Genomic DNA, 72,089 nt, shown 5'->3' on the forward strand with positions numbered 1-72,089 from the left:
TCTACTAGCTCTCTACCAGTGAAACCAACTGGTGACATGCCCTTCCCTCCACTTATACAGAATTCCAAGCATGTATGTTAAAAATTTTGAAACCTCCATTTCATGGCTATGAAAATTTAGAGAAAAGAGTCAGGGCATATCAACACATGACAAGAAGGAAATATACTGAAAAGTAGCAAAATCTTTAGTTTTCATTTCAACATTAAAGCAAAGACCACCTGCATAGTCAGAAATGCCCACATTCTTAACAGACTGGGAACCGTAAGAAGTCAAGCAGGTGCTGAGGAGAAAATAGTAAAGAAAAAAGCATAATTTCTAAAAATAAATAACGCACTTATTTTCAAGTTTTTGACATGCTGCTTATTTTTCTTCCTATAAAGTTATAACAAGTATAACATATATTGTAGAGTTACATTTTTCAGAAGGTGGCCTAAGAGACCGTGGAACTACATTCTATAGAAATTTTGTTTCTTTTGTGTGTGTGTGTTTTAAAGACAACTCCAAAAAATGAAAATGAAATTTCTCACCAGGTATTTATGTTTTTAGAAACAAGATTACAGAAATTATCTAGACTGTGGAAAATCCTAAATTTATAATGATTGTAAAATAGTTAAAGAAACCCTGGTGTAACCATACAGTGAAATGGATGTTACTGTTATTCCCGTGGATTGTTTGGCTATAAGTAAGAGAACTTCCTGTGGTACTTCTACCCCAAATGAAAATCGCCTTTTAGGAAGAATGTCATGTATAGGGTTACCAGATAAAATGCATGATATCTGGTAATTTTGAATTTCAAATAAACAACAAATAATATTCTAGCATAACTATGTCCTAAATACTGCACTATTATTCTATATTTATACTTAAAATCTGATTTGTGGTTTATCTGAATTTCAACTGCAATAAGATGTCCTGCTTTTTTTTTTTTTTTTTTAGGTGTCCCATATATTTGCTAAATCTGTCAACCCTAACAAGGTGTCTTAGATATTTCTAGGTATCAAGAAAGACTAGGGAATGGATCTAGAAATTGCACAGGAAACTATGCAATTTCTCACTGTCTTCTCACAATGACTCTGACTCTCTCCATCTTATTCTCTGGCCACCCTTCTTCTTTTTTACAAAACTGAATAATTTTTCTATTTCATTTTCATTTTTGCTCAATATAGAGTAATTTTATTTTTATTGTTTTTTTCTTTTTTTCTATATTAAATATAGAAATAGGTTGGCCCAGCTTTGCTCATGATCTACCTCTGCTCAAATCAAGGTTTAGATCACATGGCACAATTTCCCCTTAATAGATGCTGAAAGAGCAAATAAGATGCCTATTGAAGTTATAGTGATAAATCATACCTTTAAAGACTACTAGCTCATGAACAACAAGTATATAATATTAATTGCAAGTATGTCTATAAAAGCATCTACACTATAAAACTCCAATTTTATTATACATACACATGCACATATATGTAAATACAACTATGATCATACAAATGAGAAAGGAAAAGAAAAATATAGTAAAATATATTCCCAAGGATGGCTGTTGTTATGATTAAAAGTAATTTTATCTTTTACATATATTTTTCTACTTGCTGAATTTCTTATAAAGAGCTCTTTTTTTTAAAAGATTTTTAATTTATTTATTTGACAAAGAGAGAGAGAGCACGTGCAAGCAGAGGGAGGGGCAGGAAGAAGCAGAAGAAGAGGAGAAGCAGGCTTCCTGCTGGGTGAGGAGCCTGATGTGGGGCTTGATCCCAGGACCCTGGGATCACGTCTTGAACCCAAGGCAGATACTTAACCAACTGAGCCACCCAGGTGCCCTCCTACAAAGAGCTCTAATTATTTATATAAAGAATCATACTAAGAAATCACTAAGAGGAAGAAAAACATGTTTTCCAAGAATTATGAATGCTGGTAGGGTTGTTTAGTAATCCAATGGATTAACACATTTTTGTATATTTTAATTGCAAACTGTTCAGTCTGAAGATCTCTCAAAATTTGCCCCACGATATAACATCTTGAAGGACAATAACTTTAAAAAGACCAATATCTAAGCTATATTAGGATAAAAAATAACATATAAGAGAAAATTGAGATATTTAAACAAAAACATACTATTTTGAGTTGTTTTTTAACTTAATTTCCATATCCTATACAAACACAAACAAGATTTGAAATTGTTAAGCATATAATCAGCATGAAGTTGAGTTTAAAGAGCTAAGCAATATTTAAGATCATATAAGAAAATCAGTCTTACAAGGTCTCATCACTTGTTTAACAATTTTACCAAGTCTATTTATCTTTGGGAACATCTGTAACTTCAATCTTTTGATAAACCATTTCATCATTTGTTAGAATTTTATTTTTTATCCTAAGAGCTCATCTGAAACTTCCAGTGATTGAGTCTGGTTCTGTCTCCATGTAGGTAGGGATGAGTATAATTCCTCCTTTACATAGAAGTTCCTCTTATATTTCAAGATACATTTTTCTTCTCACCTGTTGAGTTCCCAGCTGAAATCTTCTATTACTTCAGCTACCTTGCCTATGCATTTCACTTTGACCTTCTGGCTTCTGTCAAAATAACAATTTATCTAGGTGTTAAGACTAAAACTTACAGCCCACAGTGAATGAATCACTAAGTTCTGTCAATTCTTCTTTTAAATGCATCTTAAGTCCCTGTGTTGATCTCTATTTCTGCTGCTCCTACTTAAGTCTCTCTTTTATGCTTACTGAATTATTTAAAGAAGTCTCCGATACTTGGCTTGGTCTTCATTTGTGTAATTATCCTAATGGTCGTTACCTGATTAATCTTCTGAAAACACTGCTTTGTGTATAAGCAGCTAAGCCCCGAAATCATCCATGCCAAACACACAAAAAAGGGAAAAATCTCTCCTATACTTGGTCTCCAGTATATTATGACAAAAAGAGATATAACAAGGTGTGCTTCAAAATCCAAGACATTGTTCATGACCATCTAGCCTGCCTAAAATACTGTTTATTTCAGCCTTACATATTAGACTCCATCTTTTCTTCAAGGTCAGCTCAATTATTGGGGCTTATGGAAGCATAACACTTTTCCTAAGTCCTAAATCAGTGGTTGTATCACTATCTGTGGTATAAGCACGGGAACTTTTTAAAATGAAATACAAAGCCCTTACAATGTAAAGCATGGATCTTGATCAAAATTTCCAAGAAGCCAATGTAAAGAAGAAAACATAGTTAAAATTTCCTTATTGCTCATGTGCTAAAGCTAACCATTGTTCCAAGAGTGAGCCTGGGGCACCTGGGTGTCTCAGTCATTAAGCATCTGCCTTTGGCTCAGGGCGTGATCCCGGAGTCCTGGGATCGAGCCCCACATTGGGCTCCTCTGCTAGGAGCCTGCTTCTTCCTCTCCCACTCCCCCTGCTTGTGCTCCCTCTCTCGCTGGCTGTCTCTCTCTCTCTGTCAAATAAATGAATAAAATCTTAAAAAAAAAAGAGTGAGCCAGCCAACTCATGGTCTAGAAACAAATGAAATAAATATCTTAATTTAAATATAACTTTAGATTTCATATGGGAAACTAAGAGTTTTCTTTCACGTTTTGTTCCTAAAGTCATGTCAAAAAGTTTCTAGACTTTGTACAATTTATAATTGCCAAGTCTATAAAATTTGTTCAGCAATAAAGAACCTTTTAAAAATAGCAATTCTGACTATGTCTTAAAAAAACATCAAGGGATAATTCACAAATCTACATAAAGTCATGATTAACTGCAACTGTAGTCAAGCACTGTAAATCTTATTCACACAAAAGACACAACAGTAGTTAATTCCATGGAGTTACCTATGAGTCGTTAAATTACACAAAGGACCTCTCAAATATGAGGTAGGCAAAAATTTCCTTTAAAGTACAAAATTACACTTGTCCTCCAAAGTTTTTTTCCCTCCTAATTGGAAATATGCTTTGTTATCCAAGTATTTTGTACATAGATAGAAACAAAGCTCATCATGATTGGGAAATATATTTTTTTTTTCTCTCTCTCATCTAATCAAAGCTGCTGATGTTATCCTGGAGTAATTAGCAGCAAAACACTAAACAGGCATTTTATGAGAGTTACTTATCAGATACCTACAAACAATTCGGGGATGGAAATAATAAAACTGTTGGAAATTTATTTATTCATTTTTAATTCTTAGAATTTTAATTCAAAATATTAAGAGAACACAATGAACTTTTACTTCCAAACTGCATATGTGGAAATTATATTTAATAAAATAATAACTATAATGTAATAAAATAAATCTAATAATTAAAAGTTTGAAATGTTTATATGATGTTTATATTACAGAGTGTTGATTTTATAAAGGATTGAAATTTGTGTGCTGTCAATTCTTAAATATCTACAGTTAAAATGAGGAAAGAGCAGGTGGTCATAGTCACTCTTTTGTTAGCCAAGAAAATTATTCTTCTGCACTAACCTCACTTGGTTTAATCTAGATTTGAGCTAAGAGATGAGGCTATAAATATGCATTTTAGATTAAGCCTTGGCACAGTGTTATTCAACTGTGCTTTGGGTTTATGGATTAGTGGATATTTCCACTGCAGCTGCAGGAACAAGTAACGAATGGAGAAAGTAAGGGCTGAGTATGGAGAGCTATTAGGAGAATATATCTTGAAGAAATATGAACGACATGTAAGAAGTTAGGACTTTATTTTGGAAGTTATTCAAAGTGTTTGAACAGAGTGATGTGATCTAACATTGCTGTCCTGTGAGAGTCCTGCTCTATGTCTACTCACAGAGAGATTTTTAGGGCAATTCTCACACCAGGAGAGCTTTGTTTTCCTTTTTAATAAGCATAACTAGCTAGGCTTAATTCTTTGTCATTTCCATAAGAATTGCTGTCAAATTTTTTAGAGTAAAGGGGCTGTCACATTCAACCACGTCATTCTATAAATACCTGCTTTTGACAAGGGCATATATAGGTAAAGAACTGCAGTGCTCTTATATCGGGCTAGGCAAATACACTAAAATACTGTAATATTTAAATTGATAATATAAAATTATTTGATGTTTTACATTTAACATTAGTAAAAGAATATTGCATACAGAAAGAAATAAAAGAGGATAGCTTGCTTTGTAAAAATGTGTTTTATAAAAATCTCCTCTGTTAAAAGGACAGGAGAAAATGCATGATCAACCAATAATTCTTCAGGGACTTATTCAGTTGAATGATACACTAGGTGTGCTGTTCCTACTTCTTTTTTCTCTCCCAACACATTTATCTCTTCACTCAATTTATTTGTCTACATACCTTTATAAAAGTGTACATACACAGCAAAAGAAAGAAAAAACAAGTGAGTCCACTCATACTACTTGTTTCTTACTGACTTAAAGAGAATTAAGAACAAGTTAAAGTGAAGTTCTAGGGTTTTGTTTTCCCATATTCTCACCATCTTCTGTTAATCTGGGGAAAATGAACATTGACTTCCTATGTCCCTGGGAATCAAGTATATTCAATGAAAAAGAACTCAGTATTATTTAAGCACTTGAAAGCTTGTAAATACCAAGGACATTTTTATGAAAAGCAAAAAACATGTGAGATATCTGTGGTACATTGGAAAATAAAATAGTCCCCTTATTGCACAAGAATAATGCAAACAGTACACAACTAAAAAAAAAAGTGTGTCAAACTTGAAATTCTTACAACCGATTCTCAAAATCAAATATTAATTGCTCAATTATATGTCAGTGTTCTGACTAGTCCAATATGAAATTAAAGACAAAGATCATCATCTACTTCTACTAATCTCTTTCATAATTAGGAAACTATTTAAGTGGAATATTTATCTCTTGTACCTATAACTTTTCTAAAATGAAAAAAAAAAGTTCAACAAACAAAATATAGACATGTATGGTAAAATATTCTCATCAGTTAGTGAATTTCAAAGGGTGCTTGACACTAACAAGGAATAGTGGTATAATTATAAATTCATGAGACTGAGATTAAGATCAATTTGGTTTTCACTCTTGTTTACAAGTTATGTGATCTTGAGTAAATTATTTAACCTCTCTGACCTATTGTTTCCAATTCTTATAATAATGTGTAATGTTCTTTAAACTTTACATGCCATAATGTATGTAAATAATATTATAGTGTATATATCATAAACCTATGTGTAAATGTATAAACTTAAGTGTCTTTTCTTCCTCTCAGAATATAAGTTTTATGACTCTATTTGGTAGGATACAAATTTATACCATGCCTGGAAAAAATAGTCTTATGAAACTATTCACATAGTTATTCATACTCACATTCTTTCTATCTGTATATTCAGAATATTGTACATTTACATATAAGGGACCCAATAGCATCAATTCACAGTCACTTTCTATTGTATCTTTTTGTAATCTTAGAGTATATACCCATGTGGAAACACACACCCGAGGAGGCTATCCATTTATTGTCAGATGTAGCTTTTCTTGGAATAAAAAGCAAATGAATATAAAAATGAAATACATGTTGTTCAAGATGAGCTACCAAAACAGGGCATGGCCACTCACTATATATTACATAACTATCTTACCACTGCTGGCAGCAACCTCTGAACTTTGGATATTACTACATTTAAAAGGAGACTTGGCGGGGCCCCTGGGTTGCTCAGTTGGTTAAGCGTCCAACTCTTGATTAGGCTCAGGTCATGATCTCAGGGTCTTATCAAATATCAAGCACTTTTTTTTCACAGATGGGCTTGGACCTTAGAAAATTTTCAAGCAACATAACTCCATATCATGACCCCAACATAACTGTGAGTAAAATGGCAAAAACAATTTTCTCATGTGCCAGAAGAAAAATCATGGAATTCGTGAAAACAGCATTGTTTTTACTTTACTATTTTAGTATCTATGTCTGGTGATGTTTGAGATTATGTATTTCTTGGTGATCACTACATCACCAGTGTCTAGAAAAAGGTTCAAATAAAAAACAATATTTTAGAATGAGTAAATACCAGCTATAAAACAAAATGTATCATGGAGCAACCATGGAAAGTGCATATGTTTGTGCCCAATTATAATTATATAATTATATATGAACATTTGACTTTAAAAAATGCCATTGCAAAATAATATTAATATGATACTGTCTGCATAAAAATGGATGAACAATAATCTTCAGATGTTATGGTCAAAGGCAAGTGCTTGAAAGTCTTAAATAGGATTATTGAGATGTATTACTTTTTAATGTTTTTCTTTGTATTTTTTAGTTTCAGGTGTAGGATTTAATGTTATTTTTTAATCTCAAGAAATATTTCTTCTTGGGTGTAACCTAAAAACTGATTTTTCCTGCCAAAAGTCAGTGGAGATCTAACCCTTGACTATGGCTCTGTCAGAGATAGAAGATGGCACAAAGAATGCCAGTAAGTACAAATGGGAAATACTATTCCCTGAGTAGCAGATGGCCAGTTTTTAGAGAGCGCAACATTTCTTAAACATCACCACTTCAAAGATCTGTGCAAATATACACAAGAAGTAGCTAGAGCCACAGAAATGGAGTCAATGGACTACCTGGGAAAAGGAAGGAACTATTGTGGAAAAAACAGCATGAGAGAAGTCAAAGGGTGAGGCAAGTATTTCCTAGAGTTGGGAAGAAAATGACCTTGTTAGAAACAAAGGCTAAATAAGTCCTCTTGGTTAAATTAACATCAGAACCACATTAGACTAATTAGAAAACTAAACTTGTTGGAAGATTTGATAACTCTAATACCTATTTCTTGGCAATTTGTCAAAGATGAATTTTGCAAAGGTTGAGGAAGGAATCCTTAGACTAGTGAGAATGTTCATGAGTTCATAGATACAAGTGACTTCATTGAGCCCAAATGGGACCATCCTAGTGAAGAGCATTTAGTTTCTTGTGAAGAAAGTGTCTAAGTATAAATGTTATACAATTAGTGCCACTGTATATCCACTCAAAATGAAATACGGAGATGGGGCTTTTTGCAGGGAAAAATAAAAAAAAGTGGGTCTTCTCGATCAACAATTAGACAGAATTTTTAGAAATTATTTGCTAAAATAGAATTTTAAAAAACCTTTCTGAATATTTACTTTAAAATAAAAAGACTCAACTAGATGATAGAAAATTGAATGTTTTCATATGAATTTTACTAGAGTGACTTTGTACCTATTACTGCATAATATATGCTACAGGTTCTCTAAATCTCTTTCCAGTGTTTATAATTAGCTAAACTGGTTTATTACTGGCTAAAAAGTGTTTTTTTCCTAAGATTTTATTTATTTATTTAACAGAGAGAGAGAACAAAGTGGTGGGGGCAGCAGGCAGAGGGAGAAGCAGGCTCCTCATGGAGCAAGGAGCCTGATGAGGGGCTTGATCCCAGAAACCTGAGATCATGACCTGAGCCAAAAGCAGATGCTTAACAACTGAACCACCCAGGTGCCCCTAGGGTTGATTTTTATTCTAAAGTAAGCCCTTAGTTCACTTTAAGTTTTTTCATGCCTTGGAGCGAAGACAAACATTTGGATACCTACAAAATCAAGAATTCTTTATTTTCCATTAAGGGGAAAACAAACGGACAGAAAATTGGATTATTTTGGTTCACACACACACACACAAACACACACATTTACATACGTTAGTTCAGACAAAGACACAATTACACTCATATACACAACACACACACAAACACAATGAACAAGCCATATTTTAAAAGCACATTGAGTTAGAAAGGTTTTCTGTGGAGATTTTTTTTTTTTTGAGACAGCACGCACACGCATGTGACCAAGTAAATGGGGAAGGAGTATAGGGAGAGGGAGAGAGAGACTCTTTTTTCTTTTTTAAAGATTTTATTTATTTATGTGACAGGGAGACAGCCAGCGAGAGAGGGAACAGAAGCAGGGGGAGTGGGAGAGGAAGAAGCAGGCTCCCAGCGTAGGAGCCCGATGTGGGACTCAATCCTGGAACACCGGGATCATGCCCTGAGCCGAAGGCAGATGCTTAATGACTGCGCTACCCAGGCGCCCTGAGAGAGAGACTCTTAAACAGACTCCATCCCAGCACAGAGCCAGACATGCAATTTGATCTCCTGACTCAGGTTTATGACCTGAGCCAAAATTAAGAGTCAGATGCTTAACCATCTGAGTCACCCAGGCATCCCATGATTTTTACAGCAAATATTTCAACATGCAGAATCATTTACCATCAAAAATTTCCCCCTCCCTAAAACTGTTTTTTTAAGCTATATATTTCATAAAATTGCTTCTAAACAAATCATTAATTCACTAATCCCCATTAAACCTAAATGACTGTTTGGATTCCAGAAAGAAAATTATTTGTATTTAGAATCTATAGAATAAAAGAGCAAAAATGATTAAATGTTAGATGATAGAGAGTTGATAGAATGAAGAAATAAGACATTTTAAAATGGACTCTGATGGATTGTGAAAAAATGGGAGAAAAAGTGCAGCAATTGCCAACACTAGTGGGTAATCATGCAGTATTGTAGAAAGTATTCCCTGATCGGATCTTAGACCCAACCTCCTAGCTATATTATGTGATTAAATATGAGTAATATATAAAATCAAATGTTACAATCTATTAACCAATATTTTACAGAACTCAAGTTCAATGTTAGAACTTTGCTAGACATCTATTTCCATTTCCTTTCTAAAAGCAGATTTTCACTTCTTTTTTAATATATTATTTTAATTGATTGTTTAAGGTAATGAGGCCACACAGCCTGACACGCTGAGTTAGCGAGGAAATGCAGCTGGTCTTTCTCTTGCAGACAAAGGCAGTGGTTCTGATAATGAAATGAAGCATTGCTCACTTCAACATGACATTGTTTACAACCAGATTGTATTAGTCTTACACAAAACAAGTCTTAACATATTTAAAAGGATTGAAATCATATCAAACATCATTTCAGAACACAATAGTATGAATAAGAATCAACAACAAAAGGAAAACCGGGAAATTCACAGATACATGGAAATTACACACTCTTGAACAACCAGTCAAAAAAGGAATGAAAAGGGAAATAAAAATATATCTTGAAACAAATAAAAATAGAAACACAATATATCAAAAATTATAGAGTAGCAAAAGCAGTTTTAACAAGAAAGTTCATAGCAATAAATACTTATTTGAAAAAAAAAAAAACAAAAAAAAAGACCTCAGATAAACAACCTAACCTTATACCTCAAGGAACTAGGAAAAGAAGAAAAAATGAAACCCAAAGTTAGTAGAAGGAAGAAAATAAAAAGAACCAGAGAGGAAATAAAGGAAATAGAGACTGATAAGATAATAGAAAGATCAAGCTGCTTCTTTTTTAAAGAGCAACAATATTGACAAATCTTCAGCTCGACTGATGTTAAAAGACAGAAGACTCAGATATATAAAATCACAAATGAAACAAGACACTACAACTGATAACAGAGAAATACTAAAGATCATAAGAAACTACTGTAAAGAATTATACAAGATCGATACTACAAATACTGGATAAAGTCCTAGAAACATACAACCTTCCAAAAAATTGAAGAAGAGGGTGCCTGGGTGGCTCAGTCAGTTAAGCATCTGCCTTCAGCTCAGTCATGATCTGGGGTCCTGATATCAATACCCACATTGGGCTTCTTGCTCAGCAAGAGTCTGCTTCTCCTTCTATCTTTGTAGCTGCCCCTTCTCGTGCTCTCTTTCTCACTCTCTCTCTCTCTCAAATAAATAAAAAAAATCTTTTAAAAATTTGAAGAAAAAACACCAAAACCAATTTTACTGGGTCAGCATTATTGTGATGCCAAAGCTAGACAAGGTATCTATAAGCATAGAAAATGATGAGACAAAACCCTTGACAAACCTCAATACAAAAATTTTCCACAATATATTAGCAAACCAAAATGAACATCACATTAAAAGGATCATACATATAGTCTAAAGGGATTTATCCTTGGGATGCAAGGATGGTTCAACATGTACAAATCAATGCATCAAGAATGAAAGACAAAAATCACATGATCATCTTAATAGATGCAGAAAAAAATCATTTGATAAAATTCAAACTTTCATAATAAAAACTCTCAACAAATACAAAATCAGCTGTGTTTCTGTAGCTAACAATTGGAAAGAGATTAGGAAAACAATCCATTGACAACAGCATCAAAAAGAATAATATATTGAGGAATGAACTTAATGAAGAAGGTGAAAGATGACACTGAAATCTACAAAATGTTTATGAAAGAAATTGAAGACACACATAAATTACCGGATATGCCATGTTCAGTGAATTAATATTGTTAAAATATCCATACCACCTAAAGCAATCTACAGATTCAATACAATCCCTACCAATAGCTCAATGGTATCATAGAAATAGGGAAAAAAATGCTAAACTTTCTATGAAACCATGAAAGAACTCGAATAGCCAAAGCAATCTCGACCAAGAAGAGCAAAGGTAGAGGCATCACATTTCATGATTTTAAACCATATTATAAAGTTCTAATAATCAAAAGAGTATGGTATTGGCATTAAAACAGATACATAGATCAATGGAGTATGATGGTCAATTAATTTTTAACAAAAGTACCAAGAATACACAATGAACATAGATTAGTCTCTTCAAAAAAATTTGTTGGAAAAACTGGATATCTATACACAAAAGAATGAAACTGGACCTTTATCTTACACAACGCATAAAACTCAACTCAAAATGGATTGAAAAGTTGAATGTGAGACCTGAAACTATAAAATCCCTAGAAGAAAACTAAGAATATAAGCTCTTTGACATTGGTCTTGGCAATGATTTTTTTTTTTTTAATTTGACGCCAAAAGTATAGGCAACAAAAGCAAAAATAAGCAAATAAGACTACATCAAATTAAAATGTTTCTGTATAGCAAAGGAAACCATCAACAAACTGAAAAAGTAATATATGGAATGGGAGAAAATATTTTCAATCCATATATCTGAAAAGGGGCAAATATCCAAAATATATAAGAAACTCAAAAAACTCAGTAGCAAACCAAACAAACAAAAAACAAATAACTCAATAAAAAACGGCAAATCACTTAGATACACGTGTCCAGAGAAGCCATACAAATAGCCAAGAGATACTTGAAAGAATACTCAACATCACTAATTATAAGGGAAATGAAAATCTAAACTATAGTGAGGTATCACTTTGCACACTTAGGATGACTATTAGTAAGAAGACAAGAGTTTACAAATGCTGATGAGGATGTAGAGACTAGGGAATACTGATACACTGTTGGTGAGAATGTCAACTGGTATAATCACTATGAAAAAACATTAAATTAAAAATAGAACTACCATATGCTCTAGCAATCCTACTTCAGTGTATATATCCAACAAAAACAAAATCACTATCTCAAAGAGACATTTGTACCCATATGTTGTTTGAAGCATTATTCACAATAGACAAGATATAGAAATAACCTAAGTATCTGTTAACAGATGATTGGATAAAGACAATGTGAGATATATAGAATACATATTAGTATGAACACTGAATATATATAAATATAAATATATATGAATAATATGTGAGTATTATTCAGCCTTAGAAAAGAAGGAAATCTGGCCACTTGTGATGAGATGGATGAAACTGGAGGACATCAGATAGAAAAAGACAATTACTGCACGGTATCACGGATACATAGAATCCAAAGCAAAACAAAACAAAATAAAAGTCGAACATAGAAACAGAGTAGAATGGCAGTTGCCAGTGGCTGTAGTGGGTGGAAGAAATGGGGAGAGGTTGGTAAAAGGTACAAACTTTTATTTTATATAAGGTGAAAAAGATCTGACAGTCTACTGTACAGCATGATGACTACAGTTGATAATACTGCATTGTAAACTTGAAATTTGTTGAGATCTTTAAGTGTTTTCATCAAAAGCAAAATAAAAGGTAACCATGTGATGTGATGGATGCATTAATTAATTTCATTATGTGAATCATTTCACAATGTATATGTGTCAAATAATCACATTGTATTCTTTACATATATACTATTTTGTCAATTATAACTCAAAAAATCTGTAAAAAATACTTGATAGTTTCTGCTTAATTTACCTAAATCTATCCTAATATTGAGAAAACCAAAACTTCTCAAATTATATTCTCCACTAGCACTTGAAACTACTGCAGAAGCTCTTCCCACTACATAGATTACCTCCACTCTTGTCTCTAACTAATGAGTATCTACTTATTCTTTATAATTTAGCTCAATTGCAGCCTCATCTATAAATGTTCCTTGTCAAGTCTCTCCTGTACCCCAGGAAGACTTAGAGACTATTTTGGGTATTCATAATGTGTTGTGTGTGTGTGTGTGTGTGTGTGTGCACGCATGCACATGCATGTGTGTGTAGAGTATCTATAGATATAGATACACACATATGTATTGTATTATTACACGTCATGTTGTACTATCATTATTGCTTTTCTTTTTCTACAGATAGATTGAATATTCAGCATAGATTTACATATTTCAGCATCTAGCACAATCTCTGAGACAGACTAGCTACCCAATGAATGCTTATAGAATATTTTCATAATTGAACATTTCTTGCCTCTTCCATGAATTGGTTCCATCAATTATTTTTGCTTTCTCTTACAATTGCAGTCCCCTCTTGGCTGGAGATTTCCTTTATACTTCAGAACAAAACAGAACAAAACCCTCTTTTATTACCTCGAACTACTGTATTTCTGAAAATAAGAGTTTATCATTTACTTACCCCTCATTCACACATTAGCCCTTGAAATAAAATATATTTTTTTCTTATCCTTTGGCTTGAATTCCTTATCTGGAAGTCACTAGTGACTCCCGAATTGTCAAATATTTTTTCACTTCTCACCTTGCTAGAACTTAATATGACATTTAATACTTGTTTTTTTCTCTTCTTGGCCTTTTTAATCTTACGTCTTTGAGACTTTATGCTATCCTGGTTCTCTAATTAGTTCTCTGGTTTCTGTATCCTTCTTCCCCTATCAGCAGTAGGATATTTTCTAGCTTGCATCTTTTTTGTGTTTATCTCAATATTTACAACATTGGATATCATTCACTTTCCCTAAAACACGGAGGGCATAGTCTATGTTTTTATTCTATACTTGTGGCTCATGTCTTCTTGGATATCATGTTGGCATCTGATGTTCAACATTTCTGAATTAAAATGTGTCATCTTCTCCCATATTATATATAACACCTTCCCCCTCTCATACTTCAATTAATGATGTTGTATTATTCCCCTTACTGCAGCACGGATGTGGAATACAGGCATATGTTGATGTTCCTCTCTTTCATGTGCATCTGGCACAATCAATTTTCACTCCTATAGGGTTCTCTTCAACATATTTATTATTACTCTGAGGTTTTATATTACCCATTTCTGTAATACTTAATTTATATACCATTTCACTTGCTTTTATCTATTTGTAATCTACATTATCTCCTAATTTGACGTTTACAAATTCTGCTTACTCTGAATTTACATAATACTACTCTATAGACTTAACAATGTTTTATAACTCTTCATTATTTGTTCATTACTAATCAATCTGAAATACTCTTCCCTCATTCTTTACCTTTACTTTAAAGTGCTAGCTCGAAGTCATCGTCTCTGATTCCTTCAGGTAGAATTTCTCTGGCCTCTATATCCCAACAATAGCTCTCTTCTAAGTCTAACAATTGATTTATGGTATATCACTCCTGTGATTTTAATATGACTATTTTAATATGACTGATATTTGAGACCTCTCTTGTACGTCTTATTCTTATCATAGCAGTAAGCACACTTTTATGACTTACTGAAGTTAAGGACTGAGTTCAGTTTCTCCTAACATCTTGCCTGGCACGAAATGAACATTTCTAAATATTTATTGAATGAATGAATTTGTTATAATCACTAGAAACCAGCTCAGAACTTAGTACAAAGGTTCTGTGTATGTCAGCTTGAAATACAGAGCATTACACAATATTATACCAATCCCAACATGTTTTATGTTCATGTGTGAGGGAGAAAAAAAGCATGACTGGGATGGCAGCAACTTTGAATTTTACAGCAAATTAAAAGACATTTTGAAATAACTAAGATAACATCATAATTATTGTGAATGTTATTTTACATTGCTATAATTTATTGGGTGCTTACGAGATGTCAGGTACTATGTTAAACATGAATCTCATTTCACTATCACAGGAACTATAGAATATTAGTAGACACAATGTTTTGCTTATATTTTACAGATGAAATATCTAAACTCATGCAGTGAGTAAATACTGTAGTAGGGATTCAAATATTTCTGTTTCAAAAATCTCAAGCTCTTAATCAGTGCATGCTCTTCCACTTTGCATATTGCACTCCAACGTGCTTTTATTTTTCCTGACACAAAATAAATTGAAATGTTCTTGTGAGTCATTCATTCAAGTACCATCAGTTGCCCTTTTCCTGATAATAACATGATTCAGAACTTTTAATAATGATTATAATTAAGCAGTGATATCATTGCCTCTCTTTTTTATGAGACAATAATCCAATTCCTAAATGGCTAAAATAGAAGGCCAAGGGCAGAGCAGTTTATCACAGCTAGAGAATCAGATTACTGCTGAGCGAAACAGAGAGCATTGATATTATTATTATATAAAGCATGTTTGAGGGTTAATAGCCCTCTCTCCAACATTTTTAAAAAATGTTATATTCGCAAGTTTAAAAATGAAAAGAAAGGATGCTGGTTCTATTGGATATGTCTGCTAAAGACTTTTTGAATGATGAAGAAAATTAGTTCTCTCAAATAAAGCACTTGATTAGGAGTCAAGATAGCTCAAACCTTTTTTTACCTGATATATGTAAGTCATTTAACTTCAGTGAAATTCAGTTTCCATGTTTTAAAGTAATGGACTTCTTGTTCTAATATTCAATGATTGGATATACCAGAAAAAAAAATCTTTGAAATCATAGGTAATGAGAGAAAGAAAATGCATATATTTATGGATCAGCCTTAATTTTTCTATACAACATGAGCAAGTAACATAGTGTACTACCTTGATATATAGTACTTGTTAGGAAAGACTAATTTTCTACCCTAAAAAGGTATAACATAATGCCTCCCACTTTCTTACCTCCTACACAGTCAATTTAAAAAGGGCTTCTCTACATAGGTTTTCTTCAAAGGATCTGTCACACAGAAACTGATTGGCATGTCATAGCTTCAAAAAGATTAAAGATTCTCACATACTTTAATCACTGCTTTATGGATTTATATTAAAACCATCCCCACTTCCATAAACATCTGAAACCTTCAGAGCTGAGTATAGATATTTGAAACATGCCATTAGCAAGGATATATACATAAATGCACATATTTGAAAACTGTTCTTAAACAGTCCAATTTATGCATAACTCTAAATCATTAAGTAGAATATTTTGTTTAAAACATGTGTTAGCAATTATTTGCATGGCTATAACTAATATATCATTTTAGAGGAAAGAACAATTATTTTTTACAATAAAACGAATCTGACTTTTGAAGAACAATGGCACAAACCACAGAGAACAAATACAGTCACTGCCGTACAATAAGTCTCCCTTTTTAGGAAGCCCTACCAAATATTTAAGGATTGTTTTGATATTCCATTTCATTTTGAAAATTAAATGAAATAGTGTTAGATGATTTGTCTAGAAATAAAAATCAATTGGCTCCAGATTAATAGCTAGTGTAACAAGTGTAACATGGTTTTGATTGATTTTATTATTTAAGTGACTATTTTGCAACTATATAGATATAACCTTAAAAATTTATACATTTTATCACTAACTTTTTTAAAAATTATTCATTCACTTGTTAAAGAACAGTGAGGCAGATTTTCTTCAAGGCAGGAAAGGCAATGGGGTTTTGCATTGGGGAAAAAGATTGGGTTCAACTCTGAATACAAAAAGGAAAAGTGAGAATTTGTAGCCAAAGAGCAGGAAGGGAATCAGTTATTAGAAAATTGCTAAGAGGAAACACTTAGTTAAGAGGGGATTCTGGCTAAATTGACCTAACTGGATTCTTTCTGAAGACAGGCCAAGGTAATTAGACATAACCCAGGAGTGGTGGAGAATTAGGAACTCATTAGATAGAGTGATAGATATTGACAGTGGGGAATTCTGACTAAAGTGGCTTTGTAGGATTCTTGTTAAAACTGTACAGTGCAAGATGAACACAGAAGTCCAAAAGTCAAGGTCTAGTTGAAAAAGTGCTTAGAAGAGTCCTATTTGAATTTGGTCAAGGAGAGAATCTTTGTCACATGGGTTATGAAAGGAAATGACTCCTTTTATCTCTTACACTCAGTCAAGTGTACCATCTAACACCCCTACCCAGACTTCATTTATATCTTCTTGTATATACATCAAAAACTTCATAATGGCATATTACGGCCCTTTTATGAAATAGCCCAGGAGTCAGCAAACTATGCCAAATGGGCAAAATTTAGCCATTGCCTTTTTTTTTAAAGTTTTATTGGAATGCATCTGGCATACCCATTTGGTTATATTTTAATCTGTAACTGTTTTCTTGCTAAAATGGCAGTGTTCAGTAGTTGTGCTAGAGACTGTGTGGCCTTAAAATCTAAAATATTTACTCTCTGGACATTTACAAAGAAAAGGTTGGTTAATCTCTGTTTTAGGTCATTACTTCCTTTTCAATTTAATTTTTTTTGTCTCCTTCATATGTCTTAAAATACTATCCAAATGGATAACTTTCTGGAGACTGAAAGTATGTCATTTCCTTTTCATTTCCTGCAATTTTGCATATGCAAATAACCTTTACCTCAATGAACCTTTTATTTTTTATTCATTATTATTTATTTTTAAAGATTTATTTATTTATTTATTTGACAGAGAGAGAGACAGCCAGCGAGAGAGGGAACACAAGCAGGGGGAGTGGGAGAGGAAGAAGCAGGCTCATAGCGGAAGAGCCTGATGTGGGGCTCAATCGCAAAACGCGGGGATCGCACTCTGAGCCGAAGGCAGACGCTTAACGACTGCGCCGCCCAGGTGCCCCTGAACCTTTTATTTTTGTCAACATCAGAAACCACTGTAAGTTTAAGGCCTAACTTGAATTCCTGCCAAAGCCTTATATCCATCCCTTCATTGAAATTGAGCTCTCCTTTTCTGAACGCCCATGACATTTACTTTTGCAAATTATAACACTTGCTACATTCTGTTATGTGTTAGAATTATTTGTGCATATGTCTCATATCCCTCATAAATCCATTACTTCTAGGAGAGTCATTGCTAAGAATTACTAATGTAGTTATCCTTATCAGACCCTAACACACAGCACATATAGACTTTCAGAAATGATAGATACCCCAGTGTTCATAGTATTTCACAATAGAAGGGATTTAAAAGATGCAAATAGATTCCAAGATGGATAAAACAATAGAAGGAAGGGGGAACCTGGGTGTCCCAGTCTGTAAAGCTTCTGCATTTCGTTCAGATCCTGATCTCAGGGCCTCCCTCAGCACGGAGTCTGCTTCTCCTCCTCTCTCTGCCTTCCCTTTGCTCGTGCTTTCTCTCTTTTCAAATAAATAAAATCTTAAAAAAAATAGAAGGAAAGAAAAGGAGAGAGTGACATGTGAGATACAGAAAGTACCTGCCTGATCATCATGTAATTTGAGTGTAATCCAAAGGACTGTCTACTTCAATGTAACTAACACTTGGCAGTGCCTTTCTGGGTAGCCAAACCATCTACCATGGAAATATTGTTTTTAAATGTGTCAGATTATTTTATTATTAATTTAGAGTGTTCTTATTGTCAGAATGAAAGTGAAATGTTTTCTCCTGGGAGACACTGCTATAAAAAGCATTTAAGAATAAAATTATAACAACAAATTAATAACACAGATAGTGGTTAATTGTACCAGAAAGCTTAGTCTGACAAAAAAAGAAAAAAGCATAGTGGACATGAAAACATGTGTCTTATTCTCTGTCAAGTGAGAGAAGAAGGTGTACACATACTATATTGCTTTTAGGGGATGTCAGTAAAAAATGTACAGCTGATTCAACAAGGTTGTACTTGAACAACAGAACAATACTCATATTCAGTTAACTTTCTGTCTCTAATCAGAAAGCTTAGCTGTAAGAAAATGGAGGGCAGACACTTTTAACTAGACTTTGGTTTTTATAAAATTTGTAGGTTTGCAGAAAAATAGAGCAGAAAGAAAAGAGTTCCCACATACCACACTCCACCCCAGCATTCCCATGCAGTTTCACTAATTATTAGCTTCTTCCATTAGTGTGGTACACATGTTACAATTAATCAAGCAATATGGACACATTAAATTCTAATAGATTACATTATAATACACTTTTTGTGTTCAGTTCTATGCAGTGTTAAAAATACATAATGTCAGGTTTCTACTGTTTCAGTACAATACAAAATAGTTTCATTATGCTAAAAATCCTGTGTTCCACCTATTCATCTTTCTTTCTTTTTCTTTCCCCCAGTTTCCAAGAACCATAGCTGTTTTTTACTGTCTCTAAAGTTTGGCTTTTCTAGGATACCATATAGCCAATATTATATAGTCGACAGCATTTTGAGACTGATTTCTTTCACTTACCTGTATGTACTTAAGGTTCCTCCATGTTTTTCATGGATTGATAGTTCATTTCTTCTTATTCCTGAATAAAATTCAATTGTATGAAAGTACCACGGTTTGTTTATCCCTAAATTTATCAGTAGATTTTTGCTAAGGGTAAGAGGGAGGAAGGTTTGTCTAGATTCTTTTTACCCCATGTGAATACCAGTTATTCAAGAACTTTTGTTGAAAGATTATCTTTTGCTATTGAACCACCTTTGTTCCTTTGTCAAAGATGAGTTGACTATATTCGTGTGGATCTATTACTGGGCTCAATATTGTGTTCCATTGATCTAGTGGTCTATTGTTTCACCAATATCCCACTGTTTTGATTTCTGTAGCTTCATAATAAGACTTGAAGTCAAATAGTATCAGTCCTCTAACTTTTTTCTTCCTCAAAGTTGTGTTGATTATTCTGGGTCTTTTCCTTTTCTGCACAAACATTAGAATCAGTTTCTCAATATAACTTGCTATCAATTTGATTAAAATTTTATTTAATCTATAGATCAAGTTGGCAAGAATTGGCAGGTTAACAATATTGAATTTCTCCACTAATGAATGTGGAATACCTCTCTGTTTAGTTCTTTTTGTTCAACAGAGTTGTAGTTTTCCTCATATAGATCTTGTACATGTTTTGTTAGATTTATGCCTAAGTATTTCAATATTTTTGGTGCTATTGTAAACTGTGTCATACTTTTAATTTCAAATTCCAATTGTTTAATGCTAATATATAGGAAGGCAATTGACTTGTGTATATTATCCATGTACCTTAACCTTACTATAATCATTAGTTCCAAGAGTTTTTGTTGTTAGTGATTCTCTGGTATTTTCTACACAATCATGTTATATGAACAAAAAGACAGTTTCGTTTCTCACTTCCCAATCTGTATACCCTTTTATTTTCTTGTTTGATTGCATTAGCTAGAACTTCTGTAATGTTGAATAAAAGTGTTGAAAGGTGACATCTTGCCTTATCCTTGATCTTAGAGGAAAAAGTCATGCACTTTTGATGGCTAGAATAAAAACTGTAAAGACCTTGAAAATTGGTCCAGAAAAGACAATACCATGTTTGGGACTTAGTGAATGGAGAAATCATGATAGTGATAGTCAGAAGCTAGGATTTCCATTATAAAAGAAATTGATAAATACTGATAATCTTTGAAGCATGTAGATATCAAAGGACCAAATAGAATTCTCAGCCAGTTTTTTAATTAAGGCCAGAATGCCTTCTCACACTACCTCTAGCATCTGTTCAAGGCTTTGGCTCAAGAGTGGTCAAAACTTAGCTCAAAACGTAAAAAAATAAATGGACAGTCAGCTATATTCTCTGAGCACCTAAGAAAGGAACTTGAGAATTTATTTTAGCTCATCAATCAGTCACGTCATGTAAATTGTCAAGAATATTTATTTGTCACCTCATATATGCTGATCTATAGCCATGTCTAGAGATACAGACAAAGCCATTACAAAAATAGCTTGTATTTAAGAAGTTCCCTTCACTCTATATTACTTCAAGGGTAACAAACCTATTTAAAAATTTTGACTTTGGGGTGCCTGGTTGGCTCAGTCGTTAAGCATCTGCCTTTGGCTCAGGGCGTGATCCCAGAGTTCTGGGATCGAGCCCCACGTCAGGCTTTTTCACTGGGAGCCTGCTTCTTCCTCTCCCACTCCCCCTGCTTGTGTTCCCTCCCTCGCTGGCTGTCTCTCTCTCTGTCAAATAAATAAATAAAATCTTTAAAAAAATTTTTTTGATTTAGGGTTTAGTTTGATTCTCAGAGTTTGATAGAGAAACTGATCAGAATGTATATTGCTTTAAAGGAAAAAAAACTATGGATCAATGATTATGTACATTAGTTTCCTAATAACTCCTGTAAAAATTTTCCACTTCGGTGGTAAAACAACTTAAGTTTATTACCTTATAGTTCTCTCGATCAGAAGTCTGATACAGTTTTCTCTAGGATAAAATCAAAGGGTCAGTAAAACTGTATTCCTTATTGAAGGCTCCAGGGGAGAATTGACTTCCTTGTGGTTGTAGACCTGAGGCCCTGTTTTCTTGGTGGTTATCAGTGGATGGCCATTACCCGTTTCTAGAGGTCATCTCCATTTTTTGTCTCATGAGCCCCTCCCTTCATTTTCAAAGTCAGTACTGGTGGGTTGAGTCCTTCTTAAGGCTCATATCTCTGACCTATTCTTCTGCCTCCTTCTTCCACTTTAACCACTGATTTCTTAAATTAGGTGCACCGAGATGTTTTGGAATAATCTTACCATTTCAAGTCCCTTGATCTTAATCACTAAAGTCCCTTCTCCCATGTAATGTAGTATATTCATAGATTCCAAGTATCAGGGCATGGACATCTTTGGAAGGCCATTATTTTGTTCTCCACACTAGGTATTGAAGAAGACAAGAGAATTAAAGAAAATATTTAAGTGTAGGTCAAGAAAAATAACCCACATTTTTTATAACAAAGATTTTGCACTTAAAAAAAGTAAGTAATTTGGCTGAAAGTACAAAGAATTATGCTAAACAAAATAAGTCCATCAGAGAAAGACAAATACCATATGATTTCACTCATATGTGGAACTTAAGAAACAAAACAAATGAGGAAAGGGAGCAAAAAGAGAGAGAGGCAAATCAAAAATAGACTCTTAACTATAAAGAACAAACTGATAGTTACCAGAAGGGAAGTATGTGGGGAATGAGTTAAATAGGTGATGGGTATTAAGGAGCGCACTTTTTGCAATGAGCACTGGGTGATGTATGGAAGTGTTGAATCACTGTATTGTGCGCTTGAAATTAATATTACATTGTATGTTAAATACTAGAATTTAAATAAAAACTTGAAACAAAAACAAAACTGTATGGTACTGACACAAAGATAGACACATAGATCAATAAAAGAAAAAAGAAGAAAGCAAGAAAGAAAGAAAGAAAGAAAATGAAAGAAAGCCACAACTACATGGTCAACTAATATTCAACAAAGCAGCAAAGAATATCCAGTGGGAAAAGGACAGTCTTTTCAATAAATGGTGTTGGGAAATCTGGACAGAAACATGCAAAAGAGAGAAACCGGACCACTTTCTTACACTTTCTTATACACAAAAATAAATTCAAAATGGGTTAGAGACTGAAATGTGAGGCCCAAAACCATAAAAATCTTAGAAGATAACATAGGCAGTAACCTTTTTGACATCAACCATAGCAACTTTTTTCTAGATACGTTTCCTGAGGAAAGACAACAAGGGGACTATTGGGACTATAGGGACTATAACAAAATAAACTATTGGGACTATAACAAAATAAAAAGCTTTTGCACACTGAAGAAACAATCAACAAAACTAAAAGGCCACCTACAGAATGGAAGAAGATATTTGCAAATGGCATATCTGTTAAAAGATTAGTACCCAAAATATATAAAGAACTGATGCAATTCAACTCCAAAAAAACAAGTAATCCAATTAAAAATGGACAGAGGACATGAACAGACATTTCTCCAAAGATGACCAAGAGACACGTGAAAAGATGTCCATCATCACTTACCTTCAGGGAAATGCAAACCAAAACTACAATGAGATATCACCTCACACCTGTCAAAATGGCTAAAATCAACAACACAAGAAACAACAGGTATTGGTGAGGATGTGAAGGAAAAGACAACCTCTTGCACTGTTGGTAGGAATATGCACTGGTCCAGCCACAGTGAAGAACAGTATGGAAGTTCCTCAAAAAGTTAAAAATAGAACTCCCTCATGATCCAGAAATCACACTACTGAGTAGTTATCCAAAGGATATAAAAATACTGATTTGAAGGGATGCATGCACCCCGATGTTTTTAGCCCCATTATTACAATAGCCAAGATATGGAAGCATCCGAGTGTCCATTGCTTGATGAATGGATAAAGAAGATGTGGCATTAGAAATAAAACAAATTCACAAAGGAGGAAAAAAAAGAGAGAGAGAGAGACAAACTAAGAAACAGACTCTTAATTATAGAAAACAAACTGGTGGTTACCAGAGGGGTTGGGGGTGGGGGAAGCGGTCAAATAGGTGATGGGGATTAAGGAGTGTCCGTGTTGTCATGAGCACCAGGTGATGAATGGAATTGCTGAATCACTATAATGTACACCTGGAACTAATATAACACTGAATATTAACTAACTGGAATTAAAAAGTTGAAAAAAAGAAGACACAGAATTACTTAAAATGTTTTATCACATTTTCCACTCATTTTAAAAGTCTATTCTTGTGTGTGTTTTGAAATATTTTTAAATATTTGTAATTTATAAATAAATTATAAACATGAAAAAAGTAATTTGGCTTAATTGTGAACATAGTTTTCATGTTCAAAAGTTCAAAAGACATGATTTCCTCGATATAGTTGCTCTTTCCATTTTTTAAAAAGATATTCATATATTATACAACTATCCTTTTAAACTTTTTCTGGGATATAAAATACTGTGTATATTTTAAGTGCTTAAAAATTCTTTTTCCCCGAAGTCTTGAAAAACATTTGTTTCACTTAAGTACTGAAACATTTGTTTCACTTTACTTCTAAAAATACTGTGTATATTTAAAGTGCTTAAAAATTCTTTTTCTCTGAAGTCTTGAAAAACATTTGTTTCACTTAAGTACTTCACTTAAATATCACAAGATTGTTTTTTTCATATGAACACCTAGCACTATGGTGAATATTATTAAAAAAGCAAAGGATGAGAGGAGAATAGGCACAATTTCTTGGATATTCAGGTTTCAGTGGAATTTAAGTGTTATAATTTACTTTCATTCCTATAATACTTTATTCTTATCATTGATTCAAGATTATACATAACATTTAAATCATTATTGGCCTGATTCTTCTCCTAAACTGTATGTGGTGCTGGGGGACAGGTTTGTTTTTCTTTCCTTATTTTTTTCAATGACTTGCATAGTGCTTGCCATATAGTAAGAACTCATTTTGTTTTTTCAGTTAAACTTGAGAGTTGCAGTAAAGCCAGTATTTTTCTTTGCTTAGGTTTTAATTAGTTTCTACAGAAACTGTTATATTAGCCCAGCTAAATACCTATTAGTGTGTTTTATATAAAATGGAATAACCTCAAGGAGCCAGTTTCACTTTCATTTAACCAGTTTTATTACTTTTTAGTGTGGGGTGGTAATGCTTTCAGGATAAAAAGGAGCCTATTTGAGTGCAGTCTTTGAATTGCCAAGTATTTTAACAAACTAAAAGAATGTCATAAATATGTGCGCAAGTATATGTAATAAAATTGTTTTACACATAAGGTGGTAGTTAGTAAACTCTTAATCTACTAATTCAGAGATTGTTATTTCTAACAGAAATAGAAATTTCATAGCAAACATAAACCAATGTATATTATCAAAACTTTTCCTTATACAGTCCTTCAATCAATTTCAATAAAAACCCCAATAACAGAAAAATAACATAAACATTTTTATCCATCTGCTATAAATTACAATAAAGAGAAGTTGCTGTCCACTGCTATTCTTACCCTGTTAAGTTCCAATTTTAGGGGGGCCTGCTTTCAACAGCACTACTGAGTGCACTTTTGGGCCTTCTTGAAAATTTTCTTGCTGTTATTTTTTGGCAGTGAGAATGTGAAATATGCCTCTATAATGAACTAAAGGTCTAATACTAGATGTCCTGCTCCCACATTGAGACATCAGGCATACTGTTATCCCTGAACTGATGGGGAATTTTTCAGTTGCATGTAAAGCAATATCTGGATTCAACTAATTCATAAAAAGAGAAATATACTATGAGAATAATGGCATGTCTTACAGAACCAAAAGGATAAAACCAAAGCTGGCCATCTGGAGCAAATGGGACTAAAGACATCAGATCCAGGTTCTAATGTCCTTATTTGTCTCAGTTACCTCTCTTTTTTTTTCCTTTTCCTCTCTTCCTTTTACCTTCCTTCCAATCTCTCCTCTCTCCATCCCTCCACTACATTCCTCCCTTCCTCCCAACCTCTGTCTCTCCAGACACACGTTTTGTTCTTCTGTGGTAAACATATACTTTATGGTTAGGATTAGTTCCACCAAATACCATCTCGAACAAGAACACTGATCTCCATTTTTCAAACTACAGTAAATAAATTGGTATTTTAAAAATATTTTTTACATTGATAGGCTAGGCCTCGGTCAGCAAACATTTTCTGTATAAAGACAGATGGTAAATGTTTTAGTCTTTTCAGGGTATGTTGTCACTGTTATTACTATTCAATCTTTTCATTATAGTAAAAAAAGCAAAGAGAAAAAAGAGAGAAAGAGAAAGAAAGAAAGTTTGAAAGAGGAAGAGAAAAAGAGAAAGAGAAAGAAGAGAGAAAGAAATCCTAGGTAATGCATAAATGATTAAGTGTGGCTGTGTTCCAATAAAATTTATAAAAAGGAAGGCCTGGGTTTAACCTATAGGCCATAGTTTGCCACTTCTTAGGTTACACTAAACCATCTATATTATCTTTCCTGGTCTCCTTTTTTCAACTGGACTCAGGTATTTTAGGTCATTCATCAAAGTTTCTTGTGGCTGATTATAGCTAAGGATTAGTTTGAACTTCTCAGAGACCCTTAGTACAACAAACATACCTGATCGTATACTATTATAAAAGGTCACATAACAGAATGAACTCAACAGTGTCTCTCAACAGAGAAACAACAAACTTAAGTCTTATTTAAAGTGGTATGGATTCTTTTTTTTTTAATTTGATGTGTGATAATGCCAAAACCCTGTGATAGCTTAATTATTGCCTTAGCTGTTAGTCTCATTTCCTCTTGACTTTACTAGAAAGCAATAAAGCAGCATTTGATCTTAATTAAAAGCTTGATCAGTATTAAAACTCACTTTTTCTGTTCAGATATTCTACCTGCTCCTTGCAAATAAGCATTTCTGTTTGCCCTCAGAAATTCCTGACATCCTTCTTTTTCTGAATATGGAAGACCTACCCAGTGCATAATTCCTTGATGCTTTTTGGATTGCCACCAAAATGCTGTATCTAACCTTCAGTTACCAGATTGGTTGGTTTGTTGATTTGTTCACCTTTCTCATTTAGTGCCTTCTATTTCTAGGCCATTTTTAGTGGCTATTTTGTGTGTTAACTTGACTAGATCATGGGATATGCAGAAATCTGGATAAAATTTCTGGGTGTAACTGTAAGAGCATTTTCAGAAGTGATAATACTTAATTGTTAGACTGAGTGAAGAGGATTGACCTTTCCATTGAAGATAAGGCATCATCCAGTAGTTTGAGGGTCTGAATAGAATGTGGAGGAATGGAGGGTTTGCTCACTCTTTGCTTAACTATTTGAAGTGGAGCATCAATCTCCTTTTCTCAGCTCCCCTGGTTCTGAGGCCTTTAGATTTGGACTAGAATCTTTAAATTATATATCTGGCTTTCTTGTGCCTCCATTTTGCCAAGGGCAGATATTGTGGGATTTCTCAGCTTCCATGATTGTGTGGCCAATATCATATACAGCTATAGCTATATATATCATAAGGTCAGTGTGTTCTAAATATTATGTAACTTTAATATGATGTTATTAGCTTTGTTCAATACCTCCCTACTGATGGTTCTCTCTCTCTCTTTCTCTCTCTCTGTATACACACACACACATATAATCTGAATATAGTATATTATATATATATATGTGTATATATTATATATATGTATGTATTTCTGATGGAAATCAAATCAATACATTTCCAAACCCCTATTTCGAAAGCAATACAAGGCAGAAATTACCGACTCACTACCAAGTAAGATGGGAAACATTTTTAGGGCTAGGTTAGCACAGGAGCCAGTCAAGCCAAAATGTAAGTTTGCCATGACAATCAGCTTTAAATGCAAACTCTGCTTAAATAGGTAAAAGAGAGTAGCTAGGAGTTCTGAGGAGTAGTAGCAGATCCTCCCTTGCAATTTGAACTATTACTAGTTCAAATATGTCTAGAAGATCATTCAATTGTCGATAGAGATGGAATAAAAGGATATTCAGAGAAAAATTGATACAGAAAGAATTGTTAATCCACATTAATGTAGTGCAGTAAAGTGAAGACCTAAGAATTCCTGCTGTGCATAGGGGATTCTCACAGTACAGCCATCCAAACTGCCTTGGATCCTGACCTCTCTTCAATGCCATCAACCAATGTTCCCATTTTGGTGAAGCCTAGATCTCTGGCCATCTCTGGGTCCTGTGACTTTCTAATTCCTTTTATTGATATATGCTGCCTGATAATAACCCCCTTATTAGAGACAGACTAAATTGAATCTCTGACTCATATTCTAAAAAGAATAACTAAGTCATATCCACTAAACACAAAGAGACAAACATAGCAAAACTGGAGAAAACCATTTTGATTCATATGTAAGCAAACAGAATGCAAAGAAAAAAAGAATGCAAAGAGAATATGATATTGTTAAAACAAAAGGCTTGGTAATTTGTATTTTATTTTCTTCCTGTGTACTGATGTTTGTAGCATTAATAGATTGATAGTGAATAAAATTAATAACATCACATTAGAACTACATAATGTTTGGAACACACTGCCCTGATGACACTAATCAAAAAGTGTTATTAGGTATGAACAGAACAGTGAGAGTAATTAGTTGAGTATTACCCTTAATAGATATTAATTTCATTTAGATCTGTTAAGTGTGGGTAATTGGGTGGGTCTGTGGATGATAATAGAAAATATGGATAAGTTGGATGTAAGCAAAACATTTCTTTTTCATGAACAAAAGAGACTGAATTTTAATGTAATTAAAATTCTGTAGAAAGCTGATGGAATCTTTTTAGTATATCTTGGCATTCTATATGTAAAATTCATAAAGATATGTAAAAGCTTTGAATTAATTTAACTTTACTACCAGGGTTTTATATCTTTAAAAGGCAGTATCCTTGCTGTATTGACATGAAAATAATTTTTTTTCTTGAGGTACCAAAATAAAGCATTTGTTTTACCATTAGTTTATGTTTCATTTTGAGCTTTTATGCACAGTAAATTTAATGATATTGTACAGACATTTCTGTTAACTTTCAAATAGTATTCAAGAGTAGTCTGGCTTTTTATAATGATATGGGAGAATATCATCTCTAGTTACATTGATTTGATCTTAACACTGAGAAAATTTTCTAACAATATGGTCAACATTTCCCTTGTGTTAGTCATTAACATTTTATTTGCAAGTTGATTTCAGCAACAAAATTATATTATATCACAATGGTGTTCACTGGTTTATTGAGTGCTCATATAGTACTAGGCATGTTTCCTATCTTGCCAATAATAATGGTAGCAAAAATAATAATAACGATGGTAGCTGCCTTTTAATAAATTATTCATACTTGTCAGGCAGTGTGTTGAACCCTCACATACATTATCTAATTTAATACTTATTACACCATTTTCAAAGAAGTTACCAGTGTTTAAAAAATATTAAAGAAGACGAATTAGGTGATATAGACAAAACTTATTTAACACTTCATGAAGTGAACTTTGTCATTTTGGAGAACTGCAAAATGGTGTGGAAAACAAGAAGCTTTTATTGGATAACATATAAAAAACAAGGAAGAAACAAATAGAAATTGTCTAATTTTCTGTGGTTACATGGTCAAACTTGTTTGGGGTGAGAAGACCAATGTTGGCTTGGCCTTTGGGGATTGCCTGACTGAATATACTGCTTTTCTTGTCAAAGGGAGGATTTACAGCAACATAGAAGTTGTTTAAGTTTCAGTTTGCTGATGTACACCCCAGCAGGAGTGGCTCCACCTTGGAGAAAGTTATCTCTACAGCTCCCTCCTTTGGTAATGAGTTTTGATAAAAAATATAAGGCTTAGCATGACTCTCACTTACCACTACCTCTTTGGGTATCAGTGCAGTATTTATAAGAGATGATGTCACACTCCTACCCTTGAAGGTGGTTACATTCTTCTGTTCTCTTTTGTCATTCCAGTCAGAGAGAGACCATGTGTTGGCTAGTCAATGGCTGCCCACATGCATTTAAAACTTTGAGAAAATGAAGCATATTATTAGGGAGACAGTAATAATTATTAGCAACAAGAGAATATCCATTATTTGGAGAGTATTCCTAACCAGAGTCCCCATGGACCCAAGCAGCTAGAATCAAATAAGTCAAAAAATGATCCCAGTGTTGGGGAACCTTTAAATCAGTTGACCTTTTATGTAATTCATATACTTAACTTCTCCAGAAGTGTTTATCCAGTGAGCTGTTTCCAAAGAAACTGAGGCAATGGAAATCTAGGAGAAGTTTGTGACAAGCAGAAAGAATCACAGGATCACCAGCATCTCAATAAATCCAGAGTAAGTGGGATGTTGATTTATGCTCCTTTGCAATGGCCTCTGATATATGAATAATGGCATTATCTTTCCAGTCCAGGATAAGAAAAAAGTGGGAAAAAAATCATTAAGACCTTCATGACATAAGAATTAGAAAAAGGATGGTCAGAGACAAAAGGAGTAAAGAAAAAGAAACATTCTTGATCCTCTTGGTCTGATGTCTTTTTTTTTTTTAAGATTTATTTATTTATTTCAGAGGGAGAAAGAGCGAGAGTGAGTGGGAGTGGCAGAGCAGAGGGAGAGAGAATTTCAGTCAGACTCTGCTCTAACTGTGGGGCCCAACACCGGGCTCATCTCACCCCGAGATCTCAACCTGAGCTGAAACCAAGAGTCCCACACTTAACTGACTGTGCCACATAGGTGCCCTGTCTTGGTTTGATGTCTTGAGAGAAGGCAATCTATTTTTATGTCAGCTACTTCTCTTTCTAGTCAAATTGATTTTGAGGTCTCCATAATTTGCATGGGACCAGATGTCAGGTTGAGCTTTTTTTCAGTTGTGAAATATATAACCCAGATTCAATACCTTGGTACTTGGTTGTGTCCATTTTCCATTAATCTCACTTTTGTACAAGCATTGGAGTAAAATAAATATAAATGACAAAACACCCTAAAATTCCCTTAGCTAAGGATTTGATGAGAGTTCATTATAATGGAATTGACAAGGAAATTTGGTTATTTCTGTGATATACAACATTTCACATAATAACTAGAATTATGAATGATAACTTTATATCAGGACATACCAGATTTCCAAGAATTTCACAAAACTTCTACAACACATATTAATAACATTCACCCATACAACTATAACCTAAAACATCATAGCATCATTTTTTTATGGGATAATGCTTCCCATGTAATTTAAGATATCAAATAAACCTAATAATTTTTTTAGATTTTTAAAAATCATTTTATTTTATTTTTTTAATTTTTTTTATTATGTTAGTTTTAACATTTTACTGGATAAGAGTCAAATCCTTTGAGATTTTCCGGGGACCCTCTGGGAAATCTCAACGTTAGTCTGAAGTTTAAAAGACCTTACTTAAAATTTGATTTGTTAAGTTTGCAGAAAAATATATCCTTTAACCAACGTGACAGTTAAAGACTCTTGAAGTAAATACAGAAAGCTACAGGGTTGTAAAAACCTTAGCAATTTTAATACTAAGAAAACCTGGTTTTCTTAAGTAGTCAAAGACCTGTTAAAGACAATGTGAAAGACAGTAAATTATTTTGGTGAGAAATAAAGTCTTTGTTTTCTACCTATTTTTAAGTATAAGAAAGATTATTTAAAAGGTAAAGGAAAAATCTTTGTTTGCAATTTCTTATTAAGAGAAGACCAATAATCTAAGAAAACTTAAAGAGAAAGCCTAATTCTAACTTTGCACCAATGTACTTCTGATATTAAAATTCACTTAACTTAATCCATTCCAATCTTAGCCAGCATTGTCATTTGTAAAATTCCTTTCATAAGATTTCTTTTCCACAAACCTTCTACAATGTTTATATCCGTCCAGATATTGTCGTAAGCACCCCTCCCCATCCCCCATCTCCCATGCACACATACTTTTCTCATTCTGGAGCAGTTGTTTCCTTCAGGACAAAATTACTTTATTTTTCCCATACCAATAACACATCTCCATACCTTATGCCTTTTCTTACCAAAAAGACATCCTACTTTCCTTACATAGAGATGTTCCCCTTATTATTTTTAGTAGTTTTAATTCCATATATTAATTAGATTCTTTTTTAAAAGATTTTTTTATTTATTTTAGCAAGAGAGAGACACAGTGTGTTGGGGGGAGGAATGGGGGAGGAGGAAAGTGTGTCTCAAGCAGACTCCAGGGAGAGCATGGAGCCCAATGTGGGGCTGGATCTCACGACCCTGAGATCATTACCTGAGCCAAAACCAAGAGTTGGAAAGCTTAACTGACTGTGCTTCACAAGTGTTCCTAATCAGAATTCTTAAACCTTAAATCCTTATATACACATAGCTGTATGTGTGTGTTTGTGTATATAGTTCCTACAAATATTCTGAGGTCTCAGAAACTCTCTCTCTCTCTCTCTATATATATATATATATACACAAACTTTATATATATATAAAGTTTGTTTGAATTGGAGATTTGCACACAAGGAAACAGAGCTCACATCTGAGAGTGAATTGCTCACAGTCACCAGTAAGGGTAAGAGGAACAGTGGACTCAAAGGGTTCAGTGGAAGCCTTGCCTATGCATCTCATTGTCTCATAAGCCATTAACACTCAGTTTTGGATACCATCCTCCTCACCAAAAACTATTTAGAAAATGATTACAGGAGACAATTTATGTTATACAAGAGAGCTTTATTTAATACTTTATGAGTGGATGGTCTCCTTTGAGAGAACTTCAAAATAAAAGGAAAGCAAAAAGCTTTTATAAAATAAAGAATGAGGGGAGCCTGGGTGGCTCGGTCGTTAAGCGTCTGCCTTTGGCTCAGGGTGTGATCCCCGCATTCTGGGATCCAGCCCCACATCAGGCTCCTCCACTGGGAGCCTGCTTCTTCCTCTCCCACTCCCCCTCCTTGTGTTCCCTCTCTTGCTGGCTCTCTCTCTCTCTCTGTCAAAATAAATAAATAAAATATTTTAAAAAATAAAATAAATAAAATAAAATAAAATAATAAAATAAAATGAATGAAGAACAGGGAAGATAGAAATAGAAAACTTATGATAAGCTGGGGCTTAGAAGGCCCAGAGCTGACTTGGGCTTTGGGGATTGGTTGACTGTATAGACTGCATTTCTGGTAGATAAAACATTTACAGAGGCATGAAATTATTTAGGTTTTGGTTTGCTTATGTGCCACTTCAGGCAAAAGTGGCTCATCTTGCGCCTAGAGCATTCAACACCAGGCATTCAAATGGTAGAACTGTGCGAGAAGTCCCTAAGGTGGAAAGGGTTAGTGCAGGAATTCAAACCCAGGTCAACCTATAAACACTCTAAACATTTTGCAGTTTCATGAAGTCAACTTTCAGAGACATCTGGTTTTAACAAGCTTTAAATTTTAACAATTTTCATATGAGTAAATGCATGGTTTTATAATTTAGAGAGATTTGACTTTGGCAGTTCTAATTATAGAACTCAGATGCAAATAAATTTGCAACAAAAGCTATAACAAATTATCAGTGCCATTGCTCTAGCCAGGTAAAGTGGAGATCAGAAAACTAGAAGTTATTATTTGTCTGAGAAATTTACACTTGCCTAAAGAATTCACACTGCATTTTTTTTCTGTTAAAAAAGAAGAAAGCTCATGTCACCACATTTAAATGTGCCACTTGCTGACATCATTTTACATAATTAATTGCCACTACTCCTCTGCTCTAAGCCAATTGAAGGCAAAAACTATTTATTTAATTCTGGCATATGGACTACTTGTTAAATTAACATTTTCTCTATGCATTGATCCAAAATGAAAGATTTAATTATCTTTGCATTTTCCCTAAATTTATGTGTTCTTCTTCTGCAGTAGGTGGTCTATTGGACTTAATTTTGACTTGGAAAATGATAAATTACTCTAGACAGTCTTTCTAATTACAAATTATAATATGTAACTGAAGAGAGAAGAGAAAGCATTTTCAAAATTATGAATATATTATAGTACTCATTTTAACATATAATTTCTTAATTTGTTAACTAAATAATTAGTCATTCAGGAGCAGAACTAATTGATGAATCATTATTTCAAAACTGCTACTGGAGAAGAGATTCCTTGGTCAAACTATTAGTTTTGGCTTCCTTTCTGAGGGAAAATATCCTTGAAGAAAACACGTGGTAAATATTTTAGGAGGACAAATCAGGGCCAACCAGTGAAGTGATCAAAGTGCAACTTATAGATGTTCAATGTTCCAGGAAAATAAATAAATAAATAAATAAATAAACAAATAAATAAACAGAAATCTTCTCCATAAAGTGTTTTACAACCTCATGAAATTCTTAAATTTTACTTTAATTAACATTCTCTCAAATATTTGCTTTTATAAAGTAAAACAATCTTTATTCAGCTTCCTTTACTAATACTCTAGGATAATGGTGGCCTAGAAAGATTGCATTCCTGAACTGTATGCCAAATCATGCAAAGAGATTAAAATAGTCAAACTAATATACATCCCACAAATTGTTTTTTAAGTCCTGAAAATTGGTAGTCCAACTATATAGTATATGGTATGTTTCTAGAATTTGCTCTTAAGTATCTATTCTTTTAATAATGGCAAAAGCATGTCAGTTTCCTGAATTGTCACTTCTTTTTTTTGGTTGTTTCACCTAAGTTTTCTGCATTTCTTGCTCCTGAATAGATTTAGGCTTAAATGCGATGTGTTAAAATTACATCTCGTATTCTCTGTGTTAAAAATGGTCTTACAGATTTGTCTGATATGTTTTCTGATGAAATATCTTTGCGTGGAGAGGCAAAAAAAGATGGCAGAGGAGTAGGGGACCCTATTTCAGCTGGTCCCCTGAATCGAGCTGGATATCTACCAGACCATCCTGAACACCCACAAAATCAGCCTGAGGTATAAGAAGATACATCTGGATCTCTACAAATGAACATCTCTGGGGCTGGGTATCAAGGTAAACAGGGAGCCATGAATCTGCGCACAGATATCTGAAGATAAAAGGAAGGGGGAGGGAGCTGCTGCGCTCGGGCGCCGGGAAGTAGAAACCTCCTACACTTGGGAGTGGGCCAGACTCAAAGACCGGTAGCCATGGGGAAACCAGGCTGAAACCTGGAGCTCAGGAGCCCACGCACAAACCAGGCGATCTCTGTTCTGAGACAGAGGTTTGGATACGGTCACTGCTGCTCTGACTCTCAAAAGAGTCACAGAAAGCCACCAGGAAAAGGCACCAGAGAACAAAAGCTCAGAAAAAACGGTTCTCACTGTGCCCATCCCCCCCACATACAGGGGACAGTGCCCAAACAGGGTTGCCTGAGTATCAGCGTGGCGGGCCCCTCCCCCAAAAGGCAGGCTGAAAAAACAAGAAGCCCATATCCCTAAGGTCCCTACAAAATTGGTGCATCTTGCTTGGGTCCTGGTCCATAAAATGGGCTCTGTATATCCCTGCAACCACACCTCATCAGAATGACAAGGAGGAGAAACCCCCAACAAAGAAACAGAGACTGTGGCCTCTGCCACAGAACTAATGGTTACAGATATAACCAAATTGTCAGAAATGGATTTCAGAGTAACAATTGTCAAGATGATGTGTAGGCTTGAAAAAAAATATTAAAGAACATAGAATCTCTAAGGGCTGAAATGAGAACGAATCTGGCAGAAATTAAGAATGCTATGAATCAAATGCAGTCTAAACTGGATTCTCTGATGGCCAGGGTAAACAAGGCAGAAGAACGAATTACTTAGAGGATGAGATGATAGAAAAGAAGGAAAAAAGAAGAAACATAGCTAAAAAAACTCCACTTTCAAGAAAAAAGTCTTTAGGAGATTACTGACTCAATGAAACGTTCCAAGGTCAGCAATCATTGGCATCCCCAAGAGGGTGGAGAAAGAGAGAGGTCTAGAAGAGATATTTGAACAAATCATAGCTGAGAACTTCCCTAATCTGGTGAAGGAACAAGCATTCGTGTCCAAGAGGCAGAAAGGGCACTTCCCAAGATGAATGAGAACAGACCGACACCACGACGTATAACAGTACAATTTGCAAATCTTAGATCCAAGGAAACAATCTTGAAAGCGGTGAGGGGAAGAGATTCCTCACATACAGAGGGAGGAATATGACAATGTCAGACCTGTCTACAGAGACCTAGCAAGCCAGAAAAAGCTGACAAGACATATTCAGAGCACTAAGTGAGAAGAACATGCAGCCAAGGATAATTCATCCAGCAAGGCTGTTATTCAGAATGGATGGAGAGACAAGGAGCTTCCACGAACAGCAGTAACTGATAGAATATGTGACCACCAAGCCAGAAATATTAAGAATATTTCCAATATCACCAATACAAGAAATATTAAGGGGGGGTTCTATAAAAGTAAAAAGACCCCAAGAGTGATACAGAACAGAAATTTACAGAGACAATCTATAGAAACAAGGACTTCACAGGCAACATGACAACATTAAAACCATATCTCTCAATAATCACTCTCAATGTGAATAGCCTAAATGCTCCCATAAAATGCCACAGGGTTGCAGATTGGATAAAAAGTCATGACCCATCCATATGCTGTCTACAAGAGACTCATTTTGAACCTTAAAGATACATCCAGACTGAAAGTGAAGGGATGGAGAACTATTTTTAATGCCCACAGACCTCAAAAGAAAGCTGGGGTAGCAATTCTCATATCAGACAGATTAGATTTTAAGCTAAGGACTGTAGTTAGAGATACAGAAGGACACTATATTATTCTTAAAGGGTGTATCCAACAAAAGTATCTAACAATTATAAATATCTATGCCCCCAACAGGAGAGCAGCCAGCTACATAAGCCAACCCTTAATCAGAATAAAGAGACATATAGATAATAATATGTTAATAGTAGGGGACCTCAATACTCCACTCTCAGCAATAGACAGTTCATCTAAACTTAAAATCAACAAAGAAACAAGAGCTTTGAATGACATACTGGACCAGATGGACCTCATAGATATATACAGAACACTACACCATAGAACAACAGAATATTCATTCTTTTTGAATGCGCATGGAACTTTCTCCAGAATAGATGATATACTGGGTCACAAAACAGTTCTCAAATGATACCAAAAGACTGAGATTATTCCCTGCATATTCTCAGACCACAATGCTTTGAAACTGGAACTCAATCATGAGGAAAAATTTGGAAGAAACTGAAACACTTGGAAACTAAGAACCATCCTGCTTAAGAATGATTGGGTAAGCCAGGAAATTAAAGAAGAACTTAAACAATTTATGGAAACCAATCAGAACAAAAACACATTGGTCCAAAACCTATGGGGCACTGCAAAGGCGGTCCTAAGGGGAAAATACATAGGCAGCCAAGTCTCACTCAAAAGAATAGAAAAATCTAAGATGTAGTCCTTATATTCTCACCTTAAGAAGCTGGAGATGGAACAGAAGAACAGGCCTCAGCCACGCATGAAAAGACAATTGATTAAGATTGGAGCCGAGATCAATGAATTAGAAACCAGAAATACAATAGAGCAGATCGACAAACCTAGAAGTTGATTCTTTGAAAGAATTAATAAGATTGATAAGCCACTGGCCAGACTTATTCAAAAGAATACAGAAAGGACCCAAATTAATAAAATTATGAATGAAAGGGGAGAGATCATGACTAACACCAAGGAAATCATTAGAAACTATTATCAACAACTATACACCAATAAATTAAACAACCTGGATGATATGGATGCCTTCCTGGAAACCTATAAACTACCAAGACTGAAGCAGAAAGAAGTTGATTATTTAACAGAATGATTAATCATGAAGAGATTGAAGTAGTGATCAAAAACCTCCCCCAAAACAAGAGTCCAGGGCCTGATGGATTCTCTGGGGTATTCTACCAAGCATTCAAAGAAGAAATAATAGGTATTCTCCTGAAGCTGTTTTAAAAAATAGAAACAGAAGGAAAACTATCAAAATCATTCTATGAGGCCAATATTACCTTGATCCCAAAATGAGGCAAAGACCCCATCAAAAAGGAGAATTACAGACCAATATTCCTGATGAATATGGATGCCAAAATTCTCAACAAGATCCTAGCTAATAGGATCCAGCAGTACATTAAAAGGATTATCCATCACGACCAAGTGGGATTCATCCCTGGGATGCAAGGGTGGTTCAACATTCGCAAATCCATCAGTGTGATAGATCACATTAATGAGAGAAGAGACAAAAACCATATGATCCTCTCAATTGATTCAGAAAAAGCATTTGACAAAATACAACACCCTTTCCTGATTAAAACCCTTCAGAGTATAGGAATAGAGGGTACATTCCTCAATTTCATAAAAAGCATCTATGAAAAGCCTACAGTGAATATCATTCTGAATGGGGAAAAGCTGAGAGCCTTTCCCTTAAGATCAGGAACACGACAAGGATGCCCACTCTTGCCATTATTGTTCAACATAGTACTAGAAGTCCTAGCAACAGCAATCAGACAACAAAAAAGAATAAAAGGTATTCAAATTGGCAAAGAAGAAGTCAAACTCTCTCTCTTCACAGATGACATGATACTTAATATGGAAAACCCAAAAGACTCCACCCCAAAATTACTAGAACTCATACAACAATTCAGTAATGTGGCAGGATACAAAATCAATGCTCAGCAATCAGTTGCATTTCTTTTTTTTTTTTTTAAGATTTTATTTATTTATTCAACAGAGAGAGAGACAGCCAGCGAGAGAGGGAACACATGCAGGCTGAGTGGGAGAGGAAGAAGAAGGCTCATAGCGGAGGAGCCTGATGTGGGGCTCGATCCCATAACACCGGGATCATGCCCTGAGCTGAAGGCAGATGCTTCGCTTAACTGCTGTGCCACCCAGGTGCCCCCAGTTGCATTTCTATACACAAAAAATGAGACTGAAGAAAGAAAAATTAGGTAATTGATTCCATTTACAATAGCACCAAAAACCATAAGATATCTCAGAATAACCTAATCAGAGAGGTGAAGGATCTAGAAACTATGGAACACTGATGAAACACATTGAAGAAGACACAAAAAGATGGAAAAACATTCCATGCTCATGGATCAAAATAATAAACATAGTTAAAATGTCTATGCTACCCAGAGCAATCTGCACTTTCAATGCCATCCCCATCAACATACTAATGAAATTTTTCAAAATGCTGGAACAAACAATCCTAAAATTTGTGTGGAACCAGAAAAGACCCTGAATCACCAAGGAAATGTTGAAAAGGAAAAATAAAGCTGGTGGCATCACATTGCCTGATTTCAAGCTATACTACACAGCTGTGATCACCAAGACAGCATGATACTGACACAAAAAGAGACACATAGACCAATGGAAGAGAATACAGACTCCAGAAATGGACCCTCAACTCTATGGTCAACTAGTCTTTGACAAAGCAAGAAAAAAAATCCAGTGGAAAAAAGACAGCCTCTTCAATAAATGGTGCTAGGAAAATTGGACAGTTATATACAGAAGAATGAAACTTGACCACTCTTTCACACCATAAACAAAAATAAACTCCAAATGGATGAAAGACCTTAATGCGTGACAGGAATCCATCAAAATCATACAGGAGAACATAGGCTGTAGCCTCTTTGACATTGGCTGCAGCAACTTCTTTCATGACAAGGGAAACAAAAGCAAAAATGAACTTTTGGGACTTCATCAAGATAAAAAGCTTCTGCACAGCAAAGGAAACAGTACAAAACAAAGAGGCAACCCACGGAATGGGAGAAGATATTTGCAAATGACACTACAGATAAAAGGTCGGTATCCAAGGTGTATAAAGAACTTCTCAAACTCAATACCCAAGAAACAAATAATCAAATCAAAAAAATAGGCAGAAGATATAAACAAACATTTTTCCAATGAAGACATACAAATGGCTAACAGACACATGAAAAAATGTGCAACATCATTAACCATCAGGTAAATTCAAATCAAAATCACATTGAGATACCACCTCATGCCAGTTAGAATGGCAAAAATTGACAAGGCAAGAAACAACAAATGTTGGAGAGGATGTGGAGAAAGGAGAACCCTCTTACACTGTTGGTGGAAATGCGAGTTGGTACAACCACTTTGGAAAACAGTGTGGAGGTTCCTGAAAAAGTTAAAAATAAAGCTACCATATGACCCAGCCATTGCACTACTGGGTACTTACCCCAAAGATACAGACGTAGTGAAGAGAAGGGCCATATGCACCCCAATGTTCATAGCAACAATGTCCACACTAGCCAAACTGTGGAAGGAGCTGAGATGCCCTTCAACAGATGAATGAATAAAGAAGATGTGGCCCATATGTACAATGGAATATTACTCAGCCTTCAGAAAGAATGATTACCCAACATTTGCATCTGCATGGATGGGACTGGAGGAGATTATGCTAAGCGAAATAAGTTCAAGCAGAGAAAGACAATTATCATATGGTTTCACTCATTTGTGGAACATAAGGAATAGCAGGGAGATCGGTAGGAGAAGCAAGGGAATAATGAACGGGGGGTAAACAGAAGGGGGAATGAACCATGAGAAACTATGGACTCCAGGAAACAAACTGAGGGCTTCAGAGGGGAGAGGGGTGGGGGATGGGCTAGCCCAGTGATGGGTATTAAGGAGGGCACGTATTGCATGGAACACTGGATGTTATATGCAAACAATGAATCAAGGAACACTACATCAAAACCTCATGATGTACTGTATGGTGACTAACATATCATAGTAAAAGAACAATCTTTGTGTGAAAAAGCTGAAGAAGGAGAGTATTCCAACAAAGGTAAAGTAGATAGATCAGACATACGATAGTTGCACTAAAATGGCAGAATATGGTAAATTAACATGTATTATTATCATCATTAATTTTAGTATTTCAGGGCATGATTTTCTTATTATGTTGTTAATACCTACTTAAACTTAAATCTAGCTGTTTGTTTCCTAAAAATTATGTAATAACTAGACTGTATTTGTGAGATTGGGAAAGAAGAATTGAAGGGGTCCTTAAATAAATTAAGGATGTCTTTTTACAGGCAACCTCTTGAATGGTTAAATTTACCTCCCTCCCTCTCTCTCTCTCTAGCCCTCTCTCACACACACACACACACACACACATACACACACACACACACATTTTCTCCAACTCTTTGGCCTGATTAGAACTGGAGGTTCTAGTAACAGCATTTTGAAGGTGGTATACATACACAGATTAGTGATTTTGATAGTCTAGCTTTCAAAAATGAAAATTTTGGGGTGTTGTATTCTTTGATGGTTATAAAGTAAGTTTACTCACAAAGTGAGAGGCTAGAGAGACTGAGGCTGTTGTTCTTCCATAGAAGTGTTGTACCTCTTGGCAACTTCAAGTGCTGAAATCAGTTGTTCATTTTCCAAAGGGTATTAGCTGCGTAGATGAGATAATATCTGGACTCTGACATTTGCTCAGGTTGAAAATTGGCTCTAAGTGTTAATAGAAGTGTTGACTTTGATCTCCAAGTATCATTAATCTTTCCAGCCTTGGCTATATCAAATCACCCTCCTACATGTAAATATTTTCTACGTACTGGTGAAAGCATCATTGAAGAAATTATAGTGGATAGAGTACAATGTGTAATGATCAAATGCTCGTAGACTAGTCCTAATAGCAGATTTATAATTTTAGTATTCTTCTCTAAAGCAATGGTTCTGAAGCCCTTTAAAGATGTGATTACTTTGAGAATATTAAAGTTATAGAACAGCACTGTCCAAAGGAAATATATGAGTCACATATTAATATTAAATATTCTACCATCCATATTAAAAAATTTAAAAAGAAACATAAAATTTAATATTATATAAACTTTACACTTATATATGCAATTTAAATATACACATATGTATATTATCTATATTTTACATATACTTATGTGTATTTATATATGTATATACACATGTATATACATTTATATAAAATAATACCATCTCAAAATGTAATCTAGCAATAATTTATGAGATATTTTAATTTTTCATACTATTTCTTCAAAATCGATATGTATTTTACAATAAAAGTACATCTCAATCCAGACATTGCATTTGCATTAAATATATTTGATTTGTGTTTACATTTCATAAAATTTAGAAAAAATATATTCACATACACAAGTTGTTGCCAAAATATTTTGGTGTTTTCCAATAACTTAATTGAGCAACAAAAAAATCATTTTCCTTTAATATTTACATCCACATTGACAAAAGAAGTTAAATTTTTTTTGAAAAATTGATTTCACTTTGAAGCAAAAGCATATCACTTTCAAGGCTGTATCTGTCCAAATTAAGTAAATTCACTAACTCTTGCTTTAATTACCACAAAATTCAAAGGATCATTGCATACATTGAAAAGCAACCCTAATTTTTTAAATATCAATAAAGTTCTTCAAATTTTTCATATAGATTTTGTAGACAATTTGTATATACAATCAATTATAATTAAAATTTCTGCATGTTGATCTAGCTGGAAAAATGCATAAAATCAGTATTCTTGATTTGCATTGTTAAGAGTTTCCATTTTCAACATATTATTTTGCCTGCCTAAATAAGGCAAAAAATAAACTTTCCTTTTCTTAGAGATCAAATTTTTCCCTCACTCATGGCAGTGTGATATTAGTGAGGAAATATAAATTACAGGGGCTTTTTTTTTTTTGGTATTCAATTATTGTATATTATGGCACACACCTCTTTTGTTTCAAGAAAATCTAGAATTGGCATTAATATTACAGTAAATATTGGAAAACTTTCTTTGTAACTCAAAATAATACTTACAAGAAAAGAACCATTTAAGATAATTAAATTCATCATCTTCTATTTTGTTCAGCAATTCAATAAACCGACAATGTTTCTAGCGTCTGCATGCACACAAATAATGATATCCAAGACCCCTATCATAGAATGTGCTTAAGAAAACTGTGAAAAGGGGTATCTGGGTGTCTCAATCACTTAAGCATCTGCCTTCAGCTTGGGTCATGATCCCAGGGTCCAGATATCCAGCCTCACATCAGGCTTCCTGCTTAGCAGGGAGCCTGCTTCTCCCTCTCCCTTTCCCTGTGTTGCTCCCCCTGCTTGTTTTCTCTCTCTCTTTCTCTATCAGATAAATAAGTAAAATCTTAAAAAAAAATAAAAGAAAACCATGAAAAATATTTTCAGCATGTATGCTTCAGTGGAAAAAAGCAAAAGGGATTATCAGTCTTTTGTTTTAAAATTCCAATACATCCAGACCTTTCAGATAACATTAACTGGAGCAGCATCCATCATGACGAAAACTGCTCTTTCATATCTAGCTGAATTCTCCACCAACCAATATAAAAATTGAACAGATATATATATATCACAAATGTGATGTCTTGAGCTAAAAATTGACAATATTTCTTTGTACATTTGGAATCTTTTGAGACAAAATGCATCAAAACAATAATTATTGGTCTTTTTTATGTTGCACCTCACAGCTATTTAAAGAACATTATTTGCAATTTTTAAAATTTTAAATCAATTGATCTTTGATATGGTTAAAAAGGCCTGGGATTCTATGGGAATTTGCTTTATGACTTAATTAAAGATTTGTTATTTTTGAAAATTAACAGTTTTAGAGGATTTTCCTCATATTTCTCTAACAAAATTTCCACGCCTGAGATAATTTACTTTTTTAATCAACACTCCATGTATAATTGTTTTCTTCTTTGGGCAATAATTTAAGCAATTTTGCAGCTTTCAAGATACAGCACAGAGATTTTTTAAAGTAATAAAAAATTTTTTTGGACATTGAATTCTGATTTCAGGAAAAAAATTTCATTAATTTTTCTTTTGACTTGAGAAAAAATTTATCAAATGCACTATATAATTGTTGAAGATGTCTCTTAGTATACCACATTTCATTATCTTTATTTTTAAAACTAAAGTCAGGGGGCACCTGGGTGGCACAGCGGTTGGGCGTCTGCCTTCAGCTCAGGGCGTGATCCTGGCGTTCCGGAATCGAGCCCCACATCAGGCTCCTCCGCTATGAGCCTGCTTCTTCCTCTCCCACTCCCCCTGCTTGTGTTCCCTCTCTCGCTGGCTGTCTCTACCTCTGTCCAATAAATAAAATCTTAAAAAAAAAAAAAAAACAAAAAAAAAACTAAAGTCAGGATATTCTTTTGTTTTACTCTATTGCAGCAAGTTGCATTTTACTTATCTTGAAATTTGTTACCTTCTTCCAGTGTCCTTTCTTTACTGTTCTAATCATCATACTAGTCTGCAACTCCACTCAATTCTCCTTCTGTATCATGTTTTTGTTTTAATTTAAATTTTTTTCTTCCAAAAAATTATTTTCTTAGATTTTAAACTAGAAAAATATTTTATCACATAATTAAAATAATATATATTTCAATTAATTGCAATTTATAATTTACATAGGCTTCACTGCAACTCATTCAGAATTCTAGAATATTCAAAAAAAACAGATTATTGGGGTGTTTGGGTAGCCTCAGGTCATAATCCCAGGGTCCTGGGATCAAACCCCATGACTGGCTCCCCACTCAGTGGAGAGCCTCTTCTCCCTCTCCCTCTGCCTGCCACTTCCCCTGCTTGTCCTTTCTCTCTGTCAAATAAATAAATAAAACCTTAACAAAAAGGAAAACTCATTATAATATTACACCTGTGTGGGGGAAAAAAATCACTTAAACTGAATCAAACTGTTGGCATTAATCTATTATGTATTTATATGTAAATTTAAAATCATGCATTCACCCCAAACACACAACACTAAAGTGTGATACAATGGGCACAGTGAAATGTAATCCTACTGAAATGAAGTTTTGTTCAATGGAAAAAAAAATTTCACACTGCCTCAATGTTTGATATGTTAAGTAAATTAAAATTAAATATAAAATTTTGTCCCTCAGTCAAAATATTCATATTTCAAGTGCTGAAAGGCCATATAAGCCCAGAGGGTTGCTTTTATTATATGTAGCTACAGAATCTTTTCACGGGATTATGTAATACATGTAATGTGATAAAAGTCTCTGGGATGGAGTGTTAATTTAAAAGGCTAGGTAGGGATTGCAAAACTATCTCACTATTCAGGGCCATCATTTTTCTATAAGTCACTATTTATGATACCTTAGACATTTTTTCTCAATACTATGTCTTTCACTTTTTTAAAGATTTTTATTTTATTATTTAATTTGAGAGAGAGAGAAAGCACGGGTGAAGGGGAAGGGAAAGGGATCATGACCCAAGCTTAAGTCAGTCACTTAACCTACTGAGCCACTTAGGCACCCATTTACTATTTCTTTTATAATGCATTATTTTGAAATAGAAATGACCACAGAAAAAATAGGTGGGGAAGAGTGGGATCTTAAGGACTCTAAATTTGTTTCTATATTAGAAATTTTATTTAAAAATCAAGATTCAAGATTAAGAAAATAAATTCCAGTGACTTTATTATTTTGAAGTAGAATCCTTCTATACACAATTTGTTGAGGGTTTTTTTTTTTTGCATGAAAGGAAGTTAAATGTTATCAAATGCTTTTCCTGCATCTATTGAGAGGATATGAGTTTTATCCTTTATTCTTTTAATGTGATATGTCACAATTACGGATCTGCATATATTGAACCATCCCTGCATCTCAGGATTAAATTCCAATTGACCATAGTGTATGATACTTTTAATGTGTCATTGAATTTGGTTTGCTAGTATTTTCTTGAAAAGTTATGTATAATACCATCAACATTTTTCACAGAGCTGAAACAAATAATCCTAAAATTTGTATAGAACAGAAAAGACCTTGAATAGCCAGAGGAAAATGAAAAAAGAAAACCAAGTCTGGTGGCATCACAATTCCAGACTTCAAGCTATATTTCAAAGATTTAATCATCAAAACAGTATGGTAATGGTACAAATACAGACACATAGATCAGTGGAACATAATAGAGAACCCAGAAATGGACTCTAACTCTGTGGTCAACTAATCTTTGACAAAGCAAGAAAGAATATCCAATGGAAAAAGGACAATCTCTTCAACAAATGGTGCTGGGAAAATTGGACAGCCACATGTAGAAGAATGAAACCGGATCATTTTCTTCACCATACACACACAAAAAAACCCTCAAAATGGATGAAAGACCTAAATGTGAGATAGGAATCCAACAAAATCCTAGAGGAGAACACAGGCAGCAACCTCTTCAACCTCGGATGCAGCAAATTCTTGCTAGACATGTCTCCAAAGGCAAGGAAACAAAAGCACAAATGAACTATTAGGACTTCATTAAGATAAAAAGCTTCTGCACAGTGAAGGAAACAGTTGACAAAACCAAAAGACAACCTACAGAATGGGAGAAGATATTTGCAAATGACGTATCATAAGGCATAATACCCAAGATCTATAAAGAACTTACCCAACTCAACACCCCAAAAAACAAAACAAAACAAAAATCCAGTCAAGAAATGGGCAGGAGACATGAACAGACATTTCTCCAAAGAAGACATACAGATGGCCAATAGACACAGGAAAAAGTGTTCTACATCACCTGGCATCAGAGAAATACAAATCAAAGCCACATGAGATACACCTCACATCAGTCAGAAGGCTAAAATTAACCAGTCAGGAAACAACAAATGTTGGCAAGGATGAGGAGAAGGGGGGACGCTCTTACGCCGCTGGTGGGAATGCAAGCTGGTACAGTCACTCTGGAAAACAGTATGGAGGTTCCTCAAAAACTTAAAATAGAGCTACCCTACAACCCAGCAATTGCACTACTAGATATTTACCTAAAGGATACAGACGTAGTGATCCAAAGGGACCCTTGAATCCCAATGTTTATAGCAACAATGTCCACAATAGCCAAACTATGGAAAGAGCCCAGATGTCCATCAACAGATGAATGGATAAAGAAGATGTGAGATAGATAGGTGATAGATAGATATAGATACACACACATACACACTCAGTCATCAAGAAATGATATCTTGCCATTTTCAATGATGTGGATGGAACTAGAGGGTATTATGCTAAGCAAAATAAGTCAATCAGGGAAACAATTATTATATGGTTTCATTCATGTGGAATTTAAGAAACAAACAGAGGATCATATGGGAAGGGAGAGAAAAATAAAAGAAGACAAAATCAGAGAGGGAGACAAACACTAAGAGACTCTTAACTATGGGAAATAAACTGAGGGTTGCTGGAGGGGAGGTGGATAGGGGGTGGGGTAACTGGAGATGGGCATTAAGGAGGGCATTTGATATGGTAAGCATTGGGTATTATATGCAACTGATAAATCACTGAACTCTACCTCCAAAACTAATAATACCTCCAAATCAGAAAAAAAAGAAAAAAAAAAGCCTAGTTAAAATGCTAACTAACAAATAACAAAACATTATGTTGGACATCTGGAACTAATAAAATGCTATATGTTGGATGCTTAGGTGGCACAATTGGTTAAGCATCTGTCTCTTGATTTTGGCTCAGGTCATAATCTCAGGGTCCTGGGATTGAGCCCCACCCCTGACTCTGTGCTGGGCACAGAGTCTGCTTGGGATTCTTTCTCCCTCTCCCTCTGCTCCTCCCACTTTGCTTTCTCTCTTTCTCTAAAATAAATAAATCTTTTAAAAAATGTTATATGTCTCTTATACCTCAACAAAAAAAGAAGAAAAAAAAGGAGAAAGGGATAAATAAATTTGTTTTCAAATAGAAAACCTAAAGATTCCACCAAAAACTGTTAGAACTAATGAATGATTTCACTAAAGTTTCAACGCACAAAAGTAACATCCAAAAGTCAGTTGTTTTTCCATATGCTAACAGTGAACTATCAGAAAAAGAAATAAAGAAAACTATCATTTCAATAGAATCAAAGTCAATAAAACACCTAGGAATAACTTTAACCAAGCAGGTGAAAGTACTGTACACTGAAAGTTTTTGAGACATTGAAGAGAGAAATTGAAGAAGACACAAATAATGGAAAGACATCCTTGTTCATGGATTTGAACAACACTGTTAAAATGTCCACATTTCCTAAGGTCCTCTAAAGAGTAGACACAATCTCTATCAAAACCCCAATGGCATTTTTCACAGAAATAGAAAAAAGTCTAAAGTTTATATGGAACAACACAAGACCCAAAATAGCAAAAGAAATCTTGAGAAAGAACAACAAAGCTGGAGACATCATACTTCCTGATATTAAGCTATATTACAAAGTCATACTAATCAAAGTAACATGGTACTGGCATAAAAAAAAAGACACATAAGTCTCTGTAATAGAATTGAGAGGCCAGAAATAAATCTAAGCACTTATGGCCAATTACTCTTTGACCAGGAACCTGATATTGTTATGCAATTATATTAATATAATTAAATATTTCAATAATACAAATATATGTATGGCTAATTAAGATTTATCAATACAACTTATATATGCAGGTGGTCCCTGACTTACCATGGTTGACTTACAATTTTTCAACTTCGATTGTGTAAAGCTACACACATTCTGTAAAAACCATATTTAGAATTTAGAATTTTGATCTTTCCCTGAGCTAGTTATATGAAGTATAAACTCTCTCAAGATGCTAGGCAGTGGCAGTGAGTCACAGCTCCCAATCAGCCATGCAATCGCAAGGGTAAACAACCATACACTTAAAACGGTTTTTTACCCATACAAGCATTCTGTTTTTCATTTCCAGTACAGTATTCAAAAAATTACATGAGATATTCAACACTTTATTATGCAATAGGCTTTGTTTTAGATAATTGTTTCTAAATGTAAGTGTTCTGAGCATGTTGAAGTAAGCTAGACTAAGCTATAATGTTTAATAGATTAGGTGTATGGAATGCATTTCCTTTCTTAAAATTTATTTATTTATTTATTTGACAGAGAAAGAAAGAGAGCACAAGCAGGTGGAGCAGCAGGCAGAGAGGGACGCAGGCTTCCCACGGATCAGGGAGCTTGATGTGGGGCTTGATCCCATGGTCCTGGGATCCTGACCTGAGCCAAAGGCAGACACTTAACTGACTGAGCCACCCAGGTGCCCCTAAAAATGCATGTCTTTTTTTAAAATATTTTATTTATTTATGTACTTACTTATTTATTTATTTTTATTTATTTATCAGAGAGAGAGAGAGCACAAGCAAGGGGAGTGGCAGGCAGAGAAAGAAGCAGACTCCCCTCTGAGCAAGTAGCCTGATATAGGACTCTATCCCAGGACCCTGGGATCAAGACCTGAGCCTACGGCAGATGCTTAACCAACTGAGCCACACAGGCATCCCTTTCTTTTTCTTTCTTTCTTTCTTTCTTTCTTTCTTTCTTTCTTTCTTTCTTTCTTTTTTTCTTTCTTTCTTTCTTTTTCTTTCTTTCTTTCTTTCTTCTTTCTTTCTTTTCTTCCTTTCAAGATTTATTTATTTGTTTGTTTATTTATTATTTATTTATTTGTCAGAGAGAGAACACACAAGCAGGGGGATGAAATGCATTTTTGACTTAGAATATTCTCGATTTTTGATGGGTTTAATGGGATGCAACCCCAACATGAGTTGAGGAAGATCTGTATTATGGCATATTTCTTTAAAATATATCAAAAAACATTTTCCTTGTATAAATATATATGATTTTTGGTTTAAGAGAGAGTAGTTTTTTCATATTTTTAAAAATTTTATCTTTATCACTTACCCTTAAAATTTGCTACACTTTGTATTTCTCAGTGAGAGGTTTAATATGTAAAGATTTTGGATGCTTAGTTTCTACCTATTATGTAGCCCTTTTTATATAATATATAGTCCTGGCTGTATAATAATAATGCATATGTTGAGCCTTTATCTTCTTTTGACATTTGCCTTTCTGGGCTAACGTGGAAAGGAGATATCAGTCCAACTTACAGAGTTAGCTAATATGAAAGCAAGGTTAAAAACAGTGTTTAACTTTGCTCAAAATTAGATCTTGACCTAGCTTTAATATTAGCCACAATCTCTTTTTTTTTCTAAGCATGATCCCATCCCTCAGAGGGACAACATTCTTAGAACATGATTTTAACCATATTGATACTAATAAGCTTTCATACAGTAGACCTGTTCATCTGAAAGAACTAAATGAAACGATGGCTTTGGGAAAGTTTAACTGAATAGGATTTCAGTCATAGTCTAAACTAACTTTAAAGGAATAAGAGACCAAAAAAAAAAAAAAAAAAAAAAAGAAAAAAAAAAAAAAGAGAGAGAGAGAAAAGAGAAGTTGAGGATTAGGTATCACATGCAAAGTGAAAAAAAAAAAAAGATGATCTTGTTTCAACTGTGGGTTTGCCAAAGGAAAAAGGAATCTTCCTGCATAACAATGTTGTATTTTTGTTGTAACAAAAATGTGCATACAAATTCAGTTATTTAGAACTAAGTAGCAATTTTCCCATAATTTATTTCATTAATGGAGTTATAATAGACATATGAGAAACTGCACATATTTAAAGTATTTTGATAAGTTTTTATATACATGCACATGTGTGTACACACACAGACACACATGTATATACATATATAAAGCATTCACCTCAATCAAGGTAATAAAACATATCACACCCATCATCTCTCAAAGTTTCCTCCTGATTCCTCCTCCATTTTGTTATACTGTAGTAAGAATATTTAATGTGAGATTTACCATCTTATATTTGTAAGTGCACAGTACAATATTGTAAACTATCTGTACAGCAGATCTCTAAAATTTAATCATCTTGCATAGCTGAAGCTTCATAATTATGGAGGGGCAACTACACACTCCCTGTGCCCTAGAAACTTCCATTCTACTATCTGCTTCTATGAATTCAACTATTTTAAATACTGCATATAAGTGGAATTTTGTGGTAGTTGTCCTGTGACTGGCTTTTTTCAATTAGCATAATTTTACCCAGGTTCATCTATGTTGCTGCATATGGCAATATCTCCTTCTTTTTTAAAGGCCAAAACTATATTTCATTTTATGTATATATCACATTTTCTTTATCCATTCATCTGTTGATGGATATTTAGGTTAATCCATGCATTGGCTATTATAAATAATGGTGCATTAAACATGGGAGTGCAGTTATCTTTTTAATATCCTAATTTCATCCATTGCATCTTTACATACCAATAATGAACTATCTGAAAAGCAAAATAAGAATACAATCCATTTTACAATAGCATCAAAAATAATAAAATGCTTAGGAATAAGCTTAACCAAGAAGGTGAAAGACTTGTACACTGAAAGCTACAAAATGTTGATAAATAAAGATGACACAATTAAATGGAAAAACATCCCATGTTTATGGATGGGAAAACAATATTATTAAGATGTTCATACTACCCAATCAAGAAACAGATTCAATGCAATCCCCATCAAAATCCCAATGGCATTTTTTTTATAGAATTAGGAAAAAATAATTCTAAAATTCATATGGAACTACAAGAGACCTCTTCTAGTCAAAGCCATCTTCAGAAAGAAAAATAAAGCTGAAGACATTATACTTACTGATTTAAAAATATATTACAAAGCTATGGAAATTAAAACAGTATAGTACTAACATAAAAACAGACATATAGACCATTGGAATACTTGATGTACTGCACTTTTGACTTACTGAGAGAGAGTCTGACTCACTGGGTCTCAACTCCCTCTATTCTAATTTCCAGTTAGTATTACAGGGCATCAGTGCTGGCCTTTCAGTTTCTATTGCTGACGAAGTGCTGTGGCTCTCTGCCGCCCCCCCCCCCGAGTGATGTAAAAATAAATACAGAGAATAGACCAGAACCAGAATAGAATAGCCAGAAATAAATTTATAGGGTTGACTAATCTTCAATAACAGTGTCAAGAATGCACAATGGGGAAAGGGCAGTTTTGTCAACAAATGGTGCAGGGAAAACTGTATATCCACACACAAGAGAACTGAATTGAACCCCTGTCTTGCACCATTCATAAAAATGAACTCAAAATAGGCTTGAACATAAGACCTGAAATTATAAAACTCCTAGAAGGAAACATGGGGAAAAGCTTCTTGACATTTGTCTTAATAATGATTTCTTGGATATGACACCAAAGTACAAGCAACAAAAACAAATATAGACAAGTGGGACTACATCAAACTAAAAAGCTTGTGCACAGCAAAGAAAACAAATGACAGAATGAAAAGGCAACCTATGAAATGGGAGAAAATATTTGTAAGCCATATATATAAGAGGTTAATATCCAAAATATATAAATGAGCCCTACAACTCAATAGCAAAAAACAAAACAAAATAAACAAATAAACAAATAACCCCAAATAATCTGATTTTAAAAATAGACAAGAGGCTTGAATAGACATTTCTTCCAATAATACATGCAACTTGCCAACGGGTATATAAAAAGATGCTCAATATCTCTAATCACTAGGGAAATGTGAATCAAAACCACAGTGAGAAACAAAGTCACAATTTTTAGGATGCCTATTATCAAAGAAGCAACAAGAGTTGATAAGAAATGGGAATCCTTATACACCATTGGCGGGAATGTATATTGGCACAGCCATTATGGAAAACAGTGCGGAAGTTCTTCAGAAAATTAAAAACAGTGGGGCACCTGAGTGGTTGTTAGTTAAGCATCGACTCTTGATTTTTGGCTCAGGCCATGATTTCACGGTCATGAAATTGAGTCCCACATCAGGCTTACGCTCTGCCCCTCCCCACCCCACTCACTCTCTCAAAAAAAAAAAAAAAAAAAAAAAAAAAAAAAGAAAAAATAAAAGAAAATTAAAAATAGAGCCACCATATGATCTAGCAGTGCCGCTTCTGAATATATATCCAAAAAAATTGAAATTAGCACCTCAAAGAGTTATCTGCAATTTTTCTTTAGAGGGGATATAATTAATAGAGATCAAGCTGTGCTCTTGAAAGAAACCTTGCCAAAGATTCCAATTATGAATCTTTACGCTTATTTTTCCTCAAGAAATTACAAAATGGTTTAAATATGGAAAACAAAAGATAAGTTATTAGAGAGAACAAAATGTTTTCTGTATTATTCTTTTCCAATTGAACGACACTGTAATAATCACAAATATAATAATGTTTTAGCCTTAAGAATATGGCAAAATTATTTTTGATGTATTTATTTTTCTCCTTCACCCAATGTTCTATACTTGAATGGCACGGCAATGTAAGTAGTAACACTATCCTGATCGTATTTCAGTGTACTTTGCAACATGAATTTAAAACCATATAAATATATAAAATTTGTGTGCCAAGTCATTGCTTTGAAGTGCAAGTCTAATACACATAACAACAATAAAACAACAAAAAGTTCTGGAAAGCCAATTCTCTGTGTGTGTGTATGTGTGTGTATTTATGCATCTAGCAGTAAGGGACATTTGAAGAAACTTTCCGAAGAATAAATGTTGTCATGAACACTTTTAACCAGTAATTAACAGGAGCTTGGCCTCATGTTGCCAAAAGCCAAAATAATCTGTATAGCCTTTTCCACATGTTATACACATTTTGCCAAGAGACTTGAGGAAGAGAAGTATCCACAGTGTCTGCAAAGATCTGAGTATAATTTACTGATAGAAATGGGATTAAAAAGTTGTTTTGTTAAGCAAAGTTATGAAGACACCGGGAATTTGCTGCGATTAGTGAAGCAACATAAATTAATAAGTAAATAAATACTTAGACTGACATGGACCAGTATGGATCAATATGGACTATGTAATTAGCTCATTGAATTTATTCATTAAATAGGCATTTTATAAATGCCACTGTGGACTTAGTATGTCATTTAGTACTAGGAATGTTCAGGCGATAAATAGTTCCTCTGATTCTCAAGGTATTTTGCATAATCAGCAATGGTCCCTATCTTTTCTTTAATGAGAAGTGACGCTCACATGCATTAGTCCATGGTTGTGAGCACAGACAAACTGGCTATAATCCAACATATTTGGGGTAGGGATGTGTTATGGACTGAACTGTGTTCCTGTAAAATGTACATGTTGAAGCCCTAACCCTCAAATAATTGTAGCTGCAGACAGGCCTTTCAGGAAAGAATTAAGTGAGGTCACAACAGTGAAGCCCTAACCTAATCTAGTAGGACTGGTATCCTTATAAAAGGAAGAGACATCAGAATATGCTCCCTATCTCTACTTCTGAACAGAAAAAAGACCATGTTGAGGACGGAGTAGAAAAAGTGGCCATCTACAAGCAAAGGAGCAAGGTCTCACCTTAAGCCAACTAGGATGAGCCAACCCTGATGGCATCATGATCCTGGACTTCTGACTACCAGAAATATGAGAAAAATATATTTCTGTTGTTTAAGCCATCCATTCTGTGGTATCTAGCTATGGCAGCCCTAGAGCCTAATGCGAGATGTTTGTATCACGGCATCTCAATAATTTACAACTTCCATGGCTATGAATATTAAGTCATCAAAGTTTGCTCATTACCAGATATATGATCAGTTGCATGTCATATACAATTTCATATACTAGCTATAACCTCACCCCTTTCTTTCACACTCAGATGAACTTATCTGAAAAGTGAAGTAATATTGCTAAAAATGATTTTCAGTATGCTGTTTTACTGTAAAAATTAGCTGATAGTGAAACACGTTAGTTATTTGTAACAGAACATTTCAAGATACCGCAAACAGATCGTATCAGTGATATGCCTTAATGATTGAAAATACATAAACTTGTAGATAGAAAACCAGAACAAAAAAGCAAAAAATACATGGAGAAATACAGCAATAGATGTGCTAAGCCTGTCCAAACTTATATAATAATAATAATAATAAAATGGTGACAAGACAATTGTCACCTTTTAATTATACCTCTGTATTGTTTTTGTTATACAATTTTAGGCAGAAGGTCTCTCTTTTGTTAATGATATACAGATAATTATATAATGTGAATTTCATTGTCTCCAAAATTTTGTTGTTCTTGTTTTGTCATTTTTTAATCAAGTTAAGATCTCTTTAAGAGTAATTAAAGATAAAATTTGAAATAAATATTCTGAATGGAAAAAGATAGTTGATACTTTGGTGTTAAGAGAAATTTTTGTGTTATAATTTGAGTGTCAAATTTTGGTGACAGGTAAAGAGTCCCCAGTTAATATATATATATATATATATATATATATATATATATATATATTGCATATATATATATATGTATGTATGTATTGCATATATAGTGCATATTTATGCATATAAATATAGTGCATATTTATGCATATATATATAGATTATGCTTAAAGGATCCAATTCTGTCTTAGTTAATATGCAGTATTTCAGCTGTGATATGTGATATCAGGCTAGGTTTAGAACAATTTTATCATCTTTTTCCATATTTGGTCCCTCCACAGGAAACAAAATTTAATGACATGTTGTCCCTTAACAGATCCTAACACTTTCTGCATAGGACAGCTATACTTTGAATACTTACCTATTTTACACTCATTTTCTTGGAGCTGAAAAGATATCCTATTGGATATTCTTATGAGTCATTTGGCAATATTATTTGCCTGCAGAAGCAAATTATCAGTATCAGGAGGGTTCATGATATTAAGAGGATAAGAAAAGTGTAACATTGCATGCATTATTGTCATTATATTAAAGACTAAATGATGAATTCTAAAAATTTTAATATGATAAATAGAAAGCCCAATCTGTGCAATATTTATTCATAAAGAATTAAAACACAAGCAATGATGTTTAATAATATGGAAGGACTTAAAAAATTACTACAAAATACATTCACAATATTTTTATTCTTTTAAAAACTGTCTTCTTTTTTTATTTATAGAAACACATGAAGAAATTTGAATATTTTATTTATTTCTTTGAGAGAGTGTTTCCCTGTGTGTGCATGTGTGCAAACAGGGGAAGGAGTAGAAGGGCAGGGAGAGGTAGAGAATCTCAAGCAGACTGCACATTGAGTGCAAGCCCAATGCTGAACTTGATCTCAGGACCCTGAGATCATGACCTGAGCCAAAATCTGGAGTCGGTAGCTCAACTGACTGAGCCACCTGGATCCCTTATATAACTGTCCTCTTTAAAATATATTTTCCCTCATGATTTATGTAATTAGTGTTTTTTATCCCTAAAATGGTCTAAATCTCTTTATAGAAATCTCTAAGGTAAGCAATAAAGTTCAACTGAAACAAGTTAAAATTAATCATTGTGACCCATCATAAGCATTCCTTTCTCCAATGTCAAGATTATAATTATACTTATAGAAGGGAGTAATTCTTGAATTAAGTCAAGAAAGATAACTGAGCTAAATAAATAAGAGACGATGGAACCATGGACCCAAAGATCGTCTTACAGTCTGATACAGTTTTAAGCCACACTTTCAGCTTCTCGTAGGACTAAACTGAATGCTAGCATTTAGGATATAATTTGAACTGGAATTGTGTGTAGAATGAAGTAGCAGGGACACTCATTAAGATATGAACTTATTTTTTTAACAGTAGAACATATTAATTTGGTAAGAAATTACTATATCACTAATATTATCAGTCATTCATATCTTAATATTTGATGTGTTTCTTTTTAACTAATACTAAGTCAAGAAGAATTGTAGGAAAATAATACTAGAAAGAATAACCCATTGATAAAATTGCTTTGAACTTCCAAGTAGAACAAACTTCAAGTAAGTCAGGAAGTTGCCAAAAGAATGCCTGATGAAAGCTTTAGAAACATTTCAGGTACATTGGGCGTACATTCCATTCTGCCTTTTTTCAACCTGGACGGTCTTGAAGAAATAGAAGCCAAACACTGCATTGTGGGCAAGACCAGTGTCCCTCTGACAACTCAGAAATCTTACTTCAAAGCCCTATTTTATTTAGGAACACTGGCAAAGAAAGCATGAATAGCAGGGCAACATGTAACCCATTGTCTCTTACTACAAATAATAAATGGGAACCTGGATTATGAATCACAAACATAGTTTCTTGCAGATAGTGGCCCTTTTTCCATACAAGGGTTTAAAGTAAATAAAACATATCTTTTGGTGCCCTGCCTTCTTAGCTATACTTCTTCTGTGCTTTTCCTGTGTTCTTTTATAATTCATTGGTAAATAAATAAATAAAAACTTTTAGAGATCCTCATTTTCCTGATCTGTGAACTTGTCATAAGTACTTCACAAGGTTGTTAGGAGAATTCAGCACCTAAAGCAATTCTCATCGCTCAAAACAATAATTTCCTTTTCTATCCTACCATGGACCTTCTTTGTTATAGCAGTCTTGAAGCTGAATGCTATCTTTTTCCTCTCCACTTACATTCATATAAAACTCATTCATAGCACGTTGTAAATGACTAAATGACACCCTCAACTCTTACAAAGTATGAGGAAGATTTTGCTTTAGTAGGACAAGACATTGTCTTGTGAAACCAAATATGCCGCAGCTCAGTGGGGATTTCTAACATCAATAAAATGATGGAGGAAAGTGAGGAGATAGGAAGCACAGAAGATCTCCTGGTCTCTTTTTAACATATATTAATTGTACTTCTCAAATAGAGGGTTTGATTGCTCTCATCTAAAAATGTGTCATATTTATATTGTACAAAGATCACAGTAGTTGTAGCTAGGTGACTGGCTATATTCTAAGAATATCATCTGCTAAAACTGATTAAATCAAAGGAAACTAAACTACTATACAACTTTGTAAAAACTAAATGGGAATATTACAGAAAGGGCCATATTAACAATAATGTGTGAGATTTGATAAATATACAAAAAAAGCCCTCTTGTTATCATATTTGGATTTTTTATTAAAGGAAATTAATGCTATTCTTAACTATGCACAGCTCTCTGTACACAAAGGTCTGGGCTGATTTCAGATTATGATCTCTGACTCTCCTTATTTAGGTTAGTGCCAAAAGGTTTATCAATTCCCAATTTTGCACTACATACCTCCCTTTTTACCAATTTCATTTTCTCTTACACCTTGGGTTTTCTGGTCTCTCTGATGTCTGTTTATTTTTATGCTGAATTTACAAGTAATCATTAGCAGATAATACAGAAAATAACGCATGGTTATTAGAGAACTGCCAAATACAATCCACCATACTCATAGCTTCCTTTTATTCCTATTCCCCAGTAACACACACAGGTGCATGTCTGTGTGCATGTGTACAACATGCACACATGCACACATGTGCGCACACACATGCACAAGAATCTTATTTTTAATTCAAAGCTTCGCCATCTGGCTCATATGAAATGAAGTAGATAAACCATCATCCTATCTTATTAGATCCTTAGAAATATTATAATTTGAGTGTCAAATTTTGGTGACAGGTAAAGAGTCCCCAGTTAATATATATAACAAAACAAGGTCTTTACTGGAGGTTAGATTTTATTTTTTTTAGCTTTCTTATGGAAAAATAATGTCATTTAAGATTCTAGAACCCCATCAAAAATTCGTAGAATTTCAAAATTCTATTAATCTTCACTATACAAATTATTCTACACTAGTAAGACAACTGAGTGTAGGTATAAACCAGTGCTATTTGATTAAATTGGGGTCAAAGACATCAAGCCATCAAAATAATTGTCTTAACCATGGGTTTTCTCTCAGAGTGGAACTGGCCTTAGGCAAAATGAAGAAGTCTGCCTTCAGAGATGCTCTCCACAGTCCAGGGCTTCTCATCAGCTCTGTCATCTGATCCCCAAAAGCAATCCTCTGGCAGACTCCTAGCTAGAACATCACGTTGATGCTCAGTTGCCTATTTCTTGACATTTCCCCAGCTCTTCTCCAAATAAGAAATTATCTGTCCAGTGTCCTGTCATCTGTCTGCTTTCCCACGTTAAAAAAAAGGGGGGGGGGAAACTATGCTAAAAAATTTGTGTCAACTTCCCCTTCACAGTATCATACATTCATTTTAATATAGTACTTTTAAAAATAAATGTGACAATAGCAGATACTTGAAAAAATCTTTTTGTGGGGTCATTTATTTATTCATTATTTACCAACCACATCACATAGAAAGTTCCCTACTCCCCCTGTGGTATGGGTAGATATATAAACTCATTGGCCTCAGTGGTGATATGGGAATGAATCGTATCAATATGAGTTGAAAAAAAGAAAAGGGCTCCAGAATGGGGTATCCTGGTATAGTGATGAAACACATGGATTTTAAAATAAGTTGGATTAGAAACTGCCAGCTTGGGAAAGTATATATAATGTTGGGGAATTTATTTAACCTTCTTAAGATTCAGAAAATGGGGGAAATTAAGGCGTCTATATAGTGGCTTTGAGTATTAAGTGGGATGATGCATTAGAAATCCTTCAATGCATATTATCTAATAAGATAATTATAATTTTAATTATAATCATTTTAAAATAGGAATGTGGGGCAGCAAAATTTCTAGAGTGCACACTCTATATGTCAGACATTCTTTTGGGTAATTTGTACATGTAGTATTATATCACAGCTATTAGCCTTTTTTTAATGCATTTCTTTTCTATCTGATCTATTATTGTTAAAGTACCTCTTAGTTAAATAAAACCATACAGAAAAACTCAAAGAAATTGCTAAATATTTATCAGGAAAAAAATGCATTTCTCCTTAGCAGTAATTTTTTTTCTTGGAATTATGTTAGACTAGGACAGGGGAAAACAAGAAAGGTGAGTGGACCCAGAGAACAGTATGGAGGGAGCCAAATTTCTGATTTGGGAACAGGAAGAAGGGACACCATGGTGAGGTTCATGTACTACAGAGAAAACCAGCACCAGATTAATTTTGAGTATGTACCTCCCACTGAAGCACCATCTGTAAATAACCCACCATTTAACTGTCCTTTACCTTTGGAAGTCTAAAGGTTTTAGTTACCTTATGTGGAGATCAAGTCTAAAGGATAAACGTCAATCTCCAATCAAAATGGAATTAAACATATCAGGTGCAAATATCCCATTAGCTGGGGAACCTGTGTATAACCATCACTCATGTACACATTACCTAATTTTATCTCCAGAACAATACTGAGTAATAGATATTATTAACCTAATTGCACAGTGAGTAACTGAGGCATAATTTTCTCCATTTTTAGTATCTTGCTCAATGTCATTTATATAGTATAGGTAGAATAGAGATATGTGTCTAAATAATTCCATGATGTGCTCAGAATTAATCCTGCAGTAATATTGTTTTCCTCTAGAGATGTAATGGTGACAATGACCCTGAACATAAGAGAAGGAAGGACAAAAAGAAAGATTTTGAAATTCTGTAGGATAATGTTATAAATTCATATCTTAAAACATATCCCAGACACATGAAGACAAATACTGCATGGTCTCACTTACATGTGTATTCTAAACTAATCAAACTCAAGCAGAAAATGAAATGGTGGTTTCCAGTCACACTTGGGGGTACAGGAGGAGCAGAGGGAGATGTTGGTCAGAGGGTACAAAGTTTTAGCTATGGAAGATGAATAAGTTCTGGAGATCTAATGTACAGCATGACTATAATTAACAATACTATATGGTACACTTGAAATTTGATAAGAGGGTATCTTTAAAAATTGAAATAAAATATTAAATATCTGAGGTTATAGAGATGATAATTAGCTTGATTATGGTGATCTCTTCATAATGTACATGTATAGCAAAATATCAAGTTGTACATCTGAAATACATACAAGTTTTGTCAATTATGCCTCAATAAGCATAAAAAAACACACCAAATGCTCCAAATATATATGGATATTTTAACACAATATGTAAGTGTTTCTAAAGATATGAAAAAACAAAGGCAAAAAGAATGGGAGAGGAGACAACAGCAAAACAAAATAAAAAAATTAATAAATAATGCAAAAGCTAGAAGGTGGATCTGAAAAAACTAAATCCTGAGATAACTTTTGATAGCAAGAAACCATCCAATTTGTACTATAAAACCCCCCACCAAGTAATCAGTAAATGGTGACATCAGTTATGTCCTGAGTGATGACAATGGAGTCAAAAGGATTTTGGTACGTCAGTTTAGAAAAAAATGCACTCCTTAGTTAATGATATCTTTTCCTACCTTGCAGGGACAACTAACCCTCTATTGTAGTCATTTTGGGTTTTTATTTTCAAAAATACCACACTGGGTGACTTATAAACAGAAAAAAACAAAATTCTCACAGTTCTGGGGGCTGGGAAGTCCAAGATCAAGGCATTGTCAGATTTGTGTAGTGAGAGCCCGCTACCTGATTCACAGATGGCCATCTTTTGCTTTGTCTTCACATGGTGAAAGGGACAAAGGAGCTCCCTGGGGTCTCCTTTATAAGGGAGTCAACTCCATTCTTGAAGTCTCCACCCTCATAACTTAATTGTCTGCCAAAGGATACACTTCCTAATATGATCACATTGAAGATTAGGTATCAACTTGTGAATTTTAAAGAGGCACAAACCTTCAGTTTATAATATTCTCCCTCTTAGTTCCTGGCATAAAATTAGGGAGATTGTACAATGAAGACTATTTTAATTAAGGAAAGAAGGTCCATTTGAAAGTGGAGAATTAAATAATAGTTTACATATTAAACATTGTGATGTCCAGGCATATTTCCTCCCAAATCACAAATTGCTGGAAGCCAAGTGAGAGTTTGAAGGATTCTTCTATGGAGAATATGACTAGCTCAAGAGAAAAGCTATTATATGTCAATATTGGAATTCCTCTAACAAAACCACCTCTAGCTTATTAGCCTCATCCATATGCACAAAACTTCCAATTAATTTCTCAGATTTATTTATGAATATGAACAGACAGCCAACAATCACCTGAGAAAATCTCTAATAGGAGAGACAGAGACAGAGACCTTGTCTGGAGAAAACAGAGATAAAAGGAAGTTGCATTATGTAAAGCCAAGTCAACACTTTCGTAGAGTTAAACATGCCTCTATCACATGATCCAGCCATTATCCTTGGGTATACACAATCAAAGCATATGGTCTTATGTAGCCTAGAACTAAACTTTCACAGTGATAAATTCTGATACATCCATACAATGGAATACTATTGATCAAGAAAAAGGAAAGAAGTATTTGTTCATGCAACAACATGGATGAATCTCAAAATAATTATTCTTAGTGAAATAAATTAGACAAAAGAGAACAAAATACCATTTATATCACCTTCTTGAAATTAATATATTGTTAGAGAAAGTAAATCAGTAGTAGAAAGCACGGGGTTTCAGGACAGGGATAGCAGAAAAGGATGTGAAGTAGAGATTTTTAAAAAGGAGCACAAGGACACTTATGGGGTGATGGATAAATTATCTTGATTAAAATGGTGGTTTAAAGGTTGTGACAAAATTTGTAAGTTGTATACTTCACAAATATGTGTAGTATAATTTATGCTAATAATACCCCAATAGATCTTTTAACGAGAAAGTATATGAGTTTTGTTGTGACAATCTTCTAAGCACATAGATTTTTTGTGGAGGGAAAAGGCCAAATAGAAAGAACCGTGGTCCTTCACAATCCATATTCTGAAGACTTAGCACCTTTAGCTGTATTTGCAGATAGGGCCTTTAAGAAGGGAATAACATTAAATGAGGTCAGAAGTGTGGGGCACTAATTCAAAAGGACTGCTATTCTTAAAAAGAAGAGGAAGACACCAGAGATGTGAATGCAGAGAGAAAAAGAAACATTGAAATGGCCATCGGCAAGCCAAAAAGAGAGGTCTCTAGAAAAACCAAACCCACCACAATCATCCTGAACTTCCAGCCTCCAGAATGTTAAGAAAATAAATGTTCTGTTAAGTCACCCATTCTGTGCTATTTCATTATAATAACCCTAGCAGACTGATAAAGTTAGTGAAAGTGTGGGAGGGGGAAATTTAGGGAAAAATTGTATCCTCCAAGACATAGAGAACCAAAATCTAAAGAAATTTAAGCTATCCTGAGTATATATATTCAGAAAAGTATCTGGATTCTGCTATACTGACAAAAGAGGTCATCACTAGCTGGAAATATTGTGATCCAACCTAACAAATAAATCATCTGGAAAAGGCAAACCCACACTGATTGATTAACTAAAAAATATAACAATTAAGCAAAAGAACAGTAAGATAATACTCCAATCTAGATATTGCAAGCAAGCATTCTGAGACATAAAAAAAAATTCTGTATCAAACATTCAATACTTATTAAAATAAATTTTTAAAACTGGACAATAAGAAAATACGAATATTAATTGAAATCAAGAAAAAATAGAAGAAAGAATAAAATAACAGATATAAAAAATAAACAAAGTTCTGGAAAGGCAGTAGATTCAAATTAAAATTTAGTGAGAAGCAGGGGCGCCTGGGTGGCACAGCGGTTACGCGTCTGCCTTCGGCTCAGGGCGTGATCCCGGTGTTACGGGATCGAGCCCCACATCAGGCTCTTCCACTGTGAGCCTGCTTCTTCCTCTCCCACTCCCCCTGCTTGTGTTCCCTCTCTCGCTGGCTGTCTCTATCTCTGTTGAATAAATAAATAAAATCTTTAAAAAAAAAATTTAGTGAGAAGCATTGATGTGAGGCATTAAAACAATCAAGAGAATTATAATTAGGTAAAGAAGTAAAAACAGAGAATGTGGTGGAAATAAAAGGCAAGAATAGGAAAAAAGCATTTGTATTATTTCACTTCCTGAAGAAAAGAACTAATATAATGCAAAGCAAAACAAAACTAAACTAAGCAATTTAATGATAATTTGAGAAATCTTTCCTGGAAAAAAATAGAGACCTAAATCTATGTACCAAAATGATCTACAGGGTAACAAAAACACTTATGCCAGAAAGAGCAACATTAAGACATAAACAACTAACCTATTTAATAAACAACCTATTTAAGGTCCCTTATCCAGATTTATATTCTGTGCTCTCTCTGGTCCAACAACCTCAAGATCCACTACCAGAAATGTCCTCCCATTTCCTATTGGTACATACTAGTGATGTTTTGCAACTCTTCTTTTCACCAAAGTAACATAAGCCTTTTTGAGACTTGGTCTTATTAATTGGCTTAGAAGCCATGGGAAAAAAGATTAGGGCAAATCTGGGATGGGGCAAATATTAATTTCTGGGAAAGAGAAGCTTTTTGTGGTGGTGGGGTGGGGGGGTTAATACTTTTATGTTTTGTTGCTGTGTGATTATATGTTTTCTCTGTATCCTAATACATGACCAAGTTTTGTGACTACACTTAGAAGCTATTTTTTATTTTTAGTTTATGAAGTTTAATAAAATCGATTAACTGGTTGAAATGTAGATGTTAGAACAAATGTCAAATTACTGGATAAATAATTTTGATACATACATTGGGTGGGAAAAAATTTAGCATTTATAGTGAATGAATAATACACAAGAAACTAAAAAATATTATACTGACACAGATCAGAGGGATGTTCATTGCATATTGTTCAAAGGAAACTAAAGGTAAATAATACACTATTTAGGTATACATATATAGAAGTAAAGGGTTTAAAACACTAAGAAAGCAAGGGTGTGATTACACTAAAATTCTGAAAAGGGTTTCTTTTAATGACTAAGAAGAGGATATATCCAGGGAAGGGACAACAGAGAGCTTCAAGGTTATCTGTAATGTTCTATTAATCTCTGGTTGTTGCTCAAATGGGTCCTTAATTAACATATTAAAGAAATTAATTTGATGTTACCAATTTAATGAATATATAATTAATATACATTATAAATATTATTTTGTATATATATATATACACCCTATAATAGAGGCAATGATAAAGATGTATGTCAAGAGGAAACAATAAATAAGTTGTGCTATATTCATACAAAGGAATATTACGCAGGGTTTAAAAAGAATACTATGTGTTTCATCAAGAAGCATAAATCTCAAAACATAGTATTAATCTAATAAAGTTAATTGTTTTTAAAAGTGCTATTTAAGAAATTGAGGAAATATGAATATCACTTGTAATAAATATAAAATTCAAAAGCTACTGGAATACAATATCTAGCTTAAATTGGATAAAATTTTCAGATATTTCAGATATCGGTAGTAAAAATTTTACCAATAAACTAAAAGACAACATCAAAATATTAACATCTAAAATAACATCAAAATTTTTCATATCCATATTTACCCAGAAGCTAGAGGGACAGTTATTAAAAGATTTGTTAACATCAGACTTTGTTTTTTTTTTTTAATTTTATTTATTTATTCGACAGAGATAGAGACAGCCAGCGAGAGAGAGAGCACAAGCAGGGGGAGTGGGAGAGGAAGAAGCAGGCTCATAGCGGAGGAGCCTGATGTGGGGCTCGATCCCGTAACACCGGGATCACGCCCTGAGCCGAAGGCAGACGCCTAACCGCTGTGCCACCCAGGCACCCCTAACATCAGACTTTGGCAAGAAAGTGCCAAAAAAGGTATTTACACCCACTGATGGCAGGAACATAAATTTATTTTAAAAGGTTATTTGATTGAGTATTTTAAAGTTAAAAGTCTCCATACCTAGAGTGTATCTGTAAGGATACACAGAAACTTTGCCAGTGCTCATCCTAGGGAGGAGGATATAGGTGGCTGGGGGACAACAGAGAAAGATAAATTTGCTGTCATTACATACTCTTTTGTAACTTTTTAAATGTGCACTAATTATATAGTTTAAAAGAAGGAAATATTAAAATGAAACAAATGTGCATGTTCCTCTATTTTATGTTATTTCATGGTTGAAATTTTCACTAACATATTAAATAAACTTTTACAATATTACTTCTCAGCATATGGTTAAGTTAAAGTGTTTATTTAATGTTACTTTCAAAAGGTAATAAGAAAATAAGAGTATAGGTGTTATGCATACACAGCAAAAATTATGAAGCTGGCATGCAAATGATTGCAGATTTGAGTAATGTAGGAATGCTCTGTAACAGCCTAATCTGCAATGCTTACCTTCTCTGGAGTTGCAGTGATTGTATTTTAAAGGGTGAAAAATGGAGTCTTGTCTTTTGATGAGTTCTCTGAATCTAGCAGACATTTAGAAAAGCTTGTTTCTATTTTTGTTTTCCCATAAGAGCCCTTCCTCAATCAACTCCTTAAATCAAGTACAACACAGCATTTCTATGTATTTGAAAAATGCTTTATATAGTGATTTTTATATATGATTTTATATGTGCTTCTTTTTTTTAAGATTTATTTATTTATTTTGGGGGGTATTGAGAGAAAGAGGAAGAGGGAGAGAATCTCCAGTAGACTCCCTGCTGAACATGGAGCCTGATGAGGGGCTTGATCTCATGACCATGAGATCATGACCTGAACTGAAAAGAAGAATCAGATACTTAACTTACTGAGCCACCCAGGTGCCCCATATATGATTTCATATATGCTTCTTAACAATCCTGAGAGGCAAACGGAGGATAATTTTACAGCTGGTAGTTGATTCAGAGAGGGCAATTACTTGTTCAAGGTCCAGAATAAGCAGCAGATTGAAATTTAAACTCTGGCATTCTAATTTATTTATTTATTTATTTTTTTAAAGATTTTATTTATTTATTTGACAGAGACAGAGACAGCCAGCGAGAGAGGGAACACAAGCAGGGGGAGTGGGAGAGGAAGAAGCAGGCTCATATCGGAAGAGCCTGATGTGGGGCTCGATCCCATAACGCCAGGATCACGCCCTGAGCCAAAGGCAGGCGCTTAACCGCTGTGCCACCCAGGCGCCCCTGGCATTCTAATTTAGTCATCTTTCCATCTCATGGTGTTATCTCATATCTTGTGTTGTGGACTCATTCTGTTAAGTTTGTTCTGCTGTATCACCTACAGGATCTTAGACTATTTCATCCTTTTAATTCAGTTATATTATCCTTAGATAATTAATTATGAGGATATTATTTATGTGGATAATAGTATAACTCCAAAGTCCTCTTTTGAAGATTGTTTTAAAAAGTAAAGAATTTTGGATTATGTATAAAACATAGTAAGCATGATTTAAATGTTAATTTAAGAATACATATGATATTTTGCTATTTTTCATCATTCATATTTCACTTCTATTAATATTTTGTTTTGTTTTAGATTATAATGTTCTAAGAAAAAGAGTATGGCCCCCTAAACACATATATTTAATATTAATACTTAATATTAACATTATTAATCTCCTAATTTTCTGATTGAGAAATTAACAAGAACTCAATGGAAATCAACCAGTGAAAGTCAGACTTCCCATTCTTCAAGCTAACCCAGATAGGGCTAAATGGAATGTACACTTTCTCTTTCAGTTAGCTCTTGAATTTGCAACAATTGTAAGGGTAAAACTCAGTATCATTTTTAATTGTGTTATAAGATTAAGAAACCCAGATATTTCTGAACTCATTGCACATTTTATGGTAGCCAGTTAACTGAATCTGAGAAGAAATATCATAGACATTTCATGAAGTGAAATATCTTGACTGAACTTGCTCTTGCATAAATCATTTCAAATCTCTAGACTGATTTCCTCATCTACAAAGAAATAGGGAGTAGGTTATATGCTACCTTACACAATGTTTATATCTAAAATTATAAAGTTCTTTCTGCAGCAATAAATTAAGTATAGTTGAAAGCACATTTATATACACTTTGAACATACAGAAATGATTTCCTGGGTGCAAAACATTCCTTGTCTCAAACATATTTACTGGTATGAGCTTAAACAAAAAAATACAGCTGCAACAATTTCCTAAATGGAATTTTAAATTATTAAGTTTAGTTCTGTCTCCATACTTTCAATATACAGTCAATATTATGAATTTTCTTCTAAACACTGCTTTTGTTCTGTCTACAAATTTTGATAGGTTGCTATTATCATTTTCATTTAATTCTAAATATTTTAAAATTTCTCTTGGTTCTTCATTTATCCAATGGGATTTAGAAATTGTTGTTTAGTCTGCAAGTATTTTCAGACTTTCAAACTATCTTTCTGTTACTGATTTCTAGTTTAATTCCATTGTGATCAAAGAGTATACTTTGATAAATACAGAATATATTTATACCTTGGGTATAATAATAGAAAAAGTAGCATTTGTTTACACTGTGGCTGACTTAGATGACATTAAAGTTTTAATTATATTAACAAAAAAAAAACAAAAACAAACAAACAAAAAAAACAGAGTATACTTTGCATGACATCTATTAATTTAAATACACTAAGGTGTGTTTTATGGATCAGAAAGTGTTCTATATTAGTGAATGTTTCATATGAGCTTAAGAAGAATGCATATTCTGCTGTTGTTGGGTGAAGTATTTTATAAATATCAATAAGATCCAAATTATGGATAACGCTCTTAAGGTTTTCTATATCCTTACTGATTTTTTTGGTGCTAGATCTGTTAATTATTGATAAAAGAGTATTAAAGCCTCCAACTCTAATGGTGAATTTGTCTCCTTCTCCTTATAGTTTATCACTTTTTGTCTCACATATTTAGATGCTCTGTTTCTAAATACATACATGTTGAGGATTATTATTTTCTTGGAGAATTGATCCCTCTATTATTATGTAATTCTTCCTCTTTATCTCCAATAAAGTGAGAAGCCATCACTGGTTTCCCCAATATTTTGAAAATTCCAGAATTAAAGTTTTTCCAAGATTCTCTTGTGTATTTTAGTTAATGTTGATAACTCAGAGATTTTACAAAGGAACTGAATCACTGTTTCAGATCAAAATTGATGTTCTTTGTCACATAATCATGTTATATATGAGAAAGGAGAAACCAAGGGCACATAACAAATTGCAATGAATAAATGAATTCCTCTGCCAGTATAATTATAATGTAGATTAAAATGATAATTAAGACTATTGATAATATAATTAAACAATAACTTTGAAAGGAGATATAAACCATCTGAAAAAACTCATCTGTTATGTATTCACATAGTTTTGAGTAAAACATTCTGGCATTTGCTAGTACATAAAATAAAATAAGTCACAGCTCACGCCTAAGCATATTATATATTACTAAAAGTCAAATATGCAACAAGAATTATCAACACAGTACAAGAAATGCAATAATGGAAATATAAACTTCTGATTTCACCAAAAAGAGAGCAATTAGGGACCTCTTCCTGTGAACATTATGCCAGAATTCACAAGTGGTGTTAAATAAGCTTTATCATGAATGTCAAGATGCAGACAGACATTCTAAGCAGAAAGAAAATAGAAAAAAAAAAGTTTTAAAATATAATTCATTAATAGAAACTCTCTAATGAATTCACTGGCTGTGAGAACTTGTAAGTTTTCTCAAATAGGTCTTACCCTTTGTTATTTTGTTGGCAAAATTTGGGATAAGTATCCTTCCTAGTTCTTAAGTTTATATAAACATTACAGTGATAAACAATATTACCTAATTTTAGAGCATTTATATATAATAGGTGCTGTACATGGATTGGTTGCTTACCAATACTTTAAAATTTACTCAGGGTGATTGACAACACACTTGTTACTACAGCTCAGATCTATAGCATATGCTTGAAAACACATATATAATAATATGGAGTGAATATTTCCTGTTTGTAATTGCCAGGTTCCAGTAAGATGGCTGATATGAGATTATTTTTGAATGAAAAGATGTATTCCCTTAGTAATCTTCCTAAATATTTTTTTCTGTAAAACAAATACCAAGTATTTTTAACACCATTAAAGAGTGCCTGATTTTTTCTCTCTTAAATCATATGGCATTTTTATCTAACACAAGTTTACTGGCAAAATTCTACGGTTTTGACATGCTTTATTCTAGGGGTCAGTAAGTTTTCCTTAAATATTTGAGGCCTTGAGGATATAAAGACTTTGTAGAAATCACTCAATTATGCCACTGTAGCACATAAATACCCCCCCACAAAAAACCATAGACAATACACAAATGGTGAACTGTCTCCCAACAAAATATTATTTACTAAAATTGATGGCTGCCAGTGGAGAATAATGTTATCATCATTGGGGAGTAAGAGTTTTCTACCATCTTCCTTCCAAACAATACCAATTAAGGCAAGCATCCACAAATGAAAGAGTCTTTTTGAAATTGCAGAGCTAAAAAGGGAAATTCAGCATACCATTGGGGTGAAACATCTTAAGACAGGTTGCATTGAAGATGGAAAGAGGGACAGTTTTACTATACTTGTGTAACCCCTTTCACAACGTGATACAGCTCAGTACTAGGTGAGAACTTCTTGGCCTATGATTTTCCTTATGAGGGTAAGTGAGAGCATGTAAGTAAAGCTATGTGAGGTCATGCCAAAAGATTTACTTGTTTTTTTTCCTCTATCAAGCATATGGAGGTATGCCATGTGACTTAGGGATGGGGAAAGACCAGGAAAACAGAAGATAGGGCATCAGAAAGACATGGCTCCTACTAACTGGGTCACAGACTCCATCAGCAACCCCATTCATGAGCTGTTAGGGATACTTCACCAGTGGATCATACCATCTGGCCCATGGGCAACCTCAATACTCTGCAAACTATACACACACACACACACACACCCCTATCTCATGGCCAACTCCCTATGCACAATCATGAAAAAAATGAGAACAAACGTTTGCAAATGGCTAGTGAGCACACATAGAAAGCCAAGTCCAACTCTAAGGGATTAGGAGAAACCACACAAACTTAAGTATTTAGCTCCCCCCTCCCCCGGCAAAAGCAAAAGGGAGATTATCAACATTGGACTTCATTTTGTATGATTGAAAGAAGGCATATAATCTTAAGAACTCTAACACAAGAAGGAATAAGAATATGTTGCAAGTGTATCCATAAAAAAGTTCTAAGAAACCCTCAGTATCTCCTAAAGGGCTGAAGGAAAAGTATCTCTCTTTCAAAATCAGGCAGTAAAGACTGGAGGAGGTGAATGCTTTTTAAGATGCAAAGACAGTAACATGAGAATTCAAGGGACATTGAAAATCAAGGAAACATGACACCACCAAAGGGATAAAATATTTTCCAGTACTTGACATCAAAGAAATGGAGATCTGCAATTTGACCAATAAAAAATTCAAAATAGTAGTTTTACGGAAGCTCTGTGAGCTACAAGAGAACACAAAAACACAATTCAACAAAATTACAAAAATACACACAAAATTGAGACATTTAACAAATAAAAAAATCATAAAAATGAACCAACAGAAATAATGGAGCTGAGAACTATAATAAATGAAATTAAAAATACATTAGAAAGCATCAACAAAAGACTGGCTCAAGTAGAAGAAAAAATCTATTAATAGAAGACAGGTCCTTTGAATTTATCATTCAGAGAAGAGCAAAACTATCCAATCAGAATAAAAAGGATTAAGAAAGCCTAAATGAATTATGGGAGATCAGCAAAAAGAAGTAATGTATACATGGGAGTCCCAGAAAGAAAAGAGAGGCAGGCAGGGGCAGAAAGTTTATTTTAAGAAGTAATGGCTGAGAACTTCTCAACTTTGGGGAGAGATTTGAATATCCAAATTCATGAAGTTCATCATCCTCATCAAAATTTCAACCTAAAACATTCTTTCCCAAGACACATAGAAAACTGTTTAAAACAAAGCCAACAAGAATTTTAAAGGAAGAAAAGAGAAAAAAAATCAACCCACACGATGGAATCTGCATAAGGCTATTAGTGGATTAATCAACAGAAACATAGCAGGCCAAGAGAAAGTGGAATTATACATTCAAAGTGCTGAAAGAATAAAACTGCCAACCTAGATATTTTACCCAGCAAAGTATCCATCAGAAATGAAGAAGAGATAAAATCTTTCACAAACAAAAGAGAATGGAGTTCATCACAAGACCTGCATTATAAAAAATGCTGAAAGGATTCTTCAAGATGAAATAAAAGGAAGCTAATTAAACATGAAACATAAGAAAATAGAAAACACATTAGTAAGATAAGTATATAATCAAATAAAGAATATTCCAATATTAAAATATGGTGGTGTGATAACCACTTAATTCCAGTTAAGTGATAACGTTTAAACTCTGAAGTTTAAAGTACAAAAGTAATAAAAATAAGTATATGTATAATTTTTTGTAAATGGATATGCAATATAAAAAGGGCTAAGTTTGCATCAAAATATAAAAGGGGGAATCAAAGGGTAGTGTTGGTTTGGAATTGAAGTTGTTATTAGCTTAAAATAAATTGTTATAAGTGTTTTATATAAACCTCATGGTAATCACAAGGCAAAAAGATACATTAGATATACAAAAAATAAGAAGAAAGGGGTCATACTATACCACTACAGAAAATAATCAATTTACAAAGGAAGGCAGCAAGAAAGGAACACAGGAACAAGGAACTACAGAACACCTGGAAAAGAATACAGTGGCATAAGTAAGTCCTTAACAATCAATAATTACTCTAAATATAAATGAGTCAAATTGTTTAATCAAGAAGCATGTTAACTGACTAAGAAACAGTCTCAACTATATGTTGTCTACAAGGCTCACTTATTTATTTATTTATTATTAATTAATTAATTAATTTAAGATTTTATTTATTTGACACAGAGAGAGAGAGTACAAGCAGATTGAGTAGCAAGAAAAGGGAGAGGGAAAAGCAGTCTTCATG

Source organism: Ailuropoda melanoleuca, chromosome 7, assembly GCF_002007445.2.
Source record: "Ailuropoda melanoleuca isolate Jingjing chromosome 7, ASM200744v2, whole genome shotgun sequence".
NCBI lineage: Eukaryota > Metazoa > Chordata > Mammalia > Carnivora > Ursidae > Ailuropoda > Ailuropoda melanoleuca.